The sequence below is a fragment of the Phragmites australis genome, chromosome 2 (genome assembly GCF_958298935.1).
Source record: "Phragmites australis chromosome 2, lpPhrAust1.1, whole genome shotgun sequence".
Lineage (NCBI taxonomy): Eukaryota > Viridiplantae > Streptophyta > Magnoliopsida > Poales > Poaceae > Phragmites > Phragmites australis.
The window spans coordinates 8728339-8800427 of NC_084922.1; the positions used below are offsets into that span (position 1 = coordinate 8728339).

General features: G+C 43.2%; 1 protein-coding gene and 1 pseudogene across 1 annotated transcript; both read left to right on the top strand.

Moving 5' to 3' along the window:
* The first annotated feature begins 9150 nt into the window (after window positions 1-9150).
* Window positions 9151-11075, top strand: LOC133898276 (protein ANTAGONIST OF LIKE HETEROCHROMATIN PROTEIN 1-like). The gene has a single exon (XM_062338909.1). It carries the CDS (start codon window positions 9313-9315, stop codon window positions 10705-10707), a length of 1395 nt encoding a protein of 464 aa, XP_062194893.1. The 5' UTR covers window positions 9151-9312; the 3' UTR covers window positions 10708-11075.
* A 2957-nt stretch (window positions 11076-14032) lies between these two features.
* Window positions 14033-28991, top strand: LOC133902418 (probable inorganic phosphate transporter 1-8; annotated as a pseudogene).
* Window positions 28992-72089: the final 43098 nt, after the last annotated feature.

A 72089-nucleotide genomic window follows, 5' to 3' on the forward strand; every position in this document is an offset into this window, starting at 1 on the left:
GCTCTGGTGAGTTCAACACATAGAGTACTAGACTATCCAATGAGACTGTCAGCCTCCATGTACAATACTCCGATGAGTGCAAACTCTATTGCACCAGACTATCCGGTGATGTCAATTCTCTTAGAACTTCTCCAATTAAATCAAACTTTATCCCGACTATGGTGGCTTCTTGATGTATTGCATCCATAATAACTACTAACATATATTCTTGATAAACATATTAGTCACAATGACTATATTGTTATTAATCACTAAAATCACAATTATAGCATAATGGACCATTTTTGCTACAAACATGAAGCACGTGAACCTGCCCGCGAGACACCTTTTCACGAACGAAATGAATGTCAATCTCGATATGTTTCATACGCTTGTGTTGAATAGGGATCGAAGACATGTGGACGCACTAACCTTGTCGCATAACACAACTGTAGCCAAGGTGAGGGGGCGATGAAGTTCCTGTAAGAGCTGACATAGCCAACAACTTTTAGCAACAACATGAGCAACCTTGCGGTACTCAGCCTTGGCACTGGACTGTGAGACAATGGCTTGGTTTTGACGACCACGACACCATATTGTCACCTAAGTAAATGCAGTAGCCAAACATCGAGCGACGGGAGTCTAGACAACCTGCCCAATCGACGTCAAGCAATAGCTGTCGGTTGAAGAGACGGTGAGTTGAAGACCAAAACCAATAGTACCCTTGACATAGTGAAGAATACGCTTGACAAGAGCAAAATGAGGTTCTATGGGATGCATGCATGTAGAGACAAAGCCTGCTGGACAGCATAAGCAAGATCTGGATGTGTCAGTGTGAGATACTGCAAAGTGCCAACCAAACTCTAGTACTCAGTTGGATCAGAGACAGGTGCACCATCTGTAGCGGAGAGCTTGATGCGCATGTCGACTGGCATAGGAGATGGATGGCACTCGGACATCCTAACTCGTTGGAGAAGATCGGCAACATACTAGTGCTGGGAGAGAAATAACCCACTAGACATCCGTGTGACGGACACACCAAGGAATAAGTGCATATCACCCAGATTGGTCATGGAGAACTCCGAGCCAAGACAACGGGTGAAACGATGAAGAAGAGCAGGCAAAGATACTGTCAAGATGATGTCGTCGACATAGAGCAAAAGGTATGCCATATTGCTATTGTGTTTGAACACGAAGAGCGAAGTGTCGGAGACTAAAGCAACGAAACCCAGCATGCCAAGATATGAAGTGAAACGTTGGTACCACGCTCGTGGGGCCTGCTTGAGACCATAGAGAGATCTATGCAGGCGGCAAACATAGTCAGGGCACGTGGGGTTAGCGGAATTGCAAGACTGCTGGCAATACACTATCTTGTCGAGATGTGCATGAAGAAAAGGATTCTTAGCATCAAATTAGCGGATCAGCTAGGAGGATGAAGTGGTGATGCTTAGCACAGTCTAAATGGTTGTCGGCTTCACAACCGGGCTAAAAGTCTCGTAGTCAATGCTCAATTGTTGAGAACAGCCACACACAACCCAACGCGCCTTGTAACGTGCAAGAGCATTGTCAGAGCGAAACTTATGCTTGAAGACCCATTTTCCAGTGATGACATTGGCGCCAGCGGGTCAAGGAATGAGAGACTAGGTGTGATTATAAACCAAGGCTTGGAACTTGTCGGCCATAGCTTGCTTCCAATGTGGATCCTAATTAAGAGTGGTACGATGAGTCCGAGGAACCGATGAAACAAACTAAACGGTGGCCGAGAAGTTCAATCAATCAACCAGAAACATCGTGCCAGACTTAGCACGTGTTTGCATGTGATGCGGCCCAGTGGAGGGGCACGCGATAGGCATAGGAGCCCCGGTTAGAGGTGTAGGAGGCACCTTTGTGACAGCTGGGCGAAGCAGCACGGTCGGAGGTGCATGGGGGCACCTCTACGATGATTGAATCGAGACTAGCCAAGCACCTCTGCGATAGTTGGTGGAAGCAAATGCATATCAGTGGTGTAGCTACTAGGAACGCTCGAGCGCTGGAGCACAACGTGCGTGCTGTAGCTGGGCACGTGTGTTGGCCCAAAGACCTGCCGGAGCCTATCAAGCACATAGGACCAGAGCCACAAGAGAGAGGAGGCACACCAAACTCCAGTAAAAAAATCCAAAGAGTCAGGGACTGAGGAAGATGGCGATGAAATGTGAGAAGCAAAGGGAAACGCAGACTCGTCGAAAATAACATGGCCGAAATTATGACTCAGTTAGTTGTGAGGTCAAGGCAGCGATAACCTTGGTGAGAGATAGGATATCCGAGAAAAACACAAGCGACCGAGTGAGGATGAAGTTTGTGGGGAGCTGTGGTATGGTGTTCGGATTGCAAAGACACCCGAAAACGCGGAGGTGGGAGTATGTTGGTGGTTAATTGTAAAGAAGCTGAAATGGAATGGAATTGGGAATCATGGGAGAGGGTTGTTGATTCAACAAGTATGTGGTTGTGGAGAGCGCTTCAGCCAAAGAAGTAGGCATACATAACACTATTGTTAAGGGTGCGAAGAGTATGCTTGGCCTTGCCGTTTTGCTGCTGTGTATATGGGCAAGAGAGGAGCAACAAAATGCCATGTCGGAGAAGAAACTGAGAGGTGGCGTGGTTCACAAATTCAATGCGCTGCTAGCCTGAAGTGCGTTGAGAGGGAGACCAAATTGAGTTTTAACAAAAGCATGAAAGTGAACCAGAGTTAAGTGAACATCGGATTTTTGTTTGAGAAGAAAAGTCCAGCAGTAATAAGAGAAATCATCAATCAACACAAGATAATATAGACCCTTATCACTAGAGAGGTCCAAACATCACAATGGACTAGCTCGAACAACTCAGAGGGAAAAGTAGTAGAACTATTAAAGGGAAGACACACATGTTTGCCTAATTGACAGGCATGACACAAGCCACGATCTATCTTATTACAAGCTATAAGAGAAGACTTGTGTAAAGTATCTAGAACGACGACGTCAGGATGACCAATATGCTGGTGCCAAATAGATGATGATGCAGCAACGGAGAGAAGCGTGCCTGCCGTGAATGAGGGAGGCTGCGTCACAAAGGTGTAAAGATCATTGTTGCTATACACAAAGAATCTCGTGCCACATCTAGTAGTCCTTCATAGAAAACCCACAAGAGTGAAACTCAATGGTACATAAATTATCTCGAGTGAATTGTCAGATGAAAAACAAATTTTTAAGGAGGGAAGGAACAAGAAGGATGTTGTTCAGAACAAAGTTGGAAGAATGGGTGGGAAGAACAGCGGTGCCACTAGCGGAGATGGGAACGCAAGCACCATTGCCCACAATGACAGACGAGGGATAAGAAGAGGTTGAGAAGAGGAGAGCACACCCTCGTTAGCGGTCATGTGTGTTGTGGCTCCAATATCAATGACCCACGTGGCGGAAGCCTGCATGGACAAGCCGTTCATAGTGGAGATGAGACCGACTTGATCCCACGAGGGCTGAGCACCCGTCAATGATGACGTATAGGAAGGGACGAGTAACATCTGGTACACTTGATAAGGAGCCTGAGGATGTACACCCAGGAGTTCAGCACCACTAGAGACTAGGCACCACTACTGAGCTGAGGGCTGCATAATCATGGGGTTGAAGCAAACCCATGGTCCGTGCTGTTGAGGAGCAGACGCCATAGGAATAGGGATGGAGGTGGACACCATCTTGGCACGTCGTGCCTTACCACCGTGCTTGGAGCCGAAGGAAGTCCTGCTATTAGATCAGCCGGATGCATTACATGCCGAGGTTGGTGTAGAGGCAATGAGTGCAGAGGCGCCACCAGCAGTGGGGGCGGTGGCATTGGCCATGCGGAGTTTGGCCATTTGGAGAGTGGACCGAGCAAAGGCAAACGTCGGGAACATATTTTTGGCGCTGAGGAGATCCGCCTAATTGCTAAATAGAGGGGTGAGGCCACGGATCATATTCAGGGCGACCTATGGGTCGGTGATCGCATAGCCGAGATTGTGAAGAGAGTCAATGAAGAGTTTGAGGCGTTGACAATAATCCGAGATAGTCATATCGCCTTGGACCAGTGTGTGACACTAGTTGCTAACGTAGATGGCTTGTTGTTCTTTGTTGTTGCAAAACTGCTCCTTGATAGCAACCTAAAGATCGCGAGCACGTTGATTGGGTTCCATTGTGACGTCGAGGACATCGGCAGTGGCCGAGCCGTACATCCACGAAAGAACAAAATAGTCGGCCTGGACCCATGCGGGATCATCAGGGTTGGAGGCAGCGGTGCCGTCAATGTGAGCAAGAAGACCGAACTTGCCGCACATGGTGGTGAAAAACTAACACCACTTGGTGTAGTTCGACACTGCGAAGTCGAAGTTGAGGATGACACGAATGTGGGCTTTGGTGAAGACGATATTGACAGAGTTGCTCGAGGAGAACACCGCGGTGGAGATGGCGATGTTGGTGGCGAGGGTGGTGTCGACCTGAGCTACAGAAGAGGCCATGATGCGCAGCCTGGCAGGGAAGTAGCAAAAGAGGATCGACGACAGTTGAAAAAGCTGGTGATAGACTAGGGTTTAGAAGCTAGACCTAGACTCGTGATACCATAAAGAGAGTTGGACTCAGGACAAGCCTTGTGCAAGTGCGGCATACGCAGAGCAGAGGCACACATCTATTATAAAGGCCGATGAGGCCTGGTGATTACACGGTCGAATCGGCCAATACATGATTTATAGGAACTAATTAGGAAGCAAATCAAACTATGTTAGGGTACTTACGATACAGCAGATTGATACAGCAAATTACGGTCCACATTTCCTAACAATACGTATATTCGCGCATGAATTTCTTAAGAAACAGGAAGGGTAGGGAGACTAAGCAGTACATGACAACACCGAAATAAAAACTGTTATTGTGTAAAGTCCAGCATCCAATATTTGAACAAGGTAAGAAAATCGACTGAAACTTGACGTGCAGCAGTCCTGTCCTCGAGGCCTCCAACTTGGAATCCAAAACCAGCAGTCGATCACGGCCCCTGCCCCGTACGCTCCTGCGGCTGCGGGTGCCGCTCGCCGGCCGGCGGCCGCAGCCAGGATCCAATCTCGTGTCAGTTCCAACTCGCCGGCTCCGTCCCAGGCCAAACACTCCAACCTCACCCGGGCTCTTCCGCCTTGCGAACCGTCTCGGGCACTCTGCCGCGCGTGCCCGCTCCGCTCTGCTCGCACGACCCCTGCGGACCTGTCAAAACTCGGATACCGTACCGCACATCGACCACGGCATCCGACGCCGCTCCCACGTCGCCGACACCGCTAGCTGCTCTCCCCGCTCCGCGGTCTCCCCAGCCACAGCGAGAAGCACGAAACCAAGCGGAAACGCCGAGAAAAACGCAGGATGATCGAGCGCCGTCCAAAGTATCCACTGACTGACTGCTGCGCGCCGGGGCGGCCGTCGGAACGTCGGTCACTGTCACCCGCAGCTCGCGTACGTCGCCGTCTGCCATCCCTGGGTTTTTCTCCTGTCACGACCTGACTGCGGCCCGAGTCGTCCGAGTCGCAGTGCCATGTTCTTACTGGTCTCGAGCTCTTTATTGCGATGTACGACGTTTACGAGACTTACTGCTGCACTCGACGTGCACTGCTACTGCCGCCTTGTGAACAATCCGGCGACGAAGTTCAGACCTGAAAAGGATGCACTTACCTCATGCAGTCCACACCAGCATCCAATGCATGCTCGTGATGTCACCTGTAAACGTGACCCGTTGAACGGAATGAAGTCTGTTTGAAGTTTGAACTCCGATCCGATTCCGATACGTAGGTCAGTTGAAGCCCCGGGTAGCATGTAATAGGTACGTGGCCAACCATAGCCGGACAAGCAGTGTCCGTCCCCGTCGCACCGGCCACCGTGGGAGCATGGGAAATTGTGGAGGCAACAAGTGGTGGTCGATTGCCTACTGTCCGTTCGAAGAATACGGCGTGCAGAAGATGGCGACACGTGAGTCAATACTCCAGTGATATAATCGTGCACCTCTTGTTGCAGACTTGACGTCGATTCGGTGACTTCTCTAGAGTGCGTTTTACCCTATGATAAAAATTTATCTTTGCCCATGCATGCTGGCTACCACGTGTGTGCTTGCTCTGTCACGACTCATGATCGGGGTTGAGGTCACTCAGCATCCTGCACGTGACGATTTAATACCATCGCAATTTCCCGTTTAGAATATACCTGCTGCCGAGTGTTAAACAGCAGCGTAATGCTATCGCCGTGACCGTGAAGACAAGCAGGAGATGATCCAAACCGTGACTTTTTTTCTTCTTATAGAAAATTAAAAAGAAACAGAAAGGCGTCGGAACTGCGAAGTGACCATGAGCATTGAGCGGACAGAGACAGGCAGCCACGGGAGGATGCAAAGTTGGAACGAACAGACAGGGACGGCATCGCGCGCACCGGCGCACGGCCCGTCGTGAAGCCCGGTCTCTGGAGAGAGAGAGAGAGACGTACGCGTGCACTCTTCGTCTCTTCGAAAGCGTGTACCACATCCACCTCACCCTCACGACGTCACGCCAACCGTCACGCAGCCGGGCCCACAAGCTGTCCGTTCCCGTCCCCCCGCGCGTGGGCTCACCGGACCCCACGTGGTCGCCCCGCGGACACGGTTCGCCGTTAAGCACGGGTCAATTAGGCCCTGTTAGTTTTTTTTTATTCTGATTGTTATTTTAGTTTTAAATCATAAAAGCAAAAATAAATAATCATAATATAAAAACTGATTCTCACAATTTATAAATCAAATTGTATTATAAAATCTTATAATATACAATCTAAGTAGAAATAAGCTTTTCCAGATTCTATAACTAAACTAGATTCTCGTAATATAAAATTAAAACAAACAGATCTTTAAACGCCAACAGATTTGCTTTGTTTAATACCGGCTCAAGAGTCAGCAGGATTGGCTCCCAGAAGGCCACGATTCCTTTGAAAGGCTGGCGACTCGCATAGCATAATTGTCACGGGTTACCATCCCTGGAGGCATTATCCTGACACGGCATGGAATTAATTCTTTAGTGACCGTTTACTGTACGTTTTCATGGGATATATCTGGATCCTGGGACTGAATGATATGTCCAACTGTAATGCTATCTACATGAGATCAAACATTGATGGAGCAGTAATGGAATTGCCTAATCAGGTATTGCGCATAATGCCTGTGCGTTAGATTTGGAAACAACTTAAGCCATTCGCTATACAGATTCGCTGTACATTTTGAATTTGAATTTGGAGGATATTGCTAGCTGTTCTCTCGTCCAGATGACATCAAACAATGATTGGGGTGTTATGGGATTCCTTGTTCGGGTTTGGCCAGATTTTGTATTGCTTGAATAGGAGGAATATGCTTCCGCACATAATAAATGATGGTCCCAAATAGATCAAAGCACAGAAGGGGATTTGCCCTGACATTAGAAGGCCTGCAACCAAATCTGAAAAATCATTTATAATGTTCTCTACATTTGGTAGATTTGGCTAATGGTTGATCTGTACAACAGATCAAACATAATATATATACGTTGTATGCCGTATACTTGGAAGTTTTGGCTAATGGTTCTATCGTTAAATGACAGTATCAAACAACAAAGGACTATTGCTAATTGAGATACTGCCAAAGTTTATAGTTCTCTTCAACTGTATCACATGTAGCACAAAAAGAAGGTTGAACTTTACCTAAGCGACTTTCGTTTCTCTACACAAGAAACTTACACAAGGTGGGGTTAGAAGTATTTGAACCAAAATTTTATTATTTTTCTAAGCACGATCTGAATGTACTTAAAGAAGTTAGAATGGCCTCTGAGTTTTAGGTTGCTGACCAGAAGAAAAAGAAATTATTTTTTAACCATGATAAAATGTTAAAGTTTTCAAAGTTTTTCTTCTTCTTTGAATACACGTATAAAAGACATATCAGCTTAACTTATCCATACAGCTGGCACCTCATACAACAGAGCATAAACGTTCTATGTTAAATATCAAATCCTGTAAAATCCAGTAAAAAGCTACCTTCTATGTAAGAAATAAAGTTTAACATATTTCAATGATGATTCCATTTCAACTTTTAGCGCATTAACGCTTCTGCAAAGCAACCGGTTGCGCTAATTATGAACTTTTTGTGTATTCATAGTAATGCTTAGCACATTGATGTTTCTTCTGCAAATCAATTGGTATCGCTAATTACGAAAACTTGCGTATTCATAGTAACTCCTAAGCGCAATAACGTTTCGCAAAGCAATCATTCGCCCCAATTACGCAAGTTATCAGTTTTTATAATGACACACGCCATCATTTTGGGTAGCATAGTTACAATGTTTAATTGCACCAAATTAACACAAGTAATTACTCTTGAAGCGTTGTTACCTTACGCATCTATAGTATAATCATTTTTAGTGATTGAGAAACTGCTCTTACTTACACCGCATCAACGGTACATTCAATTACGCCCATTAGTGATGTACGACAAGCAAATTACTCTATGCGAATTATATCCACTACATCTTTTACTACTGTATGCAAGAACTTCGTATATTGAAAATAGTCAATCTAGAGTTTGTACATGTGCTTTAGTCTATCAAATAGTCTACATTTATTTATTATAAAGTACACTACACAACACGTAGCACCAACGCCCAATCTATTTTTTAATTTTTATTCCTAATTATACTTAGACAACACAACCACCCGCAGCACACCGTTTGATTATTTGAATAAGCAGATAGCCCATGCCTGCCCTGACCCGTACGGAACAGAAGTAGAAAAACGACACTCGTGTGTACAGTGCTGGGTGTCCCAATGCGACGGCGCCGGGCGGATGCCTGGCCCACCCGTTGGCCCCCAAAACCGAGTACCCGGCGAGTGACGGAGTGAGAAGCGGTCTCACCACGAAGCCGACCAATCGAATTGGCGAGGCGGATAGAGAGACAGGGAGACAGACAGACGGCCGCGTACTAGAAGGCTCGTACTCTCGCGCACACGGACAGAGACATGCGGACGCGCACTCGTTACTCGCTTTCTCCGTTCTCCCTAGCCGCGTAGGCCGCGGTTGCGCCTGCCTCTGCCCGCGCGCGGTCAGCCACCTTCCCTCCCACCTTCCTCCGCGATACCGCGTGGTCCTCCCGCCCCGGTACCTATATATACCGCCCTCCCGTCTCCTTCCCCCTCCAGCCTTGAAAGCCTCCGGTCACTCATCTCAGTCCTCAACATCACAGCGAGCCTTATCAGATCGCCACCCAGAACTTCTAGAGAGATCAATCCAATCCTTCCTTACAGCCTCCATCGATCCCGTCTTCTTTTTCGCCCCTAGATGAGCACCTCGTATTCCGAGGCGCAGTTCGGCTCCTCCTTTGAGTTCCCTGCCGAAGAGGACCTTAACTCCTGGTTCACCCACCTGTGCGAGGACCAGGCGGCGGCGGCGGCTCCGGCGCTTCTGCCGGTGGAGTTCGAGGCCCCGGTGGGGGCGATGGCGGACCCGAGGAAGAGGGCGGCGTACCAGTTGGTGGAGGGGGAGGCGTCGGGGGCCAAGAGGCAACGGTCCCCGACGAGCTCCAGGGAGAACAGCGGCGGCAGCAATGACGGTGACCACGAGAACATGTCCGAAGTGGCGGCGGCTGCGGGGGGCAGGGGCGGCGGCCGGCGGCTGTGGGTGAAGGAGCGCAACCACGAGTGGTGGGACCGGATGAACAGCCCGGCGTGCCCGGAGGCGGAGTTCCGCAACGCGTTCCGGATGTCGCGGGCCACGTTCGAGGCGGTCTGCGAGGAGCTGGGCGCCGTCGTCGCCAAGGAGGACACCATGCTTCGCGCCGCCATCCCCGTGCGCCAGCGCGTGGCAGTCTGCATCTGGCGCCTGGCCACGGGGGAGCCCCTGCGGGTCGTGTCCAAGCGGTTTGGCCTCGGGATCTCCACCTGCCACAAGCTCGTCCTCGAGGTCTGCGCCGCCATCAAGGCCGTGCTCATGCAGAAGGTCGTGCAGTGGCCGGAGGCGCCGGACGCCGCGGCGGACGTGGCCGCCAGGTTCAAGGCCGCGTCGGGGATCCCCAACGTCGTCGGCGCCATGTACACCACCCACATCCCCATCATCGCGCCCAAGGCCAACGTCGCTGCCTACTACAACCGCCGCCACACGGAGCGCAACCAGAAGACGTCCTACTCCATCACCGTGCAGGGCGTGGTGGACGCGGCCGGCGTCTTCACCGACGTCTGCATCGGCTGGCCGGGTTCCATGTCCGACGCTGACGTGCTCGAGAAGTCCGCGCTCTACGCGCAGCGCGGCGCGGCGGGCCTGCTCCAGGGGCAGTGGGTGGTCGGCGGCGCCGGGTACCCGCTCATGGACTGGCTGCTGGTGCCCTACACGCACCAGAACAAGACGTGGTCCCAGCACGTGTTTAACGAGCGGGTGGACGGCGTGCGCGGCGTGGCGCGGGACGCGTTCCAGCGGCTCAAGGCGCGGTGGGGCTGCCTCCAGAAGCGCACCGAGGTGAAGCTGCAGGACCTCCCCGTGGTGCTCGGGGCCTGCTGCGTGCTGCACAACATCTGCGAGCGCGCCGGCGACGCCGTCGACCCCGGCTTCCAGCTCTTCGACGACGACATGCTCGCCGAGAACCCCGTGCGCTCGCAGGTGGCCGCCAGCGCGCGGGACAACATCGCCCACAACCTCCTCCACAACAGCAGCGACGCCGGCGCCGGATTCCTCTTGAAATGAAGAAGTAGAAAAGCTGCTTCTTTTCTTGGTCGAATCAGCAGAGAAGACGCCGCAAGGCTCATCAATCGAAGCTTCTTTTCATGTCAGGAGCTACTTCTTTCGATTCTGGTTAATTTGTCGGATGGAACAGAGAACAGTTTTTTCGTTTATAATAAGGTGGGAAACAGAACAGCGGGTCATAGGTTCAAAGATACAGTAGGTGGTTCAATGATAGTGTTTGCGATTGTTCTGCATTTTTAGGTTCAAAGATCTATCATCATCTCTCATGTTTGGTGAGACTGTAGCCTGTATAATCAATCTTGTACAAGACTATTTTGTCACCAGATGATCATCAATTCGTTAAACAGAACAGAAGAATATTTCATTCATTTCTCCATCCATGGAATCAGATTCTCACTTCTAGTCTCCATGTGTGCTAATATATTTGGTCTGATTGTGATTTGTACCCCCAGCAGCACAAGGAGATCTTTGAATTGACCAGAGTCAGAGGGAGCAGGGAAGCTGCCGTGAGGTTCTTTGCTTAATAAAAGAAAGGGAAGGAAACTTGGATGTAGCCTATTCAGTTTATGAACACAAACCTGTCTGGGGCTAGCTTTTAATGGTCAGTGTTTTACAGGTTTACTTCCTAAAAAGAAATAGAAACCAGATACGTAGAATGATAAATTCTCTGATGCTCACAGCTTATCGCCTCCCTTATTCTAAAGGAAAGACATAACTTCCTTGTTTCAAAGGAAAGACAGCTTATTGCCTCCAGGAAATGCTGGCACATACTCTGAAAACAGAGCACAGACAGACACAGCTTTGGTGATTGTTGGAACGAAAGGTCTGGAATACGGTCTGGGACTTGTAGCTCCAGTGCTCATACGACTGCTAGCAACTCTAGTTGACAGAGTAATTCCAGTTAAGCAGCAAGGCCGACAGGCTGTTCAATTGTATTCAGGGGATAAGCTAATGCGAGGCTGTGAGAGTAATCAACGAGGCCGTCTAATGATAAGAGTTGAACCACTGTGCCAACATGTAACTCTAAAGTGCTCTTCACACGATGACACGGACAGAAGTTCTATCTAGGTGGCTAACATGAAAAGGTACGTAATACTTGCAGTGCAATGGAGCATGGGTCTCATGGGATTGACTACGTGGGAACACACGAACTAAAGCCGTATGCGAAGCATCGCTGTCAACAATGAAGCAATCCATTGTTGCTGATCTTGAGAGAAGTATCTTGTCGATCGACGTCAGTTCAGAATGGTTGGGTACGGTCGTGCAGGAAAAGAGCAGTGCTTCGCGCACCGACCAGATCTGGCAACTGTGGCAGGAGCATGCTTCCCACATCTAAGGAAACCATACCGACACCAGAGAGTAGTAGTTCAGCGAATGGAACAGAGAACGATGTGAACTCATATATTCATCCTTCAGAAACAGAAAAAGGCCGACTACTCTGCTTAGAATGATTTGGACGAGTATCCAAATAATTTGGGAAAACAAGGTAGACCTTAAGGTTGAATCGCTGCGCTGAGTCCAAGTACCAGTCCTCAAGTGGCGACGGGAGGAAGAAGGGCCCAAGAGCAGGGGTGCATCTCGTCGTTTACCACCTCCGATTGCAGCCGGTTCGATGGAGGGCCAGTGCCGTTGGACCGTTATGCGTGGGCATAGCCATGTTTAATAGTCAGGCTTTATTAATGGGCCCAGCTGTGTTTGTGACCTCGATTTGGCCTTACGGGCTTTGTGACAGGCGACAGGTGGCTCTGCTTATCGGAAGAACGCGGCGCGCACCTCAGAATGGCCAGGTGGTTGAGGCCGGATCATCTAAAGAAGGAAAGAAAAAGGCTATTGGGCTTGAGGTGGTTGGCTGTCTCCTTGTGGCTACGCAGCAACCTGACTGGCCGAACGTATATTTAGCTCGAAGCTAGTAAGTTGGCTCGGCTCGTAGCTGGCTTGACTTAGCTTAATTTAGCTCGGTATGTTTTATAGTGAGCTGAGTCAACGCATCACCCCCATTTAATTAACAAGTCAGCTCGAGCGGCTCTTGAGCCGCTCACGAGCATAACTAGCTAATACCCTATAATATCAGCCAGTCCACTTACGTAGGGCATGGTTTATATTTTTACAGGTCTCTTAGTTCCAGCTTATGTTTCTAGTCTTCGTCATAAATCTTGTGCACACTCAATATCCTCTATCTTGGCTGTGACAACCACAAGTGACATTGACGTAACACGATGTCGCTCGACGACTCACTAGACCCACTCACACCAACAAAGCTCGCTACCTTGCCTACAAGGCTAAGTATGTAGATCTCCTATAAAGAATAGATAAGTTTGGTTGATACGTGTGTAGATTCTTGTTTGAAAGAGTAATTTACTTGGACAAATAACTAATAATTAAATGTGGTTTGAAGCTCCAGATATAAAGGACACTAACAACGTTCCTTAAAAAATGGACAAGGTCTATTTTTATAATAACATATAAATTATAAAGAAATAGCGAATTTCTAATTCATCTTCTTTTTAAAGAAAGATGAGCTCTCAGACACACAATTACTCTCGGAAGACATAATTAATTGAGTGGTATTTATCAAATTTAAGTCATATTTGAATGAGTTTTTTATTCGTGCTAAAAATTATACAACAAACTTTCATAACTTCAATTCAAAACTACTCATAATGTATGTATCAATAGCATAATAAAAATAAAAATGTAGTTTTTATTAAAAAATATGTCTGACTCATAAGCCTAGCAAATTGGCTCAGGAGCTTAACGAACCGAGCCGAGCAACTTTTTTACCGTTAAAATAACAAGTCGAGCTGAGTTAGCTCGTTACGATAACAAGTTAGAATAAACCAGGTCGAGCCGGCTCGGTATCCAGCCTAAACCTCAGACACATGTGATTACTGCAGCACTGCAGCGTTCGGCACTCCTGCTAGGTCCAAGCGGCCAGCCGGCCATTACTGTTTCTGTTGGAGTCCAGTTCATGATACGAACGTCAACTGGCAAGTGGCCATCACCTTTTAACTTAATTATGCGCTCCAGATCAAGAAATAACCGCGTGAATTAGGAACGACACAATGCTCGCTCCCGTGAATATTTTGTTGGATGTGACGTGCGCGAGCATCAACTAGGCGTGCATGCACCAACCTACTGAGTAGCCTATTGGTATATATGGCACCCAAGGTTCTTAACAGCGTATCTATACTTTTATATAATTCACTAATTATAGTAAATTCGAATAATCTTCACAATTCATTCGAGTTGATCAAACTATCAACATAAAAAGATGAATTTTATTTTTCTTCAAAACATACCATCAATTACCTATTATTTACCTTTCATGCTAAACGTCTTCTTCCATATATATAAGCTCGATCGGAAGAGCGTCTACGGCACGACGCTGCTACTCGTGGCGATCTACTCCATCATGTCTCGGCTCTCCTTCTCGCGCACAACCACCAGCGTTATGGGCTCACTCTACTTCTTCCGCTTTTGGCTCGAATTTGGCATCAGAGGTGACTACCCGTTGAGCGCCACCATCATGTTCAAGTACGCCAACAAGAAGACTCGCGATGGGTTCATGGCTGCCGTCTTTGCCATGCAAGGATTACGTATCCTTGCCGGTGGCATCGTCACGCTCGTCATCTCCACAATGTTCTGTAAGGCGTTCTCGATGCTAGTGTACCTAGTTGATGACATGGCGTCGACTGTATCGCAGGCTGACTACATGTGGCACATCATCCTCATGCTTGGCGCGGCGCTGGTGATACTAATGTACTACTGGCGGATGAAGATGCCCGAGACAGCGCAGTACACCGCGCTCGTCGCCAATAACGCTAAGCAGGCCGCGTCAGATATCTCCAAGGTTCTCCAGGTGGAGATCGAGGCGGAGTCTAATAAGCCTAATGACATGAATAGGAACAATGACTATGACTTTGAGAAACCAAATTTAAATATACCTTGGTTTATATGTGATGAGTGATTGATAAGATCTTTGAGGTGGTTTAATGATTTATAGATTGCATGAATATAACTATGTATTGTAATTATAATCATAACTAACCAAAATTATAAAGAAAATAGAGTCCATGTTTTTAGCTCTGAGTTCAGGAATATTACACACGTCGGATGATTTGATGTTGGAAATTTTGTACACGTTGGATGGTCTGGCACTCAGGAAGACTTCACACTGGAGCATTTCAAGTTAGAAGTAAAAATTGAAGTACACGCTAGATGGTCGAACACTGGGCAGCTATACATGCCAGACTAAATTTTTTCCAAAGAGCTTTCAAAGCGTGTCCGGAGTTGTTCTACACGCTGGATGGTCTAGTGATGAGCAACATGTACGCTAGATGCTTCGCCAGACCTTTTGTTGCAGAGAGTTGCAAAATGTTGAGATACATGCGCTGGATGGTCTGGCGATAAGTTGATATACATGCCGGACTAATATTTACAAAGAAGATGCAAAATGCTTGGTCTGATGGGTTTAACACGCCGGATGGTTCGGCGCTCAGGAGGAGTGAATACCAGATCATATGACGTTCATGTTTTCTATGTGATGCCTCTTTCAACATATATTTTGATTTTAGCTAATCTATAATGGTGTTGGAGATGCATGTTTGCTTGTCTTATGTTGTTAGGTGATGAATGCAACTTGGCAGCCGACGGCGGGATGATCGGGGCTAAGCGGGGTGTTTGGTGCCGAACAATCGAGGAAGTCGGGCGGTGTCGAGGATGATCCTAAGTTGTGCATATGGAGATCAAGCAAAGGGTGAGAAGGAGGATGAAGACGGTATGTTGACAAAGTCAAGCGAAGGGATGTCAGTGCAAGTGACCAGGTGGCCTGAGGGAGTGGAAGCAGGAGAGGCTTGTTAGCAGTCAAGATCGCAAGACGGAGTACATACGTCAACATCAGGATAGTTGCTTGAGGTGAAAGCCAGTGGCAGTGAGTCACACTTTGAGAATCATACAAGACGGTTTCACGGTTTGGCCTAAAGACCGTGGATATATGGAGTGCACGTGGCATCATTGCGAAGCTTACATCGAGGCGAAGCTAAGTCATGAAGAAGCCACAGTCGTTCGATGGACGGAGCAAAAAATAGCCCAAAATGCCCAAGTGGTAGGTAGGAGGCTATTGAAAGAGAGGGTATTTTGAGAATAAGAAAACTTAAGGGCTAAATTACCTCCTTAGGCCTATAAATAGAGGGGTAGGGCTGTGCGAGAGAGGTGAGCCAGTCATTTGATCCTTGAGTGCTAGTTTTTAGATGAGAGGAAAGGGGAGCTTAGCCTTTGTAATATTTGGGAGCTTTTGCGAGGAAAACATCTTGTAATTTGCCAAAAAGAGGGCTGTCCTTCGCAAGAAATGAAGAGATTGTTTCTTTCGATGCTTGTGTTCATATCCTTCTAGTCTCTGTCTGTTGACTCTCTTGCTTTGTTGTGAGTTTCTTTCTTTTCAGTTGGGTTTTCCTTTCAGTTGTGTTGGGGAATGGCCTCACGGGTCCCCTTCGGACTATGAATTGAAGACCTCTAATGGATACGAATTACTAATGAAGTTTACAATTGTTCAAGCATGCATCATATGCACACGTGCTCATCGTTTGATTATTTATTCGATGCATTCATATTTTTTTTAGAGAGTGATGCACCGCTGTTCTTCGTGGTCGAGATTGACGCCGAATTGGTTTTGAATGTGAGCCAAGCACCTGGAGCAGTAAGACAAGCATCTAAGTATATTACACCATTTTGATTTGAATCAAGTGGAATCTAAATTGACGAGTTACTACTTAGGTGTGCTTGCATGATTAGTGAGTCGATGTTGGGTGATATGGGTAGAACCTATGTTGATGCATTGGCTCTACCTTGAATTATTGATGATTCCTTATCCTTGCAATCTAGTTATGGTTTTGTCAATGTCTAATTTCAGAGGTTAATTGAAATGCTTAGCAAATCTTAGGTCCTTGATAGAAGTCGAGCGATGGTGTTGCCGTTGTTCGTGAGCATAGGGTTTGTTTAATGTTCACAATGATTATGATTATGATGTTGGGTGGTATGAGATGTGAGGATGAGGCGAGATGTGGGCGGTGCTAGGGGTAGATCGGGAGAGGAGCCCAGATGCCATAGATCGCTTGCATTGGTTAAGCACTGATTATAGATGTTGTTGACTTTAGCATTTTTCTGTACTTACCACATACTCGAATATAGGATGAGTAAGCCAAATACCATAAGTCACCGTGTTTATTTGACCTATGCACTCGGGGTGTGAGCAAGGGCTTGTAGAGGCACCGAGAAACGCCGGTAAATCATAGTATGTTCGGGGTCTCGGTGGCCTCCATATACATCGGGCATGGGGACAAAGGTTCGGAGTGAGTACGTGAATAGTTGGTAGATGAATCATCACTCGCAGCTGATGGGATATGTGGGCGGTAGTCTCGTGTTGTGTGGGTCCACGAGTACCCCCTGTAGGGTATAAAATCAATTTGAATTGCCACGCTCTTGGTTATCGAGCAAGTTTCTATCCATTTGCATCGGTTGTAGAGTTTTGACTTTGAGGTTTTGGTATGGCATGTTGGTTATGATGGGTGATGGTAGTTGTTTACATGAGATGGTTCCACTTACTTTCATGTGCAAGTGTTTGGTTACAGGGTAGAAATGTAGTTGTGGTTCAGTATAGGTGCTCATATCTAGGTGTTAAGGTTGCTTACACATATGAATTTACTTATCCTTGTGGCCTACTACTTGCTAATAGCTCAATTGCATATTCCTTAGAGTCGGGTTATTAGATACACTCAATATGGATTAAGTCTTATGAGTACCTTTGTACTTACGCTGCTCTTTCAGGTTTGCAGGTGAGGAAAGGTTAGTTGTCGGCTACTTCATGTTCGTCAATGCTAGCGTCGAGCAACAATAGTGTTGTCTACTCGAGTGACGTGCTTTTTGGTGGAACCTAAGGGCATATGGCTTCACCTAGTTGTTATTGTTCATAGATGTTACTTTCCACTGCGTAGTATCTTTGTAAATTGTTGTAAATGATAATCTTCTTAATGCTTATAATATAATTTAATTACTTGCTCTTTCTTAAGCTTTGTTGTGATGTTACATGTTGGAAAGGTATGTGTTCTGATCTTGGGTATAAAACACATGTCGGGACTACCGAAATGATATTTTGGTTAATCATTGTAGTCGTGATTGTTTAAATGACCGACTTAATGGTTAATTAGAATGCTATTTGGACGTTTCCTCATAGTATGGTATGAGAGCTTGGTTTAATGAAGTAGCCTAGAAACACTTAAGACATGTGTTAGTAATGTGTCAAATTCACTAAAGCCACCAACTAAAGTTTCTTTTTACCTATACATGCTAATATGTATAAATTGCTATACCATTCCCCTAAGTGTAATGCATGGTTGGTTGCTTCACTTAAGTTGTTTGTTCCTGTATTTTGATGTCGTTATGAATCTTGTTGCATCGACGAAAAAGGTAAGAAACACATCCCGATGACGGTAAGTATTGGAGGCTCAACCAGTGCGAGGTAGGGGCCTAGTATGTTCCGTACGATGATGGTATGGAAAGTGAATACGTTAGCAATAATATATGAACATCCACCATACTATGGTAGATATGGTCGTCTACCCATGTGACGATTACATGGGGTGTCCTGTAAGACGACAGTACGAGAAGTGAATACGTTGGCAACAACGTATGAAGTGTCGCTTGTGCAGTGAGATACACAAGCACCATTCCCACAAGAAGTAAAAGGTAACGCGAAGGGTGATGATTGGTAGGCATTGTATACATGAATGAATGTGGTCTTGGTGTTTGTTGCGGAGTGATGAGCTCGAGAGAGAAATGTGTTGTGAGTTGTGAGCTAGGCTATGTTTTTGCATATCTTGCACTATATTTTTGATCATGGATTCTACCTATTATGTGATGCCTTAGCGTGCATCACTTGTTGGGATCCAGATAATGCCGTTTTGTGAAGTCAAAGATTGATTGTCTGCCTATCTTTCATTTTGTCGTCTCAAATAGGATGAGAACCCACCAGGGTGCCTGTAAAGACAATCAGGAGGGTTCGAATACCCGTGATGGAGAGCCGTCCCCTCCATCCCCTATGAAGAAGGTGTTGGACATTCTTAAGTTTATTGCTTAGAACACAACCCATCCTGTTGGAGTTGGAGCCGACCTACATGGAGGTTTATTTGAGTCTCTCTGTACTCAGCCTCCTATCTTCACCCACGCTGTAGATCTTAGTGATGCTAATGATTGGCTTCACACCATTGATCAGAAACTTGCTCTCGTGCGGTGTGATGACCACTCCACTCATTAACTTCAAGGCGCCGCTGGGGCATGGTGACAGAGCTACCTCGCAATGCAAGCCCTAGGCTACTCTGTCACTTGGGTGGATTTCCATATAGCTTTCTGTGCTTCCTACATCCCTAAGGGTGTGAGGGATATCAAAAGGTAGGAGTTCCTCAACATAAAGCAAGGTGACAAGTCAGTAATGGATTATGTGTAGGAGTTCAATGAGTTGGCACAGTATGCACCGGAGTTTGTCTCCACTGACAAGCGAAAGTAAGAGTACTTCATGGACGGGCTTTCCACGAAGATGCAAGAGAGACTCTCCACACATAATTTTGATGATTTCAACATGATGGTGAGCAAGTATATTATGGTGGAGTACAAAATGAAGAAGTATCAAGATGAGAAGAAGTGCAAGAGGGAGGAATAGTTTTCTGATAGAGACAGTAAGCAACAATTGTGCGTACAACCACCTCTTTTGTCTCATGCAATGAGCATGGTGCCTTCACAGTCTATGTGTTTAGTCCATTCCTCTCCTTCCCAAGAGCAATCCCAAGAAGCCGTGAAGGATGAAAGAATCAGCTCAAAACGTGGAAGAGGTGGCCCATGCTTCAATTGTGGCCAGTTGGGGCACTTTGCCCAATGTTATCGCTATCCAAAACAAGACAGTGTGGTAAATACCCCAATTATACCACCACCTCTTGGGTCACAAAAAGTCCTAGCTTTGAAGCTGGGGAATACCCACATCATCATAGTCAAGGAAGCCCAAAAGGAGATCGGTGTGCTTTTAAGCATGCTTCCGTCAATTCTCACCTAGTGACAATACTCTTCGATTCTTGGGCTTCTCAATCCTTTGTCAAGCGGAGTTGTGCCATGATCCATGATTTTCATGGGGGAGCTTGACTGGTTCATCGTGGTTTTCGTTGACGACATTCTCGTTTACTCCAAGAGTGAAGAGGAACATACCAACCATCTTCGCGTTGTTCTTGAGAGACTTCGGGAACATTGTCTTTACGCCAAGCTTAGCAAATGTGAATTCTGGCTGAAGGAAGTCTCTTTCTTTGGGCATGTTCTTTCTGAAGGTGGTGTTGTAACTGACCCGAGCAAGGTGCAGTATGTGCTTAATTGGATGCAACCTCGAAGTGTTGCTGACATCTAAAGTTTTCTCGGACTTACGGCTTATTACCACTGGTTTATTGAAAACTTCTCCAAGATCGCTAAGCCGATGACTGAGTTATTAAAGAAGGGTGTCAAATTCGAGTGGTCCGATGGGTGTGAAGCGGATTTCTAGACTTTGAAGTCCCATCTCACTACGATGCCCGTTCTGGCACAACCAGATATTCACAAAAATTTCAATGTCTATTATGATGCCTCTTGCATCGGTCTCGGTTGTGTTCTTATGCAAGAGAGCCGATTGGTTGCTTATGCTTCACGCTAGTTGAAGCCCCATTAGGATAACTACCCACTCATGATTTGGAGCTTGTAGCTATAATGCACGCCCTAAAAATTTGGCAGCGCTATCTCCTCGGGAATGTTTATAATATCTACACTAGCCATAAGAGCCTCAAATATATCTTCACCCAACCCAATCTCAATATGAGGCAAAGAAGATGGCTTGAGTTGATTAAGGACTATGAGTTAGAGGTCCATTACCATCCGGGCAAGGCGGACATTGTCGCCGATGCCTTAAGTTGAAAGGCTCAGTGCAGTTGTCTTTTGGTTTCGCCCGAGAGTTCCACGCTATGTGATGAGTTTAGGATGCTTGAACTCGAGATGGTCTCGAGGGGTTTATTGCTAACCTGGAGATAAGATCCGCCTTCCTCGACCGAATCGAGGAAGCTCAAAAGAAAGACAGAGGCATGGAAAGGATCCATGACAAGCTCAAGGAGGGGCAAGCTAGATGATTTACTCTGGATGATGAGGGTGTATTATGGTTCGGGAGGTGATTATTGGTTCCAAAAGTTTCAGAGTTGAGAAAGAAGATTCTAGATGAAGCTCATGATTCATCGCTATCCATCCATCCCGGGAGCACGAAGATGTATCAAGATCTGAAGCATAGATTTTGGTGGACTCGCATGAAGCGAGAAGTCGCACGGTATGTCACCGAGTGTGATATTTGCCAGAGGGTGAAGGCCGAACACCTCAAAATGGTTGGTACACTTTAATCCCTACCTATCCCCTCCTGGAAGTGGGAGGAGATCGGTATGAATTTCATAACCGGGTTGCCAAAGACCTCTCAAGGCTATGCTTCCATCTGGGTTATCGTGGATCGACTCACCAAGTCAACATATTTTCTTCCCATGAAGACTGAATACAATGCAAAGCACTATGCTGAGTTGTACCTCTCGCGGATTGTTTGCTTTCACTTAATTCCAAAGAAGATAGTTTTCGATCGGGGCACTCAGTTTACCTCTCACTTTTAAGAAGCCTCCGTGAGGCTATGGGAACCGAATTGTTCCACAGCATGGCCTATCATCCTCAAACCGATGGTTAAACTGAGAGGGTGTATCAAATCCTGGAAGACATGTTGCGGTCTTGTGTACTCACCTATGGAAAAAAATGGGAGCTTTGCTTGCTTTTTGTGGAGTTTTCATACACCAATAGTTATCAATCCAGTGTCCAGATGGCTCCGTTTGAAGATCTCTATGGGAGGAGATATCAAACACCGTTAATTTTTTCTCAGTCTGGCGAACGGGTTTTCTTGGATCCAGATTTGGTCAAGGAGGCAGAAGATCATGTCAAGACTACCCACAAGTGTTTGCTCATGGCTTAATCATGACAAAAGAGTTATGTGAATCATCGTTGATGAGAGCTTGCATTCGCTATTGGGGATTTTGTCTATCTTAAAGTATCTACACTCAAAGAAGTTCGACACTTTCAAATTAGAAGGAAGCTAGCACCTCGATATGTGTGACCATTCCAAATTGTCGCTTGACGTAGAGAGGTGGCCTATCAATTGGACCTACCTCCGTCCCTCTCCGCTATCCACAATGTGTTCATTGTATCGCAACTGAAGAAGTGCCTTTGAGTTTTGACTGAAGTCATTGAAATGGCCAATCAAGACTTGCAACCCGATCTGACGTATTGCAAACGACCAATCCGAATATTGGATGAAGCAGAGCGCAAGACTCGATGTCATTCTATCAAGTTCATCAAAGTCCAATGGAGCAACCACACCAAGAACAAAGCAACTTAGGAGCGTGAGGATAAAATCTGCTTTGAATATCCTGAAATTTTTGAGAACTTGTAAAGATTGTCTTAATTTTGCATAATTGGAGCATCTCACATGTCTATAGTCATCACCATGTTAAATGGAGAGTTTGTTACCAAAGGATTGCACTTAGAAGCTATCCAACCAGGAGAACCATACTTCTGGTGGTCTAACCGTTGTTGGTATACCGATCTGACTACTAGAGGCGTTTAGAACCCAAAAACTCTCTATTCTTGGGCGGTTTGACTGCTCCAGGCTCGTGGTCTGACTGTTGGTCGGTGGTCTAACCGCTGACACAATGTCAGTTCGACGCCAGAGCCCAAAACTCTCCGTAAAGATTCTGATCTAACCGCTATGCCCACGGTCTAACCAAGCCATAGTCTGACCGAGCCTACATGTGGTGTGACCTCCAACTCATGTAAAGGCCCAATGGCTATCATTTCATTTTGTCGATGAATTTTGGCAAAATTCTTTTTCATTTGTGGGAAATTCCCTTTCACTTCATCACCATCACCTTTTCTCTGAGTTCGCCAAATCTCGGGTCGAGATTCATTTTAGGAGGGGGGGGGGGAGGTTTGTCATGTTCCAAAATGTTAATTATGTAATTAGGCTTGCCTAATCATAATTGCATTATGTTTTGTGTGATTTATTATCAATTTGAGTTTAAGCGTGTTTCAAAAGTTATGCGTTTTGGAGCTTCACGTATTTCCCCCACATACAAATGAGTATTTGAGAGTGAAAATGACTTAGAAGATAATTAGGGGAAACCCCATAGATATTAGAAAAGAAAAAGAATAAGACTTTCAGCACCAAATCGCTCCCGCGGTCTAACCAGGGTGTCTCGTGGTATGACCGCCAGTACACAGAGCGCCCATTAAGGGGATAGATCACTCTCTCTCTCTCTCTCTCTCTCTCTCTCTCTTCCTCTCTCACTCTCTCCCTCACTCAAGCCCTATAGAGAGAAGAAGAGACCACCTCGACGGCTTTGATGACCGGAGATCGATGGAGGAACCTTCCCCAAGCTTCCCAAAGACTTCCCCGAGGTCTTCCCCCTTTCTCTTGCTCACCAGAGGTGTGTTCTTCCTCCCCAAGCTCCCTAACCTCTCTGGGAGTCTAATTGGTGGATCAGAGCTCCCTCGGAGGATTCCAATCCAATAGAAAGTTTCTATACACCGATGTGAATCTTCCCATGCCATCTTTTCATCATTTCCTATCTATAGTCATCCGCCATTTAGATTTGAACTAGGAAACCCGAGTATACCCTAGATCTAGATCTCATTCTCGGGGTTTTACGTGTTCAGACCGTGCATGTCATTCGAACAATCATAGAAAATGTTCCCCTAGTTTTATAGAGTACTTTGGTACCCTTCGTCATCGAAGGTTTCACCAGGGTTCTCGCCGGTGATCCCGCAAAGTTGCTGCCAGCAAGGTCTGGCGGTCTAACCACCGCTAGGGCCAGTCATACCGCTAGTTAGGACCATAACATCCAAGTTCAAACCCCTATACATGAGTCAGACTGCCGCTAGGGCCGGTTTGACCGTTGATCGGCGGTCTGATATGCACCATATGTAAGGAAACATCCAAATAGTATTCTAATCAATCATTAAATTGTTCATTTACTTAATCACAACTTCAATGATTAATCAGTATACCGCTCTGGTAGTCCCGGCATATGTTTTGTGCCAAAGATCGAAACACACGCCTTACCAACATTTAACATCACAACACAGCTTAATAAAGAGTGAATAATTAATCTTATATTACAAGTTCCTAAGCACCCATAATTTCTTAGAATTTACAGCAAAAGAGAGCTAGGAGGAGACTGAAACTAATCGACTCCTAAACAAAAGAGAATTATACAATGGAAGCTAAAACTATAAAAAACAAAAGGAGGATGGAGTCATATGCCCTTAGACTCCATCACAAAAGCACAACTTCCGAGTAGTTCCCTACTCATGCCCGCCATCACCCTTGGCAGACGTGAAGTAGCCAAAGATCAGCTCCTCACTGGTAGCACCTAAAAGAGCAGTATGAGTACGAAGGTATTCGCAAGACTTAATCCATATTAGGTACTTATAGATAACCCGACTCCAAGGATTATGAATTGGGATGTTAGCAAGAATACGACCACATGGTTAAGTAAATTTATATGTGAAAGCAAAATTTGACAAAAAATCATGTGTGAGCATCTAGACTTAACCAACATAACTATCTAACCCATAATCATCAACTGAACATATATGTAAAAGGAATCTTAGTAATAATATCTGTAAAGAACCATCTCAACCCATCAACCACCTCAGACCAAACTCGTAACTCTATGACTGCTACAAATGGACACAAACTTACTAATGACCGAGAGCGTGGCATTTCAAAATATTTTTACACACTGCAGGGGATACAACTTTACCCATAAGACTAGAGGATTATGCGGCTTGAGTGACCACACAGGTCCACCCAAGGGGGTACTCGTGCCAACTTTTCCTAATAAGCTCCAACCATTTGAATCATGCATTGCTCGGTACGGAGCCCACTTAGGTTAACTCCCGGAGCAACCTCAAGTGTCTCTTGCAAGCCTATCCATTCACACCATCGATGTGCAAGCTCAAATGATTAGCTACAGAGGTATTCAGCTTATCTTACCATTAGATCGGCATATGGTAAGTACAGTAAGTGCTAGAGCCAACTGCAACAACAATCGGTGCTTAAGCAACGCAAGCGGTCTATGGTGTCCGGCTTCCTCTCCTGACCTACCCTGAGGAACTCCATTTCGAGGCAGGAGAAACACCCCTAACACCGTTCACATCTCGCCTCATCCTCACTACTCAACCAACCAACACCATCAACCCAACATCGTCATCAATGTGATGGTAATTAAAGCTTATAGCTCGCAGATGGGGGTTGAACCACCGCTCGACTTCTACCGAAGAATCTATGCATGTCTAAGCATTTCAGTTAACTATTAGACTAGACCATTATCAAGTTAAATCCCAGTTACAAGGAGATGGATCACCAATAACTCAAGATAGAGTGTAATGCATCAACATAGGTTCTACCAATATCAGACCCGACATCGACTCAATAGCATGCGTAATATACATAAAACATATTTTATCACATTAGACACATATGATCCAAATTAATGGGAGAAACATGCTTAGATGCTTGCCTTGCTACTCAGGCGGCTACTTGATGCTACCCACACAGAATTTACAGAACTCGTGTGGCTCGGTGTCACCTTCAACAACACCCGCGTACCGCTCCAGATCCTCGTTCACTAAAGAAGAATATGTGCAATGATGAGTATGAATGAAGTGCAACAATGTATGCTACAATATGCATAACGACAAGCTAAAAGTGCAAGACATGTGAAATAATAGCAAACTTTACGATTTAAACGACTTTGGAAAGCTAACAAGAGGCTGAAGACTCTGAGTTAAACTCGGAACATCTACGTTCTGGAGCCTCCGGGTTGTACTCCAGATGGGGGTTCTCGGTTAGCCATTTTTGAATTAACCTGGAAGTTCCAGGCTGAGTTCGGAACCTCCGGGCTAGGTCGAAATGTCCGGGTGAGGCTCCGAGCAAGGGTTCTCTGCTAAATCTAAACCGAATTAACTTGAACCCTCCGGGTTTAACCTGAACTATCCGAGTTGGGCGGATTATCCGGATGAGGCTCCGAGCGAGGGTGTCACATCCCAATTTCCGTAATCACATGATTAAGCATAATCATGCATCATGAGCATCATAAGCATCAGGTTTAATTGTTAAGCATGGTTGAATACTTGTTATTTCTAATAGTGGTTTGATCTTTGCTATGTATTTTGAAAATAACCAATGTTAGAGTTTTCTTGATGTGCGTTTGCCTGATCTTCTGAAGGTAATATGATAAGTCAATTGGTAGAGTTTCGACATTGATGATCCAAAGGCTCCGACCAGAACAGATTGAGAACCCTCGCAACCACTACAACACTACTTCGTGGTTATCAACTGTTCCAAGACGTGATTGACCTCACTAAGAAGGCTTTTCCTGCAAATGAATCGAGAACACAAGCAAGAATAGGTAGATGCAATATGAATATTTCTAATTACCAATGAAATACTCGAGTTGGGGTTCAACAAACTGATAAATGATAAAACTGTCTAAAAATAAAAAAAATCTAAGCTAAACCCAAACCTAAACTATGACGACTTCTATATATTTATAGGGGGACGTGAGAAGGTTGACCTAGAGTTGTGCAGCCATGGAAAGAGGCATGCACAACCTGGACTTTGACCCTGACACGATTACAAGACCCGACAGGGTCCAAAATAGTGATACAACACCTTATTCCTTCGACTCTGACTACACTATAAGGAATATTTGGTCCAGCCCATATCCATTGGAAGTGGCTCGTCTTAGGCTTTCCAGAATGTCCCAGATCGCCTAAAACGAACTTCGTATGAGAGAGTTATACCCGTTTTACTGACGTGCTATCCTAAGACTCGACCACAACCACAACCATGACTTTGACCATGACCACGATTAGAGCGAAGCCTCGAGTCCGAGTAGACTTGGCCTTCGAGGGGTGACGTCCGGGTAAGGTTGGTGCTTTTCCCACGTTCCTAAGCAATAAAGTATTACAAAAATTTAGTAGTAATTCATCTAAGGAAGCATGAATAGCGAGAAATGAGTTCACCTGGTGGTCTAATTGTCGTGCACGTGCTCTTGTAATTGGATCTTGTATGATTTGAGGAATATTAATAGTATTAATCATATTTGAAGGATCCATGGGCTCATCAACCATTCTCTTCCAATGGCCTCCTACCTATCACTGGGGCAGTTTGGTCTATTTTCGCTCCATCCATCGAACGGTCGTGGCAAATTCATGACTTAGCTTCGTCTCGATACAAGCTTCACGATGACGTCACATGCCCTTCATCCTTCCATGGTTTTGAGGCCAAACCGTAAAACCACCTTGCACATTTCTCAAAATATGAATCACTGCTACTTGCTCTGACCCCAAGTAAGCATTCTAATATCGACGCGTGTACTCCGTCTTACGATCTTGATTACCGGTAAGTCTCTACCGCTCCCGATCCCTTGTGCTGCCTTGTCACTTGCACTAGTAACCCCTTCGCTTGACTTTGTCAACACACTATCTTTATCCATCTTCATATGCTTTGCTTGACCTCCATATGCATAGCTAGTATCACCTTTGAATCCGCCCGACTTCCTTGATCGTCCAGCACCAAGCACTTCGCTTGGCCCCGATCGTCCTGCTGTCGGCCACCAAATTGCATCCATGACCTGCACAACACGAGACAAGCAAACACATATCTCCAACTCCATTATAGATTAGTCCAGAATTAAAATCCTCACTCAATGCAAATCTAAAAAAAACCATTAACACAGGATGATCCAGTGTTAACTCCTCCTGGGTGTCGGACAATCCGGCATGTTCAACTCAGCAGACCAGACTGCTTGAAATCCTCTCTGCAAGAAATAGTCTAACGTGTATTTTCATCAATCGTCGGATCATCCGGTGCATTCATTCTTGCCAGAACCTGTTTTGCACCATCTCTTGAAAAATTACTCTGGCAATGAATTTGATGTTCACATTTTCCAATGTCAGACCATCCGGTATATATAGGTCCGCTAGAGCCAATTTGTAACTTCTCTGCAAGAAAAGCTCTGGCGTTCACTGGTACCCAACGCCAGACCTTCTGACGTATACTTTAATTTTTGCTTCTTCGTTGAAATGCTCCGGCGTGTACTGCATATGAACGTCAGATCATCCGGTGAGTTTATTTTCTTCAGCGCCGAATCATCCGGCATGTATAATTTTTTTGGACTCAGTCACAAATACGTCCACTCTATTTTCTTTGTAACTTTAGTAAGTTATGATCATAATTTCAGTATATAATCATACCTATACAATCTCAAAATCATCAAACTAAATCAATACGGTTATCAATCACTCATCATATATGAACCAAGACACATTTAAATTTAGTTTCTCAGCATACCACAAGAACCCGTTCTAGAAGGACATCTTCACCAGCATCCACTAGATCCCTAAGGCGCGCACCATGAGCACGCTCGAGGTGTTCAGCATCTCCCAAACGCTCATTGCGCTCTGCGGCACCGTGTCGGGCTACTGGTTCACCGTCTCCCTCATCGAGATCCTCGGTCGCTTCGCCATCCAGCTCATGGGCTTTGCGATGATGACCGTGTTCATGCTCGGCCTCGCCATCCCGTACCACCACTGGACCACGTCCGGAAACCACGTCAAAAGTCAATGGGCAATTGGCTTGTGTTTCACCAGCATCCACTGGATACTGTACTTTCTCTTTTCGCTTTTCTTCCGTTTTACTTCTTTTATTGGTCAAAGCCAATGGGTAATCGACTTGTGTATCTTAAGGGAAAAAAATCTGAGAAAGTTGTTTTTTCATGTTTGCTACTAAAACTTCCCCAAATGTGTTTGATCCCTGTTTTGCTAAATTATATGCACAATACCGAGGTTGGTTGTTATTGTGAGGATCTTATTAAGGTTTGGACGAACACCTCATTTAGAGATTATGTACGTTTCTGAAGTGATTTTGTATCTTGTTGCAGATAATGAACCGACATCTGGAGCATGCTCCATGTTCACTCTGGGGTGCTTTGGTTAAGTTGGCGTATACGGTGACTGTGTTTTTGGAGTAGAAAATATTAAATCTTCACACTGACGAGGCCACGCTGGAGAACGACATGAGCAACCTCGGCACCCGCGTGATGGTCTGGAGGGAGTACGAGCAGATGGGGCGTGCATGACTGCTAGCAGGTATGAGCTCGCACATGTGGCAACGTGTCTCATTAGCGATGGTACGACATGCACACTTTGATTTTATACATGTCTCACAAACAACTCTAACAACGTATAATCACTAAATTCATACCGTTTGTAAAAGAAAATTTCTGTAATAATTATCGTACGTTCATCGCAAGATGTGGAGGCCATGCTATTTTTATTATTTTGATGAAATAAAACTCTCTATATCTAAAAAATAAAAGATAACCTCTTATCAACCACACAAATAGTATCCCATGCTTAGGGCCGGGTTTCCATGGTCTGGCGCAGACGCGCAGGTGGTAGCGCCGGTGCTCTCGCGCCCAATCTGCCCCGTCTTTGGATCCGTTCCATGTTTGTTCCTGCTAGATGTTATGATTTGAGCCTCACGACTACACGTTAGAAATGCTTTCTTGTTGACCTTTAGTGTCTTCGCTTTTCTACTGTTTTTGTAAAGGTTCCGAAACATTTACTCCCTAGTGTAATTAGTGATACTTCTTGTTACCTTTCCAGTAATGGTAAAAATGCTCTTTGGAGAATGGGTCACGTAATTTCTGTTGGCTACTAAACGTTATATAATCAAATCATATTCGCAAAAACCAGGCATGCCACGTGCATGCAACTAGGTGGATGTGTCAAACTTTTGACTTTAACCTAGCTACCGAGCTTGTCTTTAGCCAAATAAAGGCCACCGTTGCATGGCAATCAGGATGCCTGCCGTCCCATCCTCTTTTGGCTCGATATCCATCCCTTCATGGCACGTTGCTGACAGGTGCTAGCTCCACTACTCTATCAGCTCTTAGCTAGCCATGACAAGATGAGTCGGCGGAAAAGGAAATTCGAGCTCCAACCTCATTTGGCCATTATTTTTTGATTGCATGCTCCTCCGTCTTCTTCAGTTGCAATTGTTTAATCACCGCTCGGCCGGGACGAATCATATCATATCGAAAGCGTGCCACCGGTCTTAGCTCAGCGCATCTGCATGCAACTAGCTCTTACAGTGCACGTTCCAGAGAGACTGAGGAGCTAGGGTGCCAAAATTCCAATAATTCTGCTAGCTTTTACAAAAGGCATCGAGATGTCTACCGATAGCATTTCCCTCCATAAACAATGGCAAATATATGGGGAAAAAGGCTACCGCTCCCTATGGCAAGGCGACAACGCTGGACCATTGCCTTTAATCGATCTGTTCATCTAGAAATGGTATATGCACGGTCCCTAGGTATTCCGTTAATAGTCATGCTTACTTTTTTATACCTAGTGTATCTCAAATATCATTATGCTGTCTGTTAACACATCTATGTTATCTCTACGCAAATTATACAATCTTCTAACTAGCAAGGCTCCGGTTGAAACACATTAATAGAGAACGCATGAACAACATAGGTGTCAGAAAATTAGCCTGCGCAGTCATGGATACCGAGGTGAACCATGCAAGATCAAGGATGAGAGAAATGCTTGTTAAAGAGGTTTTTGGCCGAAGACTACACCCTCAGGGCAACACCTATGAACATTCGGCACATTAGGTTCGGCGGCCGACTGCCACCTCCCCCTGTCTCGCATGCTGCTATGTTGTCTGCGTGGTTACAACAACAGTCCTCTGATTGTATGAGGAGGTCATGCAAGTTACGAAAGTCCAACTCTAACTATATAGTATACCGCTAATTACAACTCCAATACCAAATGTAACCTCACTCCTACTATATATATTCGATACATATTCTAACAAATGTTTTTATTGCTTCACCACACATTTTCCATCAGCCCTTCTCCACATTCCGTCACCAATATCCTAGTATTGTTGCTTGAAGAAGAGATGGTATCTTCTCTCCCGTCACCCTCCTCTCATCCAACTAGAAATATGGGTGGCTAACGTTGCGCCATTGAAGATGTCTGGGGATGAACTGCTAAGTTTTATCACCATGGTTTTGTAGCCCTTTTGTCCACTTCCAATAATAGACCAGCCAAAGGACATTGCCATTTATGGAAAAGGGATGGCCCTACGCTTTTCCAAATTCAAGACTGCCATTACCAAATGGAATGCCATGTATTCGTTTGTTAAATTTGTCCACCCATTTATTGACTACTTTTAAGAACACATCACTTTTGCACCACTTCGCACACGGAAGCAGAACACAATGTTTTTTTTTTAACTCAGAATATGTGTAGAAGAACATTGTGAAAGAATTGATTGCGTATGCCCTCATAGAATACAAAATTAATACTTTCTGTTAGGCATATGTTCTGATGATTTAAAATGAATATATGTTTGAAAATGCAAGACCTACAAATCCCGAACAGACACCTTTTTAGCTTTGAGTTGCTCAAGAATAATTCATCTCAACAATTTACGACGATCGGTTGGCTAACTTTAAAACAATAGTGAGAATCTAGTTTACTGTTTCACAAATTTTTAACAACCAGTGACTAAATTTTACTAGCATCACATACCAATCAACATCGAACAAGTTGGCAATTTTAAAGGGGATTCTCCAAATGCACTATACCAAATAATTTAATTCTCCAAATGCACTTACCAAATAATTTAACGAACCCTGTCACATATATTATTAGTGATGATATGATGCCAATTAGTTGCTGGTTTGATAAATCCTTTATGACCTTGGAATACTGTAGGTTCTAGTAGTAATCTAGCAAACGAATAGTATTACCGAGTCCCATGTTAGAAAATTATGTGAGTTGTCAATATCACATGACATTGCCTATATTAAAACTCATCACACGATGTTGTTGTTGATGAACATCTACTAATCTACACACTACAATTCGTAGATAGTTCACATATCTAAGACACGCATTATAATCATGTATAAATTTACGAGAAAATCTCCCTCTAGTCGGGACTTAATTAGGCCATGACAAAAAAATGCAATGACCCCCCCCCCCCTCCGCTGCCTCTTTTCTCAGCTTCATCTCCACACTTCCCCTTCCTTTAATACTTACTAATGCATCCTTCGTTCTGCAACTTCAATGAACGATTGAGCATGAGCATGAGCATCAAAGGCGAAAGAAGGAATGTATGATGAGGACGGTAATGTAGTACTCCCTCTGTCTCAAAATAGATAGCGTTTTAGAGTTGAGCATAAATATTAAGATGAAAGATAAAATGACTATTTTATCAACTTTTAGTATCTCTTGTATTAGAAACTAAGTTACTTAATGAAGGAGAAAAATTAGAAAACTTGAGTTAAAATTTCCCTAAAATTGTAGAATGTTATATTTTGAACTTTATAGAAGAGGCTAAAATAATGTCTATTTTGAGACGGTGGGAATAGTATCTATATATCAATCCTTAATCCTAAATCTGAAACCCAAATCCAAACCTAAACTCTAACATGGATCTAGAGATATCAATGCATCGACATGGTTATCGTGAGATGTAGCTTGTGACTCTGCAACGGTGGTTCTTGACAATCCAGAGTGGCGTGTGTGGACGAAGCTAGGGCCCATTTTGACGGTCATGAATCATGATGTTTGTAGAGAGCCACGAGGTGGTTCAACAACAGGTTGGTAATCTGTGGTGCCATGCGGCAGCGACAACTCGAAGCACATGGAAATGAATTTTCCTTTTACTGTTTGGCATTATGAAAGAATAGTGGTCATTCCTTCTTTTTTTCGTTGGGATCATTTGCTCCATTGTGAGGAATTGGAAGAATCATTTCTGTTGCTTCTTTCTTCTGTTTGAAGAGAGTTCAATTGGACATTAATTGCCCCTTGTGTGGTGCCTCATATACCCCGTTTGGATAGGCTTAAAAGCAGTTTTTTGTCTTGAAAAACCAGGAGCTATCTAAATAGTTGGCTTTTGGTCTCAACTTCTAGGGACTTTTGGTTAGCTGACAAAGCGACTGTAGTTGAAATAAACTAAAAATTGAGAAAAGGGCTGAGATGAGCTTATGGCTTTTGGCGTGTTGAGAAACAAAAAAATTATTGTAAAAGTCAATAACTAAAATTCAACAACCACAACTACTTCCTCACCTAGTCAGAATCTTCGAAGCTACAGACTATCCAAACAGGCTCATAGTCCAATGTCGATATCGTGTATACTCCATCTCAAAATTTTAGGAGAGAACAATAAAGAGGTCAGAGGAATGGTATCACCGTATGTGATTGGTTAGAAGTGGCGGTGGGCAGGATGCACATGTGGGTTAATTTGGTTTAGGATTACAAGGCGCATTGGGAAAAGTACTGCTTGCAGGACTGTTCTTTGTTTTTGTCAGACAGAGCCGTATACAGTACACGATATATATGCACATGCAATGAAGCTACACGGAGTTGTCCCGTGTACTTGGAAAGGAAAGATTCTTTGAGCATATATAAAAGCATAAAGAATTGCAAATCCATGCATGATGAATAATTGAGTTTATGACAAGAATTTTTCTTTTCATATGATCACAGGTTTTCTATTGTTTGGCAGAACCACAGAAGATAATGCGCGCAAAATTCTCAGTAAAGCAGTTGGTTGGATGGTCCAAGGCTCCAAGCCTCCAAGGAAAGCTTATCTGGTTCATGGCATGTTTGTCCCACACAGGAAGGGATCAAGATGGAACAGAAGCTAGCTATAGGTGTCTACTACTAGGTGGTGCAAAGAATATATAAAATTCATCTGTACTGTTACATCAAACGGCCAATGGAGGCATCTTCCCTTTTATTCCATTCAAACCGGAACGCATGCTCAACTACTCAAGTACCCATCTTTTCCTCTCCTATAAATACTGTACCATCCCCTTCTCATTTCGCAACTCACCATCCAAATAAACAGTAGTACCAGTGAAGTTCTAGAGAGAGATCAATGAATATCTCGATCTCTCTCAATATGCTAGCTTGAATGGCTAGATATAAATTAAGCTCCACATACACACAAATTGAAGATAAACAGAGAGGAGTGATTGATCTTTTCTATGATTTTATCTTCTTTCTTTCTCGTTGCTGTTCTGTATGTGATGTCTGATTTGTCAGGTGGGAGGAGAGAGAGGTGGAGGCTGACAGAAGAGAGTGAGCACAGATGGTGCCTTTCTTGCATGATGAATGAGAGAGTTCATGCTTGAAGCTATGTGTGCTCACTTCTCTCTCTGTCAGCCACTAGAGCCCTCTCTCTTTCTCTCTCTGCGCGTTGCCGCGTTCTCTCTGGACGTTCTCTTTCTTGAGCGCCCATGTGGTGTGGTTTCTTCTGCTTGTTCTCTTTCTTGAGCACTCGACACCCGCGGTGGTTTCTTTGCACCGATCGAGGGATATTTCATGCTACCGCACACACTCATACAGAATATACAAGAACACAAGCTTTTCATGTGTCCCTTAGGGGTTTTGCAGTTTGCATGAAGAATAAGACGGGGAGCTGGGTTCTTGAAGGTTTGACAGAAGAGAGTGAGCACACACGGTGGTTTCTTAGCATGAGTGCCATGCTGGGAGCTGTGCGTGCTCACTCTCTATCTGTCAGACACTCATCAGGCCCATCTCTTATTTCTTCTTTCTGTTAATCGAGCCCTTGAGAATAATTTCATTTGCCGATCTCTTGCTTGATAGACATATTTACATGTGAATCTGTATGTCTCTATTTCATATGTTTCTTCCTAATCGGTGATCTGATTCGTGCATGGTTTCTCTTCAAATATATTTTTTTGCAGGGCAACGACTGCTAAGTAAGCGAGAGGTTGTTCAGATTTTCAGAGGCTATACATGATCAAAAGCAGGAGTGCTTTAGTTATAGTTTATCTCTCAATTATTATTTTCCAGTATAAACTCCCAATCATCTGTAGTGGTTTTAAAGGCTCTTGCTCTCAAAGAAGATCATGTTTCAGGGTGTTTTCTAGTGCCCCCTTTCTGAACCTATCCTTATAGCTTTAATTGAAATATGCTGATGCTAATGTACTTTCCGTTATTTCATGTGCAAAATTATGAGGCCTATATACTCAAAAGTTTTCTCTTATCGTGACTGTGCTTTCCAGTTTCTTGTAAGCAAAAAAGATTACTCAGGATCAATATATATTTCTTGTAAGAGCTAGTAATTAAATATGCACGCACCGAATTAATTAATATTATATTGGAGCTACCTGGATGATGAATAAAAGCTGTTACCACAAAAAAAGTATATAGATGATGAATAAAGTTCTAGGTACTACTACGCCCATAGTAGTTTTAAGTGTGGAACTGATAATTAATTTCTGCGCTTTCCCAAGTAGAGTAATTTCTTCACAATTTGTTAATATTTGTATCACTGAGACTAAGTCAAGTTAATCTTGTGAACATCGCCCCACAAGATATTCAGTTATGCTCTTGTGAACATCGCCCCACACTGCATGCAACTGTTGAAAAGAAAGGCACTCCATGTATGTGTGGACTACTAGAAGTGCATGCTATACAGGATAATTAAGGGGTCGCTTATTTAGGCTGTGTTTGTTTGCTGCTTCTGAAACTGCTTCTGCTACTGGCAGAAGCCAGAAGCCAGAAGCCAGAATAAACGAGGTTCTGGAGAAGTGGCTTCTGGAGAAGTCAGAAGCCTGTTTCTGAGGAAAATAAACTAAAGCTGAGAAGCTCGCTGAGATGTGCTTCTCTGAGAAGCTATGTGCTGAGAAGCCAAAAATTTATTGTAGAAACCAATAACCTATTTCCAAAAGCAGCTTTTCAGAAAAGCCAAAAGCACTGCTTTTCAGAGAAGCTCAAAAACAGAAGCTCAAACAAACACGGTCTTAGTGTTGAAAAACCCTCGTTTTCCTTTCATGTCTTCTTTTGTTTTTGAGGAAACGTAGGAGAACTGCACTTGAGATATAACAAGAAGATAACATCCGGTTTTAACAACCGGCGCCATAGCAAGTGCTGTGGATCTGAACAAGCCGAGTTCAGCTATATGTTACTAGGAATGCAAGTTTCTTTTTTTGTCGATCCAAAACCCACCACATTTGACTAAAAATTCATTTCTACCTAATAGTTATTTCCTTTTTTATAATTTATTAAAAGGCCAAATGAACTAGAGTGCTGACCTAAACTACCAATCGAGTACCCACCATCTTCAAGATTTTTTCGAAGTGTTTTTTGCAAATGGTTCACAATTATTGTGCTTGTATAGGATTTTTTTTTCTCGAGTGGGTGTTTTCTAATCTAATTTGGACATTTTCTGAGGTTGAAAAAGAATTAGCAACAAAAAAAAAAAATCACCGACTAACAATTTCTAACAAAAGATCTCCATCAACCATTTAATAACACTCGGAAAATTATCCAAATAGACTAAAAACCCTCAGCCATTTTAGAAAATTTCTAAATAAGGACAATAACAATCGGTTATTGAAAAAAGGCACTCGAAGAAATCTTAGAGATCTTGGGCAGTACTTACATTCCTATACATTACGGGAATTAAAATGTACGGCCACGACCACAGTGTTAAAGAAGAATTAATCCTTTTATGGCGATCCAAACAAACCTGACATGTTGCGGCGAACGTACGCACCGATCCGATACTAGCTTGCTTGTAGATCGAATTATCCGTCGACTTATCTCGTCAAACAAGTGTCATCAGCTAGCATTGATTATTCAATGCAAGGATAATGGTCATGTGCAGCTGCGTACTGCCAAGTGCAGTGCTGAACGATGGCGCGTGGCATCCGAATATCATTCTGTGTATGTTGTCAACATGATCAAGAGCAGACCAAGTTCTACTCCGAAGACGTCAAGATAAGATGGATAGCACCAAAGAAAAGAAGTAGTCGTTTCAAAGCAGTCTTTTTGTCACTCATGAAACAGCTAGTAAGGAAGAACAAATTGTGACCAAACAGCATGCCTGAATTAAAACTAAAAAGCATATATACGGCTAGCTAATTAAGCTTAAAGGATGTATTCGAGGCTCATGCGCGCGATTCTGTCTTTGTTACTCGTATTCAAGCTAATGTACCGCGACAATATATAGTAGTGCTCACATGCAACAATAATATATATAAATTTGTTATTTATCTGTTGACAATTTTTTTCTAAATCTATCTAATTTGTGACTCTTTGATGTGCTTTGAAATTTGTGTAAACTTGAGTGAAGTCTGATGGAATTTCTGCGTTATCAAATTTCAGATTACACCCACAACCCGTTGAGAAGTATGGAGACATGTTAGTAGGGATAACAAAGAGTCCCTCTCTCTCTTCCCCTCTCTGTAACCACTAACCAGTGCATCTCTCACCCCCTCATCTCCACCTCTTCAGGTGATGCACTTCTCGATCCCCTTCCCCCTCGTCGTGCGTTGTGCCCCTACTGTAAATTGGCGATTTGAAGGTTCAATATGACAAATCTGTGCCTTTTTATCACCCGATCTATTCAATTTGATGGGTGATTTTTTTCATTTTTCCCATTGTTCCTGTGGGAGTTAGGGTTTGATTGTAGGTTATTTTTGTGTTTTTAGGTTGGGTCATGTTGGAGCAAGGGATCCTAGTGGAAGAATTGAGTAGCTCAGATCCTATTTGAGTGAGTAGCGTTTTCATATTCATGAAGGTTTGTGCCAAATCCCCCTCTTTTGTCTTATTTTTTTTGTTACTGTTCCTGTTTTTCGTATAGATATTTTGGTAGTACGGTGAGTTGTTTTTGCAGATGAGTTGCATTGGAGAGAGTATTTCCCGGTGACTAGTTATATGTCATTTCCATGTTGTTTAGGCTCTTTATTACATATATATGTTTTTGATTGCATGTGGGGGGATGGGGATGGAGTTGCTGGTTAGGGTGTTCTAATCCCCTTTATAAACCTGCTTGTTGCTACTTTTTTATTGTCTCGCTGAGTGTAAACTTGTTTAGTACTTCTTCCTGAGCTAGCAGGAAGAAAGCGCATTTTGGAGCGCTTAGTGCAGGCTGAATAAATTCTTTCTTTCAGCTTAATGAGGGTGGAGTGACATTTTAAAGGTAGTTTTTCATGCTGCATATGATCTAAATTTTTTTTTACTGATTCACCCACAAGGCATGTTTCTGAGTTGAGAAATATCAGCTTGTGTGTGTTCAGCTTTTAAATTAGGCCATTGATCTTTTTTATTCTTAGGATGTTTAAACATAGAGATGAGCGATTACTAATTTGAAGATATTTTTCATCCAAAATCATTGATTGATTTTATGCATTCTATTGACTGCTTGATCAAAATTTGTGGCAATTCCCCTTAAATGATTTCGATGGACATTCTAGCACTTATCTTATTTTCAACCCAAGGCTTTTAAAAGAAGATTCGAGATGGATACATGTATGTGCTTTCCGTCGTGGTTGTGGCTAGCTAGTGTCTTGTTTGGCTAGTATTTTTTACGTTTCCCCTCTAATAAGCAATATATGGTCTTGGTTGTTTGAAACATTTATAAATACTCTACATTCACATATATGCATTCTTTAATTTTTGACATTGATGAGCTTGAATTGTATATGCCATGTATGTGCTACTGCCATGTTTTATTCTACTATACCTTAGGTCTCATGTTTTATTCTTTTTTATACCATAATTCTGCTAAATGTTTATTAGGAATTCCCTCTTAAAAAATTAAATAAAGGGTATTCTCTAAATTTGTTAAATATGAATCACCGTATCCAGTTTAGCTTCAAGTACGCTTGATTTGTATGTAACTTATATTAATTGTTTGATAATAAGTTAGATTGTTTAATAGAACTCATGAGCATGCTTAAGCATTATCTGAATATGCTCAAGTACACTTGATTTTGTTGTCTACTAGACAAAATTTACATGTCAGTATTATGAATAGTAGTGCATGTTTGTCTATATTTTTATTAGGTTATATTTGTATTATAGTACATTTGTATTTTTGTTAGATTACATTTTTATCTCTACCTCTATCTATGTCTCTATATCTAAATTTATGTTTATGTGTAACTCTCTATTTATTTCTCTCTATATGTTTCTCTCGTTTTCTATATGTATCTCTCTTCTTCTATCCCTCTCTCTTTTTGTCTACCTCTCTCCACATATGTCTGTAACCCTCTATTTATGTGTAGCTCTTTACATATATATCTCTCTACAACTTGTGGGGTGTGCGTAGACATGAAATACAGTAAACATACCTGCAGAATATACATATAGTATATATATATATATATATATATATATATATATATATATATATATATATATATATATATATATATATATATATTTCTCTCTTTCTTTGTGCGTATCTCTCTATTACTCTATCTCTCTTTCTGCTTCTCTATCTCTCTCTTGCTCTACATTTCTCTCTCTCTATTTATCTATTTCTCTCTTATTATCTATCTCTCTTTTTTGTCACTCTCTCTCTCATTCACTCTTTCTTTCTACCCCTCTCTCTATTTATTTCTCTATTTGTATCTATGTATCTCTCTTTATCTCTATATCTTCATGTCTTGTCTCTATATATTTCTATCCCTCTCTCTTTCTATATTAATCTCTATTCCTCTCATTCTCTAATTTATCTCTCTTTCTCTTTATTTATGTTTCTCTATCTTTCTCTCTCTTCTATTGATATATATGTTTGTTTGTCTTATAAAATTTATATAAATATAGGTGTCGCGTTTCAGGCATACATGGGATGGCTTTATCAGTGCTGATTTTTCACATGTTCAAGATTGGTTATCCATATGAAAGAAAATAATGTGTACGTTTATTGACTTGTGGTTATTAATATGTTTTTATCATCTCTTTATTCTCATGATTTGTTTATGTGGTGTTGGTTACAGTATTTTTTAATCAACTACATCGGACTGTGGAATGTCGGCGCGAAGTTGGTGGATGAGTTATCTCAAGATGACATTAAGAACATTCGAGTTCAAATTGTCAATGATTTGTTGTTCAGTGACAACATTGCAAACATAAGTGCAAAACTAAGAATTGCTATTTTTTAATTCACATGTTGATATGTTGTGATTTGTTCCACCATAGTGCTTGCAAAAATCATACTTTTGTTTCTTTTTTTTTATCTGATCTGCTTCACAGTTGGCACCAATCTTTTTTGTTTAATGTTGGTGGTCTTCCTTTTGTAATTACCATGTTTGGATCTACCAACTACACCGTTGAATGTTAGTCTGCATATATGTTCCCCATTTGTTTGTATATTTGTTTTTCCTTCAATGTGATTGCTTGATGTTACTCACCATGCAATCATAATTTTGTGATTACCATGTTCGGACCTTCTTTTTGGTGGGAGTATGTGTTTGTTGCATTTTGGGCTCTAATGGTGGAACCGGTTATACGGTTGCTGTGAGAAATTGAAGGCGGAATGGGTGCATTGTAAGCCATGTCTGTTAGCTTATTGTTTGAGAATGTCTACTACACTTGTGATGATGGAATTTCTAATATCATTGCTATTGGATTTTGGGTTTTTTAACCCGTTACATTAATAGTCATCCTATTTAAGAAATCTGACAGATTTTTTGTTTAATATCTGTCAGATTTTTCTTTTATCACATGGTCGCTTTTTATTGGCTGAAAAATTTGACAGATTTTGGCTTACAAAATCTGTCAACAGATAGACAGTCCCATAATATATTTTCTCTAAATTAATTTACACTATTCGTGTAAGATGCATATATACATGTTGTATGGCACGATAAATAATAATGCGTCATGTACGGATTGGCTCAATAAAGAAGGGATAGTTGAGGATATAAGAGGTGGCAATGTCCAGTTCTAGTTCTAACTGCAGTAGTACATGCATCTCTATAGTCGACGAACGCTCATTTTATCTGGCTGAGGAAGGTCAACATCTATAATCAACCCTACCATATGCATGAACAAATCAAATTAGAATCACGGGCCGTTCTTAAACAGATGATCATTATTGGCTCGTAACTGACTTTGTTTATTGTCAGTTTTCTAGCCAGCAGTGATTAGTGGCCATTAATAATGTCGGTTCATATCACCAACCGCCATTACACTACAACAAAAAGGGTCAACAGTGCTGGTTGAAAATCGCTATCAGTGCTGGTTTTGCAACCGACATTGTATAGTCGGCACTGATAGTCAAGAACTATTAGTGTCGGGTTAACAATCGGCATTGTTGATGTTTTCCATAAAATAAAAAATAAAAAGGGCCAGCTAACGAGTTGGCTCGATGCATTGAGCCGGAGACCGCCGGCATCATGGACCACAACATCATCTCAACGGCGATTGATACACATACGACCAGCCAAAGCAGACATGGACAATCATAGTTTTGTACCATGTTCTAATCTTCTTTTTGGTGGGACTATATGTTTGTTATATTTTGGGCTCTAGTGGTGGAACCGGTAGTATGGTTGATGTGAGAAATTGAATTGGAGTAGGTGGATTGTTAGCCATGTCTGTTAGCTTATTGTTTGAGCATGTCTACTACACTTGTGATGATGGAGTTTCTAATCTCATTGCTATTGGATTTTGGGTTTTTTTTACCTGTTATGTTAATATCAACCTATTTAAGAAATCTAACAAATTTTTCATTTAATATCTGTTGGATTTTTCCTTTTGTCACATGGTCGCTTTCTATTGACTGAAAATTTGACAGTTTTAGCTTACAAAATCTGTCTAACAGACAACCAATCTCATAATATATTTGCTCTAAATTAATTTAGACTATTCATGTAAGATGCATATATATATGCATGTTGATGCATGATAAATAATAATGTGTCATGTACGGATTGGCCCAATAAAGAAGGGATAGTCGAGGATATAAGAGGTGGCAGTGTCCAGTTCTAGTTCTAGTTGCAGTAGTACATGCATCTACTATAGTCGACGAACACCGCTCATTTTATCCGGCCGAGGAGTGTCAACATCTATAATCAACCCTACCATATGCATGAGCACAGCAAATTAGAATCACGCCGTTCTTGCACTACTATAGAACAGGTGATCATTGTGGGCTCGTAACTAGCTTTATTTATTGTCGGCTTTTCAACCGGCAATGATTAGTTGCATTAATACTGCTGGTTCATGTCACCAACCAGGATTACACTACAACAAAAAGGGTCAACAATGCTGGTTGAAAATCGCTATCAGTGCCGATTTTGCAACTGACATTTTATAGCCGGCACTAATAGTCGAGAGGTATCAGTGACAGCTTAACAACTGGCATTGTTGATGTTTTCCATAAAATAAAAAATAATAAGGGCCAGCAAACGAGCCAACTCGATGCATTGAGCCGGAGCCCACCGCTGTCCCACATCAAAGCCCGCCGGCATCATGGATGACAACATCATCTCAATGTCGGTCAATACACATATTACCAACCGGAGCACACTTGGACGACAGCGTCAACTGAGAGCCAAATCACTAGCAAGCAAGCACCACGGCCGTTAATAGAACAATAGTAGCGCATACAGAACAACAATGGCACCACCATGCTAGCCATCTAGACACACCGGCCAACTATTAGAACAATAGCGGTCTACCAGCCGAGCAAGCACACCAGTGCAATGGCAGCCCACACATCAGCAAGCATGGTGGAAAACATCAGGCCGACACATAACACACACACACACGCTGGAGCATACCTGGCATCACGCATGCATTGGAGCCCTGAATCACTTCAACGGCAGCACATAACACACACACACACACAACACACACACACACACACACACACACACACACACACACACACACACACACACACACTGGAGCATACTTGGCATCGCTTTAATGGTGACGGATACCCGCCCGCAACATGGATTTCTGACTCTAGCGAGATCCATGGTTGGATTCACCGGATCCCACTGTGGATCTCGAAAAGGGCGGAGATGCTGGTGAGGAGGGTGGGAGGAGGTCGATGAGGGGAGAGAGAGGCCGGTGAAGAGATAAGGGAGAGAGAAAGATGGGGAGGGCGGTGAGGGTGGAGGAGATGGGGAGGGTGGTGAGGCCGGAGGAGGCCATGATGGGGAGGAGGGCGAGGGCGATGAGGCTGGGATGGGAAGGAGGGCAAGGGCGGTGAGGCCAGCGAGGAGGGCGAGGGTGGTGAGGGCCGGGATATGGAGGAGGACGAGGGTGGTGAGGCTAGCGAGGAGGGCAAGGGCGGAGGAGGCGAGGAGGCCGGGATGCGTAGGGAGAGAGAGAGAGAGAGAGAGCTGCGTGAGTGTGCGAGAGAGATTCATGAGAGCAAATGCGAGCCATGAAGTATTAAATGAATATAATAAAAATTTCGGGTCTGACTCTCGCTTTCGATGCCAATTCGTAAAAGAAGTTCGCCACTGATAGTATCAGTGTCGGTTTTTGTTATAAACCAGCACTAATAATACTTATCAGTGCTAGTTTTACTCGGATGGATGGTTTTTTGCCTAACTATGTTACGAATCGACACTAATACACTATACGTGTCGGTTTTGAACTATCCGGTACTGATAAAGTACGTACACTTCATACACATCTAAGAAGTTATAGATACATAAAATCACGGGCCAAGTGCTATGACAACTGCTCATGTTGCCGAAATAATTCATCTCATTCTTACTCAATGCAAACCTTATATTTCTCACCTCACCTGCAAAGTTATTGTATTTTATATTGATGTTCTTCGTACAAAATCAACAGGGTGTCTGAGCATTATATCATTCTTACGCTCCTTGGCATACCATCACATCAATTGTGCATGCCTTTTGTTCGTAAACAATCGCTTTAAATGGAGGATTGTAGGACCGAGAATGGCGACTAGAGGGGGTGTCTTAACAAATTTTTTCAAAACGGATGGCCTTTTCTTTTTATCACCTAATCACCTCAAAAACCAATAGCGGAAGCAAAACCGGAGAGAATCAAGTTGCTATGGAAATATACGAAAAACACATGGTTCTCATGGATGTATATGAACCTTAGGTTCCATTGAAACTCATCTCACGGGTCATCGCCACAAAAGATAGCAACTTGAGGAAATAAACTTTTGAAGCAAACAAAATGTCACCAGTAGAAGAAATTCTCCAAGTTGATGATCTAGGGGAAAGGTAATTCAAGACCCATTTTTATACATTGGTATGTGAATTTTAGGTCTCTAGAAACAAAAAGAATAACTTCTCAAGCTGGAAAAATTTCAGCCCAAAAACCAAAACGAAAATCTCATCCAAGAAGAAAAAACTCGCGACGAAGCAATGCATTCCCTCTCAAAAACTCAATCACACAACTCTCTAATGGCCGGCTCACATTCCCACATAGTCTTACCCCTCTATTTACAGGCTTAGGGAGGTAGCTTAGCCCTTAAATCATGTCCCTAAACATCCCTTCACTTACAATGTACTCCCACCTGTCACCGGGGGTAGTTTTGTCCGAATTTTTCTCCGTCCATCTGATTGCCGTGGCTTCTTCATGACTTATCTTGACCCTGATGCAAGCTTCACAATAATGCCACGTGCACTCCATCCACCCAGGGTTTTGAGGTCAAACCGAGAAACCGTCTTACACACTTCGCCAAGGGCTTTTCGTCGCTCATGTCAAACTTTTTCAGCAAATCTTTAGTGTACTTTGTCTGGTGGATGAATGCACCTTACTTGCATTGCTTGATTTGTAGCCCAAGGAAGAAGTTAAGCTCACATATCATTAACATTTCAGTTTCCCTGCTCATAGTATCTGCAAACTTAGCCACAAGTGCATGAGAAGAGCCACCAAAAATGATATCATCCACGTATATCTGATCAAGAAGGAATGATTGTCATGCTTAAAAGTAAACACAGTTTTATCCATCGACCCCATCACATACCCATGCTCTAGCAAGAAAGACTTAAGCTTATCATACCAAGCCCTCGGTGCCTGCTTAAGCCCATATAAAGTTTTCTGAAGCTTGTATACTCTATATGGGTATTTGGGATGCTCAAAACCTGAGGGTTGCTTAACATGGATCTCTTATTCTATAAACCTATTTAGGAAAGCACTTTGGACATCCATTTGATACAACTTAAAACCTTGAGATGTCGGGAATACAAGGAGGATCCTAATGGCTTCTAGCCTAGCTACCGGTGCCAATCTCTCTCCAAAGTCTATCCCCTTTATTTGAGTGAAACCTTGTGCCACAAGTCTAGCTTTGTTTCTAACAACTAACCCATCCCCCCTGTTTGTTCTTGAAGACCATTTGGTGCCTATGGTATGAATGATAGGGGTTGGCTTTACAAGGATATAAACTTGATTTCTCTCAAAGTTTTCTAGTTCTTCATGTGTGGCATTGATCTAATTTGAATCAGAAAGAGTCTGTCCAACATCAAGAGGCTCAAAAGAAGCAAAAAATGTAGAATATGTGAAATGAGCATATTCAGCGGATTTTGACCTCGCTACCTTTTCACCGATGTCGTCAATCATCATCTATGGAGGGTGTCATCGCTGAATGTGTTGAGGGGCTTCGCGCTGCGAGATGACCTCTGCCTCAACTAACGCTGGTGCAACCTCAAAAATAGCGGAAGTGGAGGTAGAGGCTGCAAGACCCTCTGTCGGTGTAGAAGAAGCAAGAGCCAACTTGGGAGATGGTGTGATGGAAGGAAGTGGTGGATCATCCTCATCATTACCGAAGCTAGAAGGTCACCATCTACAAAGATGCTTTCGCCAATCTCTTTGTCACCTGCATACTCGAAAGTATAACTAGCACACGGGATTCATTCATCAAAAGTCGCATCACAGGATTCCATGATGGTGTTAGTTTCAATATTATAAACCTTGTAAGATGACCATAAAGGGAATACCACAAGAAAATTCAATCAAAAGAACACGACTTGAACTTATCAAGATTGCCACACTTTAGGATGAAGCATCAATAGCCAAAACTCTTAAATATGAAACATTTAGCTTCTTCCCAAAGCGCAACTCATAAGAAGTCAAATTCAAAATCGAGCATAAGAAAATCAGATTGGAGATATAGCAAGTTATGCTAATAGTCTCTGCCCAAAACTTTCTAGGAGTCCTATGCTCATCGAGCATCATCCTAGCCATCTCCACCAAAGTGCAATTCTTCCTCTCAACCACGCCATTCTGCTAAGGAACGTGTGGGGCGGAAAACTAATGCTCAATGCCATGTTCAAGACTAAAAACATCAAAGAGATGGTTCTTAAACTCGGTACCATTATCACTGTGAATTGCTTTCAATGCACCATGGAGTTCCTTGAACAATCTCAAAGCTAAGCTCCGTAAGTGTGAGAACACTTCATCCTTGCTCACAAGAAAGAAGACACATGAGTAGCGAGTGAAATCATTAACAATGACAAGTACATACCACTTCCCACCTGTCGAATGAACTCGGGAAGAATCACCAGTGTCTGTATGGAAAAGTTTTCCCAGTTGTTCAGTTATCACTAGATTAACTGGTGGGTGAGACGCGGGAACCATCTTACTATACCGACAAGGAGCATAAACAAGGTTCCTCTCAAACTTGAGCTTGGACAATCCTCAGATCAAGCCTAGGGCACTCAAATGAGAAAATAAATCAAAACTCATGTACCCTAGTCTCCTATACCATATCCAAAGCTCAGAAGAGAGTTGAGCAATTAAGCATTGAGAAAAACCAACAGACTCAAAAAAATTAGCTCCAAAAACTCTCACAACTCTGAAAATCCGACAGATCAACGCGTCCAAAGAATCAAGAACTCGAGAAGTATCATGTTTGAAACACACTTTCAAGTCCTCATCCAACAACTGAAATACAGAAAGCAAATTGTATCCTAAATGCTCCACCAAAGCCACATCTTTGAGAGTGAAACTCTCATTCACCTTTACCATCCCTTTGGCTTTCACCATTCCTTTCTGATCATCCTCGAAAGTGATGTACTCGTGTCTCTTCATTGGGGTGAGGTTGGAGAACCATAATGAATCTCCGGTCATATGGTGTGAACAAACGAAGTTGACGAGCCACTTGTTCTCTAGGCCTCCGCCTACCACCTACATATGAGAAGAATAATATGTGGATGACTCAGTGCTGGGGTTAGACAAAAACTTTTTGGGAATCCAGTACTGGGTCATCTGCTCTGAAGCAGTAGAAGCAGGTGCATGAAAATTATTAGTAGTGTACTAAGGGTGAGTGCCATGATAGGGAAAACGTGGTCTGCCAAAATATTGCAACTCAAAACATCTTACACGTGAACCAAAACTATATGAATCATAGTAATATCCATGTTGGGCACCACCTCTAGGAGGAAGCTGAGGAGCACTCGAGACTCATGAGTAAGAATGAGGATAAGGCTCATGTACGCCAAAAGAGGGGTTGTACGTGTCCTGAGTACTCCACTCCCACTCACAACGCTCATCCCTCCTACAGCAAAATCAAAACCCAACAATGTGACCATTGTGGCAGTAGGTGTAATGGTAGCGTCTCTCGAGAACTCGACTTCCGATCACTCTAGACTCTCCCGTATGGGCTCTTATCTTGGGTTGTGGAGCTCTCTTGTGTTATGGTGTGGCTTTCTTCTTTGTGGGTTGTGGAGTGAGTTTCTTGATGGGTTGTGGTGTGGCATTGGTTTTGGACTTCTCGACTTCTTGGGTAATAGGTGAGGTGAAAACAATCTTACCAACCCCTTGTAAGCTACCTTCTCAAAACCTAAACCCAAGGCTAAACTCACCTTATCGGCACACATCTTGGTATTGGCCAAAGTCAAATCCATTTTGTCCTTGCCTTTTGAGCACTTCTCCACAAGATAAAGGAGGTACTAATTTTTGACCATGAGCTTCTCAACTTGCCCTCTAACCCAGCTGAGTTTGTCTTTCATGACGATGCTAGGGGAACAGTTTGGTTGCACATCCTTAGAACTCTCAGCACTCTCCAATCTAGACTCTAGATCCTTTATACGCTTGGCTTTCACATCAACATCCTTTGAGAGTGTAACACCTAGTTTTAAAGGAACAAAACTAGGTACAAAACAAGTACGTAAGGATCAAGTTTCATACATGCATTACATCATTAGTGTATCATCGCAATATCATTATTACAATAACTTCATAACTTATTACAAAAGGACCCGAGGGTCTGGAAGAAAAACACAACGGAAAAGATAACTCCTGCACTAGAGGGTCTTCTATCTTCCATCTTCCATTGAAGGGTGCAACTTCATTGATAGCTTCTGAACAACAGTATAATGCAGTAGAGAGGAAGCAATAAGTGTGAGTACACAATGTACTCCGCAAGTGTAGAAGAGCATGATATGAGTCTTAAGTCAAGAAAAGGTTAGACACTGATTTACTGTACTAAGTAAACTTAATATATAACTTCAACAACATGCATCTTATTTACTAAGTGTGAGACACCACTTTTACAAGAAGAACAACTCATCAGATTCTATCTAACTACCAAAACTCACCAAGTAATTCCATTACTCGGCTTCCCGATCATACATACCAAAACCCTGATCCCAGCTAATCAAGAAGAAGTACAAGCCACTCTTGACTGGTTAATCAAGTTTTATACTCTACAGAGTTTGGACATCTTTCTCCACGTGTCATGATTTCATCACCCGCATTACCAGGTGACAGTCTCCATGTTGTTGTGCCGACCAAGCACTGACACACTTCCTATGGGGTGTTGCCAGAAGATCACTACAAGGCCTTTACAAGGCTCCCGCCGATCCGCAAGCACCAACTAAGGTTTCACCACTAATAGTGATTCCATCACTTCAGAAGCCCCCTCATGTGCCACTCAACTATCCATTGGTGCTCATAGAATGGGAGGGGTGGCTAATTAATTGGTCAGACCATACTCATATAGGCCCCGTGGATGATTGCAGTTTAGCTTGGTTACAGGCTTCAAGAACCGACCCTTATGACCCCACACAGGAACATACACATTCTCACCGTGCAGCACAACACATGCACCTTCTTGCACCATCCTCAAACCAACCATCCTGTTAGGATCCGTATACCATGTTACTACAAAAGATTACCACACCCGATTCATGTTGCATAAATGTTAGTCAATTTTAACTCATAACCCAACCATAATAGCGACTAGCATATCTACCCTTTGTTTCTCATATATCGATCAATGACAACAAGGATAATGAAACAAGTGCTACTAAACCCTATTTATAGGTTTCCAATTCAGACAAGCATGCAAGAAGGATAAGCAATTAATATAAATATTCTAACATAGGTGCAAAATATTCAAGGACACTTGCCTTCAGCTGAGGGTTGCTCAAAGTCTTCAAAAGCTTGGTCTTGTAGGTTCACAAAATGCCCACCTCCTAATCAGCATACCAGAAAAGCATACAAAAGGAACTACTAAGAACAGTACACCAAACAATAATAATATTAGCAAAAACCCTATAAAAAGATTTTGCACGTTGTTAAGAGAATTTGAGCATGAAAATCGTCCAAATCGAAGCTACGAGCAAAAAGTTATGAACAATTGAAATTCTAGAGGTTTTTCTGTAAATTTACCTATTAACCGAGAATTTCTATTTCTTTTATTCCGAAAATCCTTTTTATTGCACAAGCTGATGTCATAAAGCAAAATTGAAATATTTTTCTACTGAAAAAGGGGTGGTTCGGGTCTATGGGCTGTGAACCGAGAGATAAACCCTCGATCCATCAGTCCAAGATGGACCAGAGGCGTTGGCGAGCTATGCGCGGAGGTGGGTGGCCAGAGGGTGGCTTGAATAGCGCTCCGGTGGCCAGGGAGCTCTAGCGAGTAGCAGAAATTGGAGAGCGGGTGTTGGCGAGCTCACCCAAGTGGGAACCAAGCCGGAGCGAGGTTGAGATGGCCGGGTGATGGAGAGGACAGCGACGGCAGTCAGTGCGGCATCAGAGAAGGCGCTTCGGCGGCCAAATGATGACGATGACCCATGGGATCTCCTCTGGAGGGATCTGTGGTGTGAGAAACCTTCCAAATAGTATTCCAATTAATCATCGCGATGATCAATCACGACCACGATGATAAACCGGAATACCATCTCAGTAGTCCCGGCACGTGTAATTAAATTAATTACACATGCCTTTCCAACATATAGCATCACAACAAAGCTTAAGAAAGAGCAAGTAATTAAATTATATTACTAGTTCTTAAGCATTCAACCATTTACAACAATTTACAATAAAAGATTAGAGAAACTACGCAGCGGGAAAGTAACACCTATCAACACCAAAAGTTAGGTGAAGCCATATGCCCTTAGACTCCACCCAAAATTATGTCACACGAGTAGTTTGCACTACTCATTCCCGTCACCTATATCGGCGGACGTGGAGTAGCCAATAACGAGCTCCTCCTCACCAGTAGAACCTAAAAGAGCAGCGTGAGTACGAATGTACTCACAAGACTTAATCCATAATTGGTACATATAATAGTCTGACTCCAAGGAGAATGCATTGAGGTATTAGCAAGGAATCGACCACATGGTTAAGTAAATTTCATAAGTGAAATGCAACTTGACATACACATGCGAGCTTCTATACTTAACCAAAAGTATCTTTATACCTTGTAACCAACAACTTGAACATAAATGTAACTGAAACTATCTCATGTAATCAATAATCATTTCCAATCATCCCCAACACACCATTCCATATCACACATCCCCGAATTCAGAAACTCTACGACCGATACAAATGGACAGAAGCATGCTCATGACCGAGAGCGTGACAGTTCGAATTATTTTTACACCCTACATGGGGTACTCCTTACCTACACGACTCATGGATCATACAGCTCATGTGTCCACACAAGCCCACGTAAGGGGGTACTCGTGTCAACCTTTCCTAATAAGCCTCAATAGTTTGATCATGCGCCGATAGGTGCGATGGTCATCCAGAACTACTCGTGAAGCAAACTGGATAAACCTACAAGCCTATTATGCTCACGACACCATTGACTCACACGCCAAAAGGCCACAACTACAAAGTTATTCGATTTATCATTCCCATATAAGACATGCAGTAAGTACAAAAAGTGCTAAAGTCAACTGCACCGAAGGACGGTGCTTAAACGATGCAAGCGGTCTATGGCATCCGGGGTCCTCTCCTGAACTACATTGAGAAATTCCTCTAGTGTAGAATATATCCCTAGCACTGCCCACATCTCATCTCATTCTTACATCTCATGCAACCCACATCATTGTCATTTTGTTTGTAAACAATAAGTAAGCCCTAAGCTCGCAGACAATGGTTGAACCATTGCTCATCTTCTACCGAGGACCTATGCATTGCTAAGTATTTTTGAATAATTTGTAAGTTAGACATGAACAATGTTATCAAGGCTACAAGGATATGGATAATCAACAACTCAAGGTAGATGTAATGCAATTCATCAACATAGGTTTTACCCATCTAAAACCTAACAATAGACTCACTACTCATGCAACACATACATAAAGCGTAATTTGTCAAGTTATACAATACGAGATCCAAAGTAGTAGGTTGAGTATGCTTAGATGCTTACCTTGCTGCTCTGGCGGTTGCCTGATACTCCCGGTGCAACACTCACAGAACTCCGATAGATTGGCGTTGCCTTCACTTGCTTGGACCGTTGGTGTAACGCTCTCTAAATGAAGCAAGAATGCATTGCAAAAATAATCAAACGATGGAAAAGTGTGCATATGATGCATGCTTGAAAATTAATAGAGCGTCGCGTTTTATAACGTTTGCAAAAGACCACAAAATGATTATGGTTTTGAAGGTTGAAACCCTGGATAAGACAACCTAAGTGCATATAGCTTTAAGTGGCTAGCGATCAGACCGGTGTTGAATTTGCGATCAGACTGTAGGTGTGCAGAAGGTTTTGGCCTCTAGCGGTCAGATTGGCCCTATTGGCGGTCAGACCATGAGATCCTACCGATGCCACTTTGCGAGGCTGCCAGCAAAGGCTCCGGTGAAAACTTCGACCACGAAGGGTACCAAAACGCTCTATGGAACTAGTGGAGTGCTTCTAGGGTGGTTTGGATAACTTTCATCGAGCCAAACTTGGAAAACTCCACGGATGGGATTAGCTAAGGTTGAGCTTGGGTCTTAAACAAAATGAGGGCTGATTCAAGCTCGACAATGAAGGGGAAACGGTAGGGGATGTCTCACCTTGGTGTAGGGAAGCTTTATATTGGAGGGGTCACTCCGGGGAAGCTCCAATTTGGAGATCGGACTCCGGGGTGGATTGGGGCTTGATGTGGATGAACTCGCGTGGAAACTTCACCAACTATGAGGGTGAAGGGGATGAGCTCGAGGAAGCCTTCGAGGAGCTCAAGAAAGCCCTCTCTGTTGATCTCCGATTATCATGGACGTTGAGGTGGTCTCTCTCTTTCTCTTGGTATGGGTGAAGGAGTGAGTGAGAGTGTGAGAGAGAGTTAGAGAGAGAGAGTTGGCCGACTTCATTAAGTAGAGCATCTATGTTGTGGTGGTCAGACCGTGGGAAGTGTCAGCGAGACCGTGGAAAGCCCAAATGGTAAGCCTACGTGGCGGCCCCAGGCAGTCAGAATGCAGGAAATCTTGGTCAGACCGCGAGGGTGGTCTTGTGCTGAAAACATGATTATATTCCCCTTTTCTATTCTTCTTCATCTCCAAGGCATCTAGGGTTTTCCTAAAGGGCTCTCAACTATCTCCAAGTACTTTTAAAACATGTTTAAACTCGAATTATGAAACCAATATGCATAAACATAATGACATGATGCTTATGAATGCTTAATCACATTGCGGTGCCGGAGAGTGGGTTAAATTATCCGGAGACAGCATAAAAGCAAAGAATGGCGATGGCGGCAATGCAACGTCATTGGAGACAGAGAAGACACGGGCAGGGACGATGCTACGGGCTTGGACACGAGACGTGAGAGGGTGAAAAATGTGTGAAACAATGTCATGAAGGTGTACAAAGGCTTAAATAGGAGCGAGAGTGGCCGGGGCTCAGAGGTTAAGCGGCGCCGGCAATGGCCATAATGGCTGGCAGTTTCCTCTTTGATTCAAGCAATGAAGCAGGATTAGTGGGGAGGGTTAAAAGATGATTAATGCCTTAGATCCGGCCATTTCTAGGAGGAGAAAACACGCGGGGAGGCGTAGGAATCACGGCAGCCGGCGGAGGGGAATGAGCAGGGCGAAGAAGGAAGAAGGCGAGCCGACAGCTGGGCGGCTTGACACAGCTATGGCTCAACGCGGTGGCTCGGCACGGGCCCAGGAGCTAGAGGAAGGCGGCTAGCTTGGGAGTGGAAAGAGGCTGGCTCGACCAAATGGGCCTGGCCTAAAGTGCATGGGAGAAGGCCAGCTTTGGCCCAGGCGGGGAGGGAGGGAGGGGAAGGCAGACCGAGAGGGAAAAGGGAAGGAAGAGAGAGAGGGTTTGGGCTGAGTTGAGAGAGGAAAAACAACCTGGTTAATTCAAGCTTAGAAAATGAACACTCTAGCCTAAACTTGAGTTCCTTAACCTCACAAACCGCTTTCTTAAGCAATCTATCCTCGCTAACATTCGCATCATTCAAGGTATGAATCTAAATAAAAAATTGGTCATAGGTCGATGATACCTTAGAAGAATCAAGTTCGGAGTCACTATCGTTGTCGTTCTCCATGAAGCAAAAGCCGATGAAGTCCCTGGCATTCTTCTTGTTCTTCATAGGTTGCTCCTCCTCCTTTGAGCTCTCCTCTTCGCTTGAGGAAAGTGTTGACGTTGCTAAGAGCCACCACAAACGCCCTTGACGCCTTCTTGATCATCTTGTCATGGTTCTTGAAGGTCTTCTTGGATGGGCATGGTTGCAGTCTTCCATCTTCTTGAGCTGAGAGCAGTCCGCCTTGAAGTGCGTGGTGTCACCACACTCAAAGCAGGCTCGAGAACCACCTCTTCTCCAATTTCGACGGTTTTTGTAGAAGCGGGTGAACTTCTTCACAATCAGTTCAAGATCGTCATCATTAAACACATCCACCTGCTCCTCTGTGATGCAGACCAAGGAAGATAAAGTAAATCCACTCGGTGAAGTGTTATCACAAGAAAAGTTAGCTCCAGCCTTATTGCCATCACTAGGTCTAGAAACTAATGCCATATTCTAAGATAGTAGGTTTCTAAGACCTATCCAAGACGCATTGGCTATCTCGATGGACTTGACATTGCTGAAGAGTTCATCACAAGTCAATGTGTCATAACTGGATAACCCTTCAGTGCTTGAGATCTTAACTTCTCATATGCTACGGTCTAGAGCATAGAGAAGTTTGATCGCTGTCTCGTGGTTAGAATAGGGTAAAACATCAGTGGATCTAAGGTTGCTAATAATTCCATCAAATCTAATAAGTATAACATCCAATGATTCATTGGGCCATTGCATAAATATTTGATATTCTTGGTTGTATGTGCTCTGACGCCTAGCCTTGATTTGGTTGGTACACTCATGAAAGACACTAAGGTTAGTCCAAATCTTATGGGCAGTACGGAGGTACTGAACCCGGTCAAACTCATTCCGACTCAGGCTTGTGAATAAATTATTTCTGGCTTTGTAGTTGGCCTCATACTGTTCGATTTGAACCTGAGTCGTGCGAGCAGCAGTGTTAGATTGTCCAAATTACACCAGTTTAATTGACAATTAAGTCGATTAAAACATAGGTAATTTTTGCAGTCCCGATATATTCTAAGATCGTAGCATATACCGTTTACAATATAGTGTCATCCCAAGATATGAACATAGTGCAAAAGTTTTAACTTTTATTACAAACCTTGTTCTGAGTTCCAGTTCCTACTTATATCAGAGGTTTCGTACGCAGCGAAAGTATTAACAACAAAAGATCAATGGCACCATTGCCCAAAAGGATTCACCGAGATTAGTTCAAGTAGACCTTCTCTACTCTAGACGATATGAGGATCACTTGTCTTGTGCTACCCGCTAAAGTACACACAATGGGGTACTCATGACAATCTTTCCCAAATAAGCCCCCGACCGTTTGGAGCATGTGCCTACTGGTGTGGAGGTCAACTAGGGTTACTCCCGGAATACCCTAGATACGCCTAATGGTGCGGATGTAGCTAGAACTACTCATCGAGCAAACTAGATGCCTCTACAAGTCTATTATGCCCACAACACCTTTAGATGTTACCTCTTACAAGCCTATTATACCGACAACACCTTAGACATTCAGGCAAAATGATCACATCTACAAAAGGTATTTAGCTTATATTTACCATATTCGGAAAAGTGCTTAGCCAAATTGAAGGGTTGCGGGTAGGCTACGCTAGCACAAAATAATTTTTCTCTACCGCGTTCAACCAGGAAGCCATGCGAGTAGGGGATCATGAATCGTTACCACTTGACGAGCAGTGCAGCGGAAGAAGAGTTGGAGCAGACCAATCCAACATCGTGCGCGTCAAGTAGTCGATCGTCAACCTCGTCCCGAGCACGTCCCGAGCACCTTCCGAGTACTCGCGAGTACGTCCCGAGTAGATCAGCACTGCAATAGTAGCAGCGCCTCTACGGTATCCACACGTACAAGGATGGAATCGCCGTGCGCCGGTGTGCTAGCACCGCGCGCCCGGCTAGGGTTTCGAAGGAAGTTCGGGAATAGGAGGCGACTAGGGTTTCTGAAGAACACTATGCGCCTTGGCCCCTGTCTATTCTTATATAGAGCACGCTAATGGGCCTTTAATCAACATTAAAGCCCATTATGACTCTAAACCCTAATGGTCCTTTAATCAACATTAAAGCCCATTAGCAGATCCAATCCGCAAACTCGATCGCCTCTAGGGCATATTACCAACAATCTCCCACTTGCACTAGAGTCAGCACAAGTTTTATATTCCATCCCCTTAAGTGTGTGACCCGTTAGGTTCATGTGTAAACGGCCGCTATCCGGAAATCCTTTTCCGAATTGCAAGTCAATAGCGGTATCTAGCAGGACATATTGACTCCCGAATGCACACAAAGATCATATCGGCTGAACCTTGATATACTCATGCACCAATCCCTTTACCACACGATACCAGTCAAGCTCAAGGCGAGATTCGTGCCACCCTTGTGATAGCTCGACCATTCACTCGATCAAGTAGTGGATTCACCATGATTAACTCTTTAATCACATTGGCATGGCCATGCACTTTCCAATCCAACTACCTCGAGGGGCCCAGAGATATCTCTCCCGTTATTTAGGAGGGGTAAATTCCATCTTGATCACTCACATCCCACGACATGTTTCATAACATACCCGAAAGCAACCTTTATAACTACCCAGTTACGGAATAGCGTTTGGAAGCCCCTAAGTGTGTTACTACACATTCTGGAATCAATGATGATCTCAGGTCAAAGGATTCTGTAGGTACACCATTTGAGATAACAACTGATGGCACATTAAAAATAACAATCCCAGCAGTATCTCAGGGTGGGTCTATCCAACATCATGTTCTCTAACATGTGTCCACATTACTGATTTGATATCTCCATATCTATGATCCGTGAAATATGATCATCATTCAGTCAAATGTGCTAATCTATAAATCATTATTGTCCCACACAATGATATGAGATTAGGGACTATTTAGAATAACATCATAAAAACAAAGAGTTTCACAAACAAGTCACATACTTGCTGATCAATATAAATGATAATTATTCATGGAACCAGATAACAATTATCCAAAAGTACATTAGCATAGACAGAACACATTCTCTCACATGCACTAGAGTCTATCCCGCAAGTATCTAATACCCATAGAGCTCAAGTGTGCCTCATGCTTGGGCTGTGGGAGAGGCTTCGTCAACGGATCAGCAATATTCGAATCCGTGTGCACCTTGCATATCTTTACATCACCTCTATCAATAATCTCTCGAATGAGGTGATAGCGCCGAAGTATGTGCTTGGACTTCTGGTGCGACCTAGGCTCCTTGGCTTGTGCAATGGCACCACTATTGTCACAATAGAGGTCCATTGGACTGGACGCACTAGGGACCACACCCAACTCAGAAACAAATTTTCTGATCCAAACAGCCTCTTTTGCAGCTTCCGAAGCTGCGATATACTCGGCCTCCGTTGTGGAATCAGCAACCGTTTCTTGCTTGGAACTCTTCCAACTCACCGCACCTCCATTGAGGCAGAACACAAAACCAGACTGCGATCTCGAGTCGTCCTTGTCGGTTTGGAAGCTAGCATCAGTGTAACCATTTACAACGAGCTCCTCCTCACCTCCATAGACTAGGAACATATCCTTAGTTCTTCTCATGTACTTGAGGATACTCTTTACTATAGCCCAGTGACATTCACCTGGGTTCGATTGATATCTGCTCGTAACACTTAGAGCATAGGAGACATCTGGGCGTGTACAAAACATAGCATACATGATGGACCCGATAGCAGAAGCATACGGGATCGCACTCATCCTCTCGAGCTCATCAGATGTCTTAGGACATTGATTCTTGCTGAGAGTGATGCCATGTGACATTGGCAAGAAACCTTTCTTGGAATCTTGCATATTGAACCGATTCAATACCTTGTCAATGTACGTGCTCTGGCTTAATCCGATTAGTCTTTTCGACCTATCTCTATAGATCTTTATGCCCAATATGTATGCTGCCTCTCCTAAATCTTTCATTGAAAAACTCTTTTGCAATGAAGATTTGACAGCATCGAGGATTGGAATATTATTTCCGATCAATAATATGTCATCCACATATAAGACCAGAAACACAAGTGCGCTCCCACTAGTCCTTTTGTAAACACAAGGCTCTTCTTCATTCTTGATGAAACCAAACCCTTTGATCACTTCATCAAAACGAAGATTCCAACTCCGAGAAGCTTGCTTTAGTCCATAGATGGACTTTTGCAGCTTGCAAATCTTTCCAGCATTTTTCGAATTGACAAAACCTTCAGGCTGTGTCATGTACACATCCTCACTTAGGTTTCCATTAAGGAAAGCAGTTTTGACATCCATTTGCCATATCTCATAGTCGAAATATGCAGCAATTGCTAGGAGAATCCGAATAGACTTTAGCATTGCGACGGGCGAAAACGTTTCATCATAATCAACACCTTGAATTTGCCTGAAACCTTTCGCCACCAATCGTGCCTTATAGATGTGAATATTTCCATCAACGTCTATCTTTTTCTTAAAAACCCATTTACACTCGATAGTTTTCACACCATCAGGTGGATCGACCAAGTTCCAAACTTGGTTTTCTCTCATGGATTCTAACTCGGATCTCATGGCTCCAAGCCATTTTTCGGAGTCTGGTCCCACCATTGCTTCCGAGTAAGTCTTAGGTTCATCATTGTCCAACAATAATATGTCACGCTGCCCCGTGGTTAGGAACATAAACCGCTCGGGTGCACAACTGAACCTTTCCGACATACGTGGGGCTGGTGTCTCGACAACAGGTTCTGCAACATCTTGCATACCGAGTTGTGGTTCAATAGGAGCTGAAACACTTTCAAGTGGTTCCCGAATTTCTTCGAGTTGCACCGTGCTCCCACTAACTCTCTTCGCGAGAAACTCTTTCTCAAGAAAGACACCATTCCGGGCGACAAACACTTTGCCTTCTTCCCGGTTATAGAAATAATATCCTTTGGTTTCCCTAGGATACCCCACAAAGAAGCATTTATCAGATTTGGGAGTGAGCTTATCAGACGACAAACGTTTTACATAAGCCTCACAACCCCATATCTTAAGGAAAGACAATCCGGGACGCTTCCCGGTCCATATCTCATATGGTGTCCTCTCTACAGCCTTAGATGGAACCCTGTTTAACGTGAAAGCAGCAGTTTCTAGAGCGTATCCCCAGAAGGACAATGGAAGATCAGATTGGCTCATCATCGACCGGACCATGTCTAACAGAGTTCGGTTCCTCCGCTCGGACACCCCATTCCATTGTGGCGTACCCGGTGGAGTCAATTGTGGAACGATTCCACATTGCCTTAGATGATCACCAAATTCATGGCTCAAATATTCACCTCCACGATCTGATCGCAGAAATTTAATTGTCTTGCCTATATGATTTTGTACTTCATTCTGGAACTCCTTGAACTTTTCAAAGGATTCAGACTTGTGCCTCATTAGGTAGATGTAACCATATCTACTAAAGTCATCGGTGAAAGTAATGAAATACTGAAAACCACCTCTAGCTGTAGAACTCATCGGTCCACATACATCTGTATGTACTAGGGCCAATAATTCATTTGTCCTCTCACTTCGACCAGTGAAAGGCGTCTTAGTCATCTTGCCAAGTAAACAAGACTCGCATGTATCAAATGATTCGAAATCAAATGAATGTAGAAGACCATCTTTATGGAGCTTCTGCATACGCTTCTCATTTATATGACCTAATCGACAATGCCAAACAAAAGTGGGATTCAAATCATTAAGCCAAGGCTTCTTTGTATCAATGTTATAGATAGTTATATCCTCAAGATCCAATATATATAATCCATTTACTAATGGACAATTACCATAGAGCATACCATTCAAAAATATCGAACAACACTTGTTCTTTATTATGAATTCATAACCGTCTTCTTCCAAACATGAAGAAGAGATAATGTTTTTGCCCAAGGCAGGAATATAATAACAATTATTTAATTCCAAAACTAATCCTGAGGGTAGTGATAAGGAGTAAACGCCAACGGCCAACGCAGCAACTTTTGCACCATTGCCGACGCGAGCATCCAGTTCGCCTCTTGCACACTTCCTAGTCCTTTTCAGTCCCTGCAACGATTTGCAAGTATGAATCATTGATCCGGTATCAAATACCCATGAATCATCAGGACGAGTAGCAAGATTAATTTCAATAACATTTATACCTGAAGAGGAAGTCTTACTTCCCTTCTTCTTTTTGAGTTCTTCCAAGTACAATTTGCAGTTCCTCCGCCAATGACCAGTCTTATGGCAGTGGTGGCAAGTGTCAGAAGCGGCAGGGCTAGCCTTGGGCTTTCCAACAGGTTTAGGCTTAGAACTCGAGATCTCATCCGAAGTTTTAGCCTTGTCCTTGCGCTTTCTCTTCTTGCTATCCTTTTGAACCATCATCACATGACTAGAGCTCTTCTTAATGCTTTCCTCAGCAGTTTTTAGCATCCCATGCAATTCAGCCATGCTTTTCTCCATGCTGTTCATATGAAAGTTCAAAATGAACGGCTCGAAGCTCGCAGGGAGCGACTGGAGAATTACATCCGTAGCCAACTCAGGGCTAAGGGGAAAACCAAGTTTTTCCAGGCTTTCAATGTAACCAATCATTTTGATCACATGAGGACTGACTGGACTGCCTTCTGTTAACCTGCACGCAAACAAGGACTTTGAGGTGTTGTACCTCTCGGCCCGAGCTTGGTTCTCAAACATGCCTCGGAGTCCCACAATCATATCATGGGCATCCCTGTTCTCATATTGCTTCTGAAGCTCAGAGGACATACAGGCAAGCATGAGGCAGCTAACATCCAGTGAATCGTTGGTGTGCTTCTCATAAGCCCTCCGATCCGCGGCAGGAGCATTATCAGCTGGTTCATCGGGATAGGGGACCTCTAGAACATATTCCTTTTTCTCTTGTTTGAGAACAATTCTCAGATTTCTATACCAATCAATAAAGTTTGTTCCAGAAAGCTTCTCTTTTTCAAGAATCGATCGCAAATTAAAACTGGAAGTGTTACTAGCGGCCGGTGCCATGATCTACAACAGAAAATGCAGGTTCAGCACTATGCCTATGTGAATCTTCTATTAAACAATTTAACAAAAGATACTCCACTATATGTGTTTTCCCTCTAACAACATATAGAGGATCAAGATCCATATTCAACTAAGTTCTAGTGAGCTTTGGCATCACTGCTAGAAACTTAGTGACATAGGTAAGCAACGCCTTGCTAATCACATCCATATGTGACTCTTGTTTGTTGGGTGGCATCGAATGCCCCGGCGCCCAACACCATGCCCCAAAGCCCAAAACCGTTTTGATAGCTTTATCAAGTAAACCAATACTATGCGTGTGGATGTCCGACATCCACTCTAACTGGTTAAGATAAATGATGGCACCCTGCTTTGGCAGACCTACCACACAATGATCAAAACCTTTGTAGGTGCAGCTATTGGAAGGGCATCAATTACTCTTGATTTTTCTGAGGGAAACTAATCTATCATGAAAATCATATCCACCACATATAAAACATGAAAGAATAGTATGACAGGAACATAAAAACATCACAGGCAATCATATTAACTGTGACATAGTATGGCCCCTTCACATGGTGATCTCCATCGCCACGGTTCCTGTCCTCCGGGTCATCATGCTTCAAATCTCCATGATCTTGTACTAGTCTATTACACCTAATAGCACTAGATAAATTACATGAGAAGAAGCATCACAAGTCGACACGCAGGTCGTTATACAATAACATGACAGCCTTGGGCTGCAATTAACCATGACTCGCAGGCCATGAAAAATTACACACACATATCACAAGGCCATACCAGTCACAACATTCTCTGCAAAAACGAGTTAAGCGTAGAATCGAATTCTAATGTCGTGATGGGATCATGTTATTACAACAATCTATGCGTGTACGCAACGGCGGTCCCGCTATGAAAACCTCTCGGAAATACATAGATCGCATCTATGAAATCGCTATGAAAATCTCATCGGATCGATCGTATCGAGCCAATTCCGAGTCATTCATAATGCCTCAATTTCCATTAGATCAATCCCATTGATCATCGCGTGAGGTTTTTCCAGAAACGATGACAGCACACACGACCTCGATCTGCTGTTCTCCCGACCATGTCGCGATGCACGCAGTTAGCCCCGATGGTGATTCCAGCCGGTAGGGGCAGGTCGCACGCAAAAACAGGTGGGAGATCGAGCTAATCTTTTTGGCTATGTGGTTTCATCGACTGGCATCTCATCCGATCTCTAATTCACCAACCGTGCATTGATCAATCCATCATATGAACTGATAAAAAACAATAGATCTAATCTATTTCTATCACATATCTTCTATATGTGACTGATCCAGATCAAAAACTACGCAGGATGGCTCTGATACCACTGAAGGGTTGCGGGTAGGCTACGCTAGCACAAAATAAATTTTCTCTACCGCGTTCAACCAGGAAGCCATGCGAGTAGGGGATCATGAATCGTTACCACTTGACGAGCAGTGCAGCGGAAGAAGAGTTGGAGCAGACCAATCCAACGTCGTGCGCGTCAAGTAGTCGATCGTCAACCTCGTCCCGAGCACGTCCCGAGCACCTTCCGAGTACTCGCGAGTACGTCCCGAGTAGATCAGCACTGCAATAGTAGCAGCGCCTCTACGGTATCCACACGTACAAGGATGGAATCGCCGTGCGCCGGTGTGCTAGCACCGCGCGCCCGGCTAGGGTTTCGAAGGGAGTTCGGGAATAGGAGGCGGCTAGGGTTTCTGAAGAACACTATGCGCCTTGGCCCCTGTCTATTCTTATATAGAGCACGCTAATGGGCCTTTAATCAACATTAAAGCCCATTATGACTCTAAACCCTAATGGTCCTTTAATCAACATTAAAGCCCATTAGCAGATTCAATCCGCAAACTCGATCGCCTCTAGGGCATATTACCAACACAAATGACAACATGGACGGTGCTTAAATGGTGCAAGCGGTCTATGGCACCTGAGTATCCTCTCTTGAAATGCCCCTAACCCCGCCCACATCTCATCTCGATTTTTCCAACTCACAAGTTGCCTATGGCACCCGGGTCTTCTCTCCCGAACTGCCCCTAGCACCGCTCACCTCTCTTTTCCAATCTCACCAACTTATCTCAACATGTCATTCCTTTGAAATGGTAATTGAACCTGTAGCTCACAAACGACAGTGACATCCATCGCTCGACTTCTGCCGCTGACCTATGCAAAGGCTAAGCAATAATCATATTACTTTTAAGTTGGACCATGATACAATTATTTCCAGGCTACACGGATCAGGATTAACAACTTTACCAAGGTAGGTACTATGCAACAAATAGGATCTACCCGATTTCCGCTATTAATTCATTATCACATGCATATATGACATATAGCAAAATCTAACAAATTAACCTATAATTCACCAAAATATAGGAGCGATATGATAGATTCTTGCCTGATGTTGCCTGTTGTTGACTCAAGAACTCCATTGGTTCGTTCTCGGTTTCAACCACGTGACTCTCTAAAGCGTAAGTTTCTAATTAAAAGAACGGTGCATCGCAATGAGTATAGATGATATGCGATGAAGTATGCGCCACAATGCATGACGACAGTGGAGATGCAATGCATCATGTCATGGATTGATAGCATCAAAGATTCTCTTAAGTTTGATTATTGTTAATCATTTAATATTTTTCATGGATTAAATTAACCTTAAAACAAAAGCTTAATCCTAATTAGAAAGTTAATTATGTTTAACTTTAGGGTGAACATTTTTAATGAATAGAGCATAAAACAATAAGATTAACAAAAATTGATTTAATAAATTTTGGAGTTACCAATAATTAATTATGATCTAATTTCTTAAACACATTTTCTTTACCAAAGAAAAGTCGGTACATATTTAATGGCTCCTAGCATTTTTAATAGGTAGAACATGATCATACAGAGCTAAAAAAATTAGTTTCATAATTTTTAGAGCAATATTCAATTTTCTATGCATTTTACAAGTTTTAGCCGATTTAATAGTGCAACAACAAATTAATTTCACAATTTCTGGAATAACGAATATAAAAGGGTCATAATCCTTTTTGCACACCCGGCCGGCTGGCCACTGAGGTGAAACACGGGCCCGGGCTTATTTGACTCGGGTCAAAATAGCCTAGAGGCCAGCTGCACAATGCATCGACATCACGGGCGGTTGGCTATTGGAGGGCAGCAGCGGCACCAGCGCGATACAGGGAACACGCCGATGGCACACATGTTCGACGGCGATGGCCGAAGAGTGGCCAGCAGCGCACCACGGTGTAAGCACGGTGGCAGCTCGGTCGAACATGCCAACGGCTAAACGATGGCCAAAACGACCCGGCCAAAGACACCACAAGAACCAGCGTGCACAAGGAAACTATCTATGCACAGCTCGTCCAACAGGCTTGGCTGAAGCACAGCAGGCGGTGAGCACCCAGGAGCGGTGGCGCTCGGTCATCGAGGACAACCGCACCAACATCGGGCCAAAGGGAAACGGATGCGCATAAAAGCTTTAAGGGGTCATGTGGAGTCTCACCGAGCGGTCGATTTATGCGAAGGAGCGACGAGGAGGCGGCTCGACGGTGAGGGGTGGAGCAAGTGGCTGGAGATGGGGAAGATGGTGTGGGGAGCCTGGTCCGGTGGGGGAGTGCGCGAATTAAGCTGGGGAAAACGGCGAGGAGCTATGGGTGCATCTCCCCGTGGCTTCACATGGCTCGAGCTGGGGCTAAACAGGCTCGGGCATGGCGGATTTGTGCGATGGCGGTGGTGCGGCTCTGCTCTGCTGCTCTGTGCGCATGTGTGAGAGAGAGTGAGGTAGAGAGAGACGTGAGGAGGAGGGAGAGAGGGACAACCTCCAAAGACGTGAGGTGCGCACATGGCCGAATCCCCTGGAAGTCACTTGGAGGCGTGACTCGATGGACAACCTCCAAAGTTCACAAAACTGGCGGCCACCTCTGAGAGTGCTCACTGAGAGAGAGGCCGGTCAGTGGGGGGATGGCAGTGGGTTTGGAGAACAATAACAGACAGGGAAAAAAGATCTCACCTAATTCAAGAATTGGTGTTCCTATGATCCAAAAATTGTGAGATAATTTTTTTATGAAACTATAATTCGTGTGCAACCCATTTTGATTTGTTTGACCCAAAATCCTGAGGCAAATTTGATTTAAAATTATTCAAAGTTGCAACCTTTTCTAACTTGCTTCAATTTTTAAGGCCTCAATTTAAATTCCAAATTTCGAAAAGTTCACTAATATTCTTTACATGTCATGGATGAATTTCTAAAATTATTTCAAACCCGATGTTGCATAGCATATTTGTGAGTTCCTTCACAATACATTACTTAAAATTAAATTTAACAAATCATGTTTAAATTTACATATACTCAATTTCTTCATGAAAACCTTAATTATAATGCTAATGATGCTCATGAATGCTTAATGATATATAATTTTGGGCTATCAAAAGCAGAGATCTCATAGTTGGAATCAACTGTGGGGAACCGTTCAAATAATATTCCAATTAATCATCAAGTCGATCATTTACCTAATCACGACTGCAATAATTTATCAGAATATCATCTGGTAGTTCCGGCATGTGTTTTGTGCCCAAGATCGAAACACACGTATTTTCAACATAGATCATCACAACAAAGCTTAAGAAAGAACAAGTAATTAAAATTATATTACAAGTCATTAAGTCTTTACATTGCCATACACATATACAAGACACTACGCAGGGAAAACATAATCTATAGACAACAAAAGGTGGGTGGAGCCATTGCCCTGAGGCACCACCCCAAAAACTCGCTACTCAAGTAGTTTGCACTACTCATGCCTGCTACCTACATCGGTAGGCTTGAAGTAGCCAAATATTAGTTCCTTCTCGTCTGCAGAACCTGAAAAAAAGCAGCATGAGTATGAAAGTACTCACAAGATTTAATCTATAAAAGGGTACATATAAATAACCCGACTTCAAGGATTATATATTTGGATGATTAGAAAGAAATGGCCACAATGTTAAGTAGATTCACTTGCGGAAGCAATTTTTGACACAAATGTGTAAGCATCTACACATGACCACCTATACCATTCTACCATGTAATCAGCGACATAAACATATATGTAACTGGAACCATCAAAAATATATTCAAGAATAGAACCATCTCAACTACATCCCAACATACCATACAATATCATCCCACATTCGTGACTCTACAACCGATGCGGATGGACAGAAGCATGCTCGTGACTGAGAGTAAGGCAATTCAAATTATTTTTACACCCTGCAGGGGGTACATCTTTACCCACATGACTCAAGGATCATTCGACATGCGTGACCACATAGGCCCACGCAAGGGGGTACTCATGTCAACCTTTCTTATATTCGGAACTACCCACTTGCACATGCCCCTATGGCACTGGGGTTAACGCGAGCATGTCTCAGACACCTTTGACTCCTTGCCACCTTGGTTCTCCTTTTCTTTTTCTCTTATGCATCATAAACGCACAGCAAGCATTAGCATGACGTGTGATAATCGGCTTATCTTACCATTATTTCGACATGTAGTTAGTACGGAAAGTGCTAAAGCCAATGGCACTGACGGACGATGCTTAAACGATACAAGCAGTCTATGACATCCAAGTTTCTCTCCTGACCTACCCCTAGCACTATCCACATCTCGTCTCATTCTGACCACTCAACCCATCATTGCTCTCATGGTGAAAGTAATTAAGCCCTATACCCGCGAATGATAGAACGTTCTACCGCTCGACTTCTACCGAAGACATATGCATTACTAAGCATCTTGTACCACTTTTAAGCTAGATATGCTCATGATTATACCCGTGCTACAATGATAGAGAACACTGATACAAGATAGGGATAAATGCAACAATTAGGCACTACCTAATTTCCTAACATCAACTAACTTAACATGCATAAGATACATAGATCATAATTTATCAATTTAGGCATCACACGATCCAAAATAAGGGGTGTAATATGCTTAGATGCTTGCCTTGCTGCTCCAGCGCCTGCATGATGCTACCTGCATAGCACTCACAGAACTCCAGTGGTTCGGTGCCACCCTTGCATCACACTCTGGTCCTTTGTTATTTAAATAAAAACGCATGCAATGACGAGCATGAAAGAAATGCAAATATGCCATAAGGTGCATAACAACAAGTTAAAAGTACAAGACATGCGAAAGAATAATGAAGTCTACGATCTAACAAGTTCAAAACTCTGGCAGAATCCGGAAGTTCCAGGTTGATCTCGGAACTTTCGGGTGAACCTCCGAGCAGAGGTCCTTGGGTTGCCACTTTTTGAGTAACTCAGAGGTTCCAGGTTGAGGTCAAAACCTCCGGGTTGAGCCGGAATATCCAGGTGTTGCTCTGGGTAGGGGTTCTTAGGTTGCCACTTTTTGATTAACTCGTGTCACGTCATAATTCCTTAATCATGTCATTAAGCATAATCATGCATCATAAGCAACATAAGCATCATGTTTAATTGTTAGCATTTTGGATTTGCTTGTTAATTAAAATGGTGGTTTGATAATGGCTATGTATTTTGAAAAATACCCGACGCAAACGTTCTTTAGTTTAATCTCCGCTTATGCGTTGTGGGCGAACTCATTTAAAATGGGTTCATGTCGTTGCGATCGTTGCGCAATTATTTTTGTAGAAATGTTATGCAGGTGAAACGTGTGTGTCTCTAACGCGTGGGACCCACTAGCCAGCCCCACACCTCACCCTCCCTCTCCTGGGCACCACCAGCAGCCCCACCCCCTCTCTTCTCACTCACTCACTCTTGCTCTCCCTCTCTGAAACGGTCAGCACAAAGGGGCAAGAAGAGCAGCACCTCTTCTCCTTCCCTCTCTCAAACTCTCTCACTTTCCACACAAATCCCACCTCAAGCACTAGGATTTGAGGCATGCATGTTATACTATTGCTTTCCCCTCCTCCTTAGCTTCCCACCCATCTAACTCTTGTTCTCATGCATGAATATTTGAAGGTTTGGCAACTCAAATTTGTCACCTTTCCTCACTGAAATTGCAGCAGTGGGGTTCTCTCTTTTCCGAGCATTTCCCTTCATTTTCTTCCACATCGAAGGTCTCTGACTACAACAAGAACCTTGGGCGAGTTCTCCTAGGTTTCTTGGTGGGTATGCACATTTTAGGATGGATGAATTCGAGTTTAGGGGCTGCAAATCGGGTGTTTGCAACACACCTTATTTTCTTGATGAAATGGATATTGTAGGGGGAGAATGGATGAGATAGCTAGTGAATTGAGTGTGTGGAGTGAGTAAATTAGGTTTAGAACCAATGTCTTAGTGTCCTTGCATGTCGATGTGGTTTGGATTTCAACATGCAAGTCGAATCGAGCAACGAATCATCGCAAACATGAGTTCTGTAGGAATCCAGATACTCCGGGTTAAACCTGGAGGTTCCGGGTGAGCCCAGTCAAATCTACCCAAGTTTTTGTGTTGTTTAGCGTGTAAATTGAGTTTAGAATCCTTACATTGGTCCTTATACATATTTGGGTGGGATAGGCTTTTACATGCATGATGAATCGATCGAGGAAATCATTGCGAGTTGCAAGTCTGCCTGAACCTGGAGTGTCCGGGTACACCCAGAGGTTATGGGTAATTCAGGTTAAAATTAATTGAGCACCCTCTCTCAGAGTAAAACCCGGACAATACGACCAAACCTAGAGGGTCCAGCTTAGCCCGGAGGTTTTGGATTATTTTGAATTCAGAATTAACCGAGAACCCAAACCGGAGGTTGACCCGGAGGTTTCAGCCCAACTCGGAGGGTCCGAACCCGGAGGTTCCGGGTGGAGCCCAGATACTCCGGATGCCTATCAGTTTTTGGTGAAATTTAGTTCACAAACTGCTTTCTTCCTTTGTATGTCTTGTACTCTTGAGTTGGTATTAGGATGCATCCACTATTGTTATGCATCATGTAGCACTTTTCATTGCAAATCTTTCATGCTCATAATTGCACGTGTTCTTTTTTAGTGAACAAAGGACCGCAGGCTAACGCAGGCATGATTGAGGGTGATCCTGATTTTATTGTTATGAATTGTGATCAAGCTGAACCACAAGGCAAGCATCTAAGCATACTCATCCCATTAATCTGGATTATATGCTGTGTTAAATTGATAAGTTATGCTATACGTATGTCTTGCATGATTGGCTAGTTAAATATCGGGTTTTGAGAGTAGATCCTAATCGTTACATTACCCTTCTTTGGTATTGTTATCCTTGATCCATTGTAACCCTAAGTATAGCACTCAATGGTCTAACTTAAAATGAATATGTTATGCTTAGTAATGCTTAGGTCATCGGTAGAAGTCGTGGTGGTTCGACCATCGTTCGCGAGCTTAGAGTTTACTTTTATTCACAAAGACGATGATGATGGAGGGATGTGCAAGTTAGTGAGGATGAGACGAGATTCGAGTGGACAATAGGGATGGCTCGAGAAGGGAGTCTCGGATGCTATAGGCTCGCTTGAATCAATTAAACACCGTCCGTTGTTGTAGTTGGCTTTAGCACTTTTTGTACTTACCACATGTCGATATAATGGTAGATAAGCCGAATACCTTTTGTAGCTTTGACCTTTTGGCTTGTGGGTCTATGATGTCGTGGGCATAATAGACTTGTAGAAGTAACGTCGTAAAGGTGTTGTGGGTATAATAGGTTTATAGAGATATCTAGTTTGTTCGAGGAGTAGTTCTAGTTACCTTCACACCTTTAGCTGTAACTCGGGTGCTTCAGACGTAGCCCTAGAAGACCTCTGCATCTATAGGTGCATGGTAAAAAGGTCAGGGCTTATTTGGAAAAAGTTGACACATATACCCCCTTGTGTGCACTTTAGCGGGTGACACAAGCCGAATGGTCCTTGTGTCGTGTGGGTAAAGATGTACCCTCTGCAAGGTGTAAAAATAATTCGAATTACGGCGCTCTTGGCTATGAGCATGCTTCTATTCGTTTGCATCAATCGTAAAGTCTTCGGTATCGGGATGTTGTGATGGTATGTTGGGAAGTAGTTGGTGGTGTTGATAAGGAGTTGATATGGTACAAGTTACAACTTTGTTATGTTGATGATCTTAGGATACAAGGGTGTTTTGGTTAGGTGTAGATGCTTACATTTGAGTTCAAATCACTTTTGCATATGAAGTTACTTAACCTTTGTGATCGAGTCCTTGCTAATTACCTATATGCATTTCCGTGGAGTCGAGCTATTTATAAGTGTCTATTATGGATTAAATCTTGCGAGTATCTTTGTACTCACGTGCTTAGGTTGCTTTTCAAGAGTAGTGCTATTCTACTCGAGTGTTGTTATTTTGGGGTGGCGTCTTAGTGCAAACGGTGCTACCCATTTTTTGTCGTCATGTAACTTATTCCACTACGTAACTACTCTAACAAATGTTTGGGTTATGTATTTTGTTGTAAAGTTTAATCCATTGAAAAACTTGAAACTAAATTTAATTACTCGCTCTTTATTATTTCTTGTGATGATGTGCTTGTTGTAAAGGTGTGTGTTCTGATCCTAGAAGTAAACACATGTCGGAACTACCAGAATGGTATTTTAATTAATTATTGTGGGTATAATTATGGAAAATGATCATCCTAATGATTAGCACGAATACTATTTCGATGGCTCCCCACAACTTGGAGGTTCTGGGTTGAGGTCGGAACCTCTGAGTCGGATCGGAATATCTGGGTTTACTTTCGAATGGGGGTGCTCATCTAATCCTAAATCGGATGAATCTGGAACTTCTAATCCTAAATCGAATCAATCTGGAACTTCCAGGTTGGGAGGATTCTCCAGTGAGGCTCTGAGCGAGGGTACTCAGTTAAATTTAACTTGAGATAATCTGGAACTTCCGGGCTAAGCCGGAACCTCTGGGTTCTGCAGACTTGAGTTCACAATGACTTTCCTCGGCCGATTCGACTTGCATCATAAATATATCCCACATAAACATGTATATGCACTAGGCTAAGGGTTCTAGACTCAATTTACACACTAAACTCACAAGATTCCTGAGTACAATTCAACTTGGTTTACCTAGAACTTTTGGGTTGAACCCGGAACCTCCGGGTTTGGGCAAAACACGGGTTTTATGAGGAAATTTGGTCGACTCAATTTGCAAACCTCACCAATTCAAGGAGATAAGAGTTTGGCACTAGCACACAGGTTATATACTTCATCCACCAACCAAACAACACGATTTTCTAGCTCAAACTCATCCAAATCCCTTTTTTAGCTGCAAATATCAAGAACACCAAAAGAGACCAAGAACGGCTCAAATCCTTCATGGTTGCACAAAATACATGGATGGATAGGAAGCTTAGAAGCTAAGGATCATATGGGTACCACATACATACCTCGATTTTGCTTTTTAGAGGAGGAATCCGATGAAGAATGAGATAGAGCTTGGGGAAGAGTGGGCAGCGGCGGCTTGCTACTCAGGTGGGAGAGTGAGAGAGTGTGAGAGAGGAGTGAGGGGGTGGGTTGCAGCTGAGGGGAAGGGGGAGGGTGTTTGGCCAACTCTAGTGGACCCCATTTTCTAGAGAAACAAGTCTGTTTCAACTGCAAAAACGTTTCCTTCTCTTCCGGATTTATTTCTCTCTCTTTTACTATCCAAACCGAGGTGCTCTAGTGCTTCAAAAATATAATTGCTTAGAATTAAACATGATGCTAATGATGCATGATTATGCTTAAATACATAATTACGGGTTTGGGACGTGACATCAACTATTTCCTATATTACACTTCCTGTACTTAAAAGATAAGCCTCCATGTGCATCTTTCAGTACGAAAAATCATGGCTATCAAATAATAGAATCTTCCCACTTCTCTCCATTATCGCATATAGATCACAAAGTCAGTTAAGGTCAACATGTGATCAAACCAGCTCTAATACCAATTGTAGGACCTAGAATGAGGACTAGAGGAGGGTGAATAGGTACCTTAACAATTTCTTTTGAAACATATGACATTTTCCTTTTATTACCCAACGCACCTAAAAAACCAATAACGAAAGCAAAACTAGAGAGAATTAAGCTGCTAAGGAAATATCTAGAAAACACATGGCTCTCGTGGATGTATATATGAACCCTATGTTACATTGAAACTCATCTCACGGGTTATCGCCGCAAAATATAGCAACTTGAGGAAAGAAACCTTCGAAGCAAAGAATAGGTTGTGGTAGAAGAAATTCTCCAAGTTGATGATCTAGAGGTAAGAAAATTAAATACCCACTTATATACATTGGTGTGTGAATTTTAGCCCTCTAACAAAGAAAACTTCTTAAGATGGAAAATTTTCAGCCCAGAAACCAAAACAAAAATCACATCCAAGAAGGAAAAACTCACAACGAAACAACGAAGCCAATAGAAAAAAACTAAAAGGAGATGAACACAAGCATAAGAGACAAAATAAACTTCATTTTTTCAAAGGACATCCCTCTTTTCAGCAGATTACAAAAATATTTTGCTCACAAAAGCTCTCACATATACATAAGCTAAACACTTCTCTTTCTCTCTTAAAATCTCAATCACACAACTCTCTAATGGCTAGCTCACATTCCCACAGAGCTCTACCTCTCTATTTATA

Excerpts from the sequence above, each read along its gene's own strand:
- LOC133898276 (XM_062338909.1), top strand. The coding sequence starts at position 9,313 with ATGAGCACCTCGTATTCCGAGGCGCAGTTCGGCTCCTCCTTTGAGTTC.